Raw genomic sequence first — 72,089 nt, 5'->3', positions numbered from 1 at the left:
CCAACATAATTTGTTGGAAGTTTATACGCATGAACTCCATAATCTGGCATATTGTGTACATGTGCATGCTAAAAAAAAAAAATTGAAGCAACAAAATTAAAGAAAGTGGAAAGTATAATTACCAGAACTCTTGCAGTTTCTTGGCTAATAGTAACTTGAAACTTCTTTCCATGAGATCTAGCAGTTTTGGTAGGCCTACCATTGAAGAGTTTCCCTTCGTATATTTGTCTCAGCTTTTGCTTTAATAGCGCTATTTGCTTGTCTACTTTTCCACATTTCTACATACAAAATTATATTATGCAGAAATTAGTGCATATGGCAATTCAGCTTATTAATTAGTTCAGATCTGGCATAAATTTTATAAAAGAAAAAGATTCTTGGAAACTTACCGTCTTCAACATACGATGACATTTTTGTTACTTTAAAATCATGTTATTAAAAGTAAATTAACAAAAAGTTTTGGGTTAAATTAACAGTGGCAGATTTATATATTGAGCTATGGGTGCTTGAGCATCCATTATTTTTTGAGCCAGACACTAATAACTATATAAAAAAATTAGTAATTCATACAAATATATCAACTAAGCACCCAGTTTCAGTATTAATTTTAGGATTAAAAATAGTTAATCACCCATAATTTAAAACTTCTTAATCCACCACTGATTGAAAATAAAAAATGTGTCATTCTTTTTTTAACAGAATAAAAAGAAAATAGTGTCATATAAAATGAAATAAAGAGAACATAATAGCAGGAGATATATACACAAATTACAAAATCAGATAGTAATACATGTTTCCTTTTATTCAGCTGATAAAAGATAATAAATTATGTGTACATAAGGATGTGACTTAATGGTTAATGAAATCAAAACGAATATCATAAAAGACCAAGTTTAAAGTCAAATTTCAACAACTACAAAAAAAAAAATACTGGGTGATTTCTTTCTATTTGTAATTTTTCTTTTATTAACATATACCTTGAAGAGGTCGAGTAGGACATTATCAAGGGACTCCTGAGCTTGTTTGGAGCAAAGCCATCTAAAAGATTTGATAGCTTCAATGGCTTCTTCACTTCTATCCAATTGCTTCATAACCACTGCCATGTCTTTTAGTGCACTATCTACTCTGTCTCCTGTATTTATAGCTTTCCAAAACCATATTATTGATCCTTCTGGGTCCTTCATAACTACCTGCATATAGTACATATATAGAATTAGCTTAATTTTTCTAAGAATTAATTTAACAACTTCTCTCTTAAGTATTTATCTAATTTAACTGTATTATTCTCATGGATAAATCACTCAACTTTTACTTTATTGCATCGAAACAAAAAAGACACTTAACTTTACCTAGCAAACAAAAAAAAAACAGCTCAATGCACAAAGCATCCCGCATTTATATAGGATCCGAGGAAGAGCCGCACCGTAATGGGTGTGATATGGATAACCTACCCCAATACAAGCATTGGTGGCTGCTTCCATGACTCAAACCCGTGACTTATATATCACACGAAAACAATTTTACAGTTGCTCCAAGGTTTCCCTGCAACTTTACCTAGCTAAGAATCATGAAAATCGCTAAAGTATTTTCTATAACAAAAAAATCAGTCAACTTTTGAATTTTTGCATTATGATGCAATTTAATATGCTATATAGATTAGGACATCAAATTTGCCTTATCTTTAAAGTTACTAAATTCACTTATTTTATTATAGGTAAATGACATGTAATTATCTAATAAATGACCTCGTTATCATAGAATAAAACTTTTAAAACTATTAGTATATAAAAGTTAAACGCAAAAGAAATAATGCAAATTACAAAAAATAACAAACCTGAGCATACTTGGCTTGGACATAAGGGCCATCACCTGAAGGAACTTTATGAAAGACATGAAAGAGTTTCTTCTCTGTTATTCCAACTTTCATTTCCATGTTTCTTTCTCTTCTCTGTAATTTTAATTTTTCCTTCTTTTATTTGTATTTCTTAGTTTTTGGTTTATGGGTATGTGCAGCAACTAACTGAAGAGAAATGGGTACTTTATAGTAATACGTAATATTAATATATAAAAAGCTTAACTGATGATAAGATCTATGAATCTGGTGGGAGATTCAGAACACAGATATATAGACACAATTATACAAATATTATATGTACGAACCAGCATTAATAATCCATCATTGGGGGAGACCACCATTGAACCTAGACGATTATCCGTCTCTATTAATTAGCTAATCTCGCTGCTTCTTTTTTTACTGTATTTGGTTCATCTAAACTCAATATTTTTGACACGAAACATAAATTTATATGTAAAAATACATTAAAATTACAACAAATATTAGATATGAATCAAGCACTTGTTGCATGGACGGTTAAATCCACAATTACCATATCTGGTTCATATGAACCCAATACTTTCGGCATGATATATAAATTTTATCTGTAAAAATAAATTAAAATTGCAACAACTAGTAAATATGAAACCCTAACTTTAAAAATATAATGGCTTCTTGTGGAAAATCTTTAAAGTTGAAATTAAACTCATAAAATTTAAATGTTAAATCCGCATTGGCGGGTAAAATCTTACTTACATTGATGTTTATATGAAATCATTAAATACATGACACGTTTGTATGTTCTTTTAACACTTAATCGTGATAGTATATTTTGGTCCCGGATGTAACTATGATTAATTTAATTTGGCGTAAACACTAAAGATATGTAGTAACACAAATTTTCAAGCGGTATATGTATCACCACATTTTATTATTATTATTATTACGTTATTATTTTCTACATTAACTCTATTTTTCTTTTCTTATTACCTAGCTATTTGTCTTCTATACTTATGATTTATGAACCTGGACACATTTGGGAGGTGAGTTCATTGACCTAAAATAGGATGCTACTTCATAGTCATATTTGGTCTTCCAACCAATTTAAATTTTGTCGTTTTATTTACTCGTTTTAAAACTTTTTATGCTATGTGACTGGTATCAACACATTAATTTAGATTTGCACAAACCATTAAGAGAAAGCTCTTCTTATCAAGAATTTCAGAGAATTTTTATTTTTTTAAGTTTGATGTTTAACTTATGTATCGTTAAAAAAATAAATTAAAAAAATTGTACAAAAGTAACATTGGGGCTCTGCACCCGCCAAAACTAATGATTAGTATTGGTTTGGTTGTAAAACTTAAAAAACACTGTTGTGTTTTTGTCGAGCTTGAAAAAAACTTGTTGAAGCAAACAGAACGAGTCTATTAATTTTTTAAGGTCTAGGTTGAATTTAACCATTAAAAATTGTTGGAATTGATACTAGAATGTGAGATATCAAATAAAGAATTTAATTTTTATACTATTAGTAATAGAAAATCGGGTATTACAGTGGCAACGGCCAGCATAACACATAGAATTTCTTCCAACCAAAATGAAAAAAGAAAATGAGTCTACAATATAACTATTCACCTTTACTATTTTGACATAATCACATTTCAGGAATGAGAATAGTAATTTAGCAAAATTAAGAGCAGAAGTTCTAATAAAAGAAAAGGTTTGCCTGCTCACTACCTAACTAGCTTATCACACATAGCACAATGACTATTGGAAGAAATTCTGAATTAGTAGAAAACTTAAACTTACCAACTTTTTGTCAATTTGATGTAAAAAAGGACACATAAAGCAGTTTGAGACAGGATATATATTCATGAAAAATTTTCAAAGGAAGTGTCAAAGGCGAAAAGCGTTAAAAAAAACGGTCCAAGTTAATCGGGACTTTAAGGTGCAAATAGCACGGGCTAGCAGTTTTCGAATTGGTGATTGAAAAATAGCCAGTGTTTGCAAAGTCATTGAAAAATAGCTATTATTTTGCTGCAACACGAAAAGTTCCAGCATAATATACTGGAGATTGGTGCACCTGTGTATGAACTTCCAACATATTATGCTGGAACTCGAACACACAGAAAGTTCCAGTATAATATACTGGAGATTGGAGCACATGTGTATGAACTTCCAGCATATTATGCTGGAGCTGTATATTATGTGGAACTTCAGTATAATATGCTGGAATATTTTTCGAATTTTGAACATTGTTTTCGTTTAGATTTAATTTTACATGAAAAATAGCTAAAATTCGATTATTTTTGAAATTGTGACTATTTTTCAATTACCACTTGTAAATATGACTATTTTTTAATTTCATCCGACTTTAAGTACAGTACACCACTAAAGTGTGGGCTCCAATTAAAAAGGCGCAATATATATATATATATATATATATATATAATAATTTTTTCAACAATTAATATATATTTTTTGCTAATCATATTTATTATTTTGTACCATTTTATTCAAGATAGAGCTTATATGCAGTGAAGCGCCCGAGCTTTTTTTGAGCTTCAGGGCTAGCGCACACCAAACAACACTGCTCAAAGATTTAGGAGAAATCACTACTATTTCCTCCGTTTTAATTTATGTGAACCCATTTGACTGGACACGTAGTTTAAGAAAAGAGAGAAGACGTTTGAACTTGTGGTGTAAAATGAGGCACATATATTTTGTGTGGCTATAAATCATTGCATAAAGATAAATTGTTTTCAAATAAAGAAAGAAGTCATTTTTTTTAGCACGGACTAAAAAGGAAATAAGTTCATATAAATTGAAACGGATGGAGTATTATTTTTCACTCCATCTTCAAGAAAAACGAAACAAAGCTAGAATGCATAGGCTTGAGGATCTAGTGTCCGTCGGGTTTTAATACGACGACCGTTTATTTTTAGATATTTTAGATTTGACATGACAAGGAGTCTAGGTATACGAGTCGAGATTAATCTGTCTGGTATCTTTAATTGATCATATACAATATAAATTTAAATCTAAATTAATCTGGTAGGTATCGGTTACTAAAAAAGAAAAAAGTTCTCCAACAAACCTTGGCAGCATCAAAACATAGGATATATATTCATGGAAAATTCTCAAATATTTAGATAAAATTATATTATTTTGCACAGCATCTTTAAGGAACATGAAACGAAGCAAGAATGCAGTGGCGAATGGAGGATCCAGAGTCTGTGGGTTCTCAATATGACCATTTATTTTTATATGTTTTAGATTTGACATGGCAAGGAGTGTTAGTCACTCAAAGCACAAAAATAATTCATCTGAACTTTACTGATCCACCAAAAATTGAGAGTATAGCGTATTCATAGTAGGCGCTACATATATATCGCCTATTATGCATGCATTATACCTTCAATTATTGTACCCCCTGATTTTTTACTTATTTAAGGAGTATCAGCATTTGTTAAAAATTCATTCAGGATCTTAAAAATTCATTCAGGATCATTCAGGTCTTCCGAAATATTTGGTCGTTAACTTATTTTGTATTTTGTCATAATGTCCGAAGAGCGAAAAATTAGGATTTCATTATATTTGGGGGGAGGGGGGGAGGGGAGAGGTTGTGGTTGAGAATAACTCAGTACGCTATAGTTGTTCTCCACAATGTCATATTAAGTTGCCACTTACAATGGAGTACGATATATTGGTATCGTTGTTATGTAAAAAAATGGGTGTGAGGAAACGTTTGGTTAATATTAAAGTAACCAGAAGATATCCGTACTTTGTTACTCCGCAAGGAGTTGCTTGTTATGCTGAGTTTAACATCGAAGACGATAAAACTCTGACATATACTTTGAGGACACCGGAAGAATACCGAGAACTTCTTGTGATAAAAATGTTAGAAATGTACGTCAAGGCTAAAGACGTTCGCAATATTGAGGTTCCGCAAAATAGGGATAACTCTCAATCATCGGGTGGTTTTTGTGGAGCAGTTTTATCCGAACAGGTTCCGTTTGAAAGACTTTGGCCAGATCTAAACTTATCTCCACAGGCGAATGAGGAGCGAGGACATAATTTCTCCCCAAGTTTACATAATCCACAAGTCGAGTGGTAAATTTTAATTTTCCTCCATATTATGATTTTTTTTTTTATGTATTGTATTTGTATTAACACTCATATATTCCAAATGGGGTACCGACTAGATATGAATTTTATAAGTTATGAACCAACGGACAGTTGGAATATGCCTAATTTTGGTGTGTTGGATCATGGTGGTCCATCCGGGAGTCATCAACAACAGGATAATGTGTATCATGGGATAGCAACAGATTATGATTTGTAAGTTAAGTGATAAAGTTTATATTTAATGTTTGGATGAATTTGAGAAACTCATTATTTTATAGATTGTGCAGTGAAAACGAACAACTTGAAGGTCGTGTCCTTATTCAATTGCCCAAAGACAATATATTTAATCGGGATTTGGCAGATGCGCAGAGTGAGGAAGATGATAATGATTATGACAACAATGTTTATCAGTCTGGAGATGACACACCCTTCCCTGATGAGGGTGATGATGATGAGGACGAGAATGATGAACTTGATTTGACGAGGGAGCATGATGCCACCAATGAGTATGCTCTATATATGCAGACTACACCCACGTTAGCTCGAGTGTGTATGAGTCCCATATGTCGTTTCATTCAAGGGAGATTCCCTACCTTGATCAGTTGCCCAGTATGCTGGATGTGGATGCCCTCACAAGGGATCCTGACGACATTCGGACAGCAATATGGGATGAATCTAGACCAACAGTGTTGTCAAAGAATATGTTTTCTGCTGATAAATCGCGCCTAAGCAGGGCAGTGCGAATGTACATCATAAAAGAGTGTTGTGAGATCGTAGTTCATGAGTCATCTCCGAAAGTATGCAAGGTTATTTGTCGTAGATGGTTTCAAGGTTGTACATGGATGCTGCGTGCGAGAAAGTTGAAAACAAATATGTGAATTGTGGGGAAATACATTGGCACCCACACTTATGAAATGGACACATTCAATGAGAATCATTTTAACTTGAATGTTGACTTGATTTCTCTTGTCTTGATTCAACACATTGAATCGTCCATAAGGTACAAGATTAACGAGTGTATAACATCTGTCCACCAAGTATATGGATGTACCATTACCAAATGAAAGGCATTTTTCGGGCGTAAACGTGCGTTTGAGATTGTTTATGGTAAATGGGATAAGTCTTTTTGCCGATCTACCCAAGCATGGCTGCATTGTAACACTTTAACCTCGGGATTATTGTTGAATAAAAGCTTGAGCGGAGTCCGAAAATACAAGAATTCATCTTCAGATATGTGTTCTGGACATTTAAACAAGCCATTGATGGTTTTGTGCATTGTCGGTCGGTAATATCCATAGACGGCACTCATGTTTATGGAAAGTATGATATTAAGTTGTTGATTGCCGTTGCAGTAGATGTTAATGGAAGCATATTTTCCCTCGCATTTTCTATTTGTGCCAATGAGAGCCAAGAGACGTGGATATTATTTTTGAACCACTTGAAGGAGCACGTTGTCAGACAACGTCCAGGTATTTGTCTAATATCTGATCGGCATGGCGGTATTTTAAGTTCTGTACAGAATTTGTGTGCATGCCAGGAACCATATGCCTACCATCGTTAATGTGTTAGGCACTTGAAGGCCAACTTCCAGAGGGCTCATCCGAACAAAGACTTACATTATTTAATGTGGATGTCTGCAACAGATCACCAAGAGTGTAAATTCAGGAGGAGAATGGAATTGATTAGGCAGGAAGACCCAGAAGCCTATCATTGGTTGATGCGATATGAGCATGACAAGTGGACTTTGCATAAAGATGGTGGTAGAAGATGGGGAATTCTGACTACAAATGTGTCAGAGTCTTTCAACGGGTTGTTGAAGTCTGCACGTGGATTGCCTGTCACTGCCATGGTGCAGATGTTATTCAAGCAGATGGCGGAGAGTTTTGTTGAAAGATTTAGAAGTGTATCATCATTGATGGAAATAGTTGTTGAATTTATGCCACAGCCAATGAAACGATTTGAGAAATATAGGAAGCGAGCACAGTGGCATACGTTTTTGCAGTATTGCAGCGAGCGAAATATTTTTGAAATTCACACTGGTATGCATCACAACCGTGGGAATAATACACATGCCGTCAATGAATCTAGAAGATTATGCTCCTGTGGAAAATGGCCAATCTATCACTTGCCATGCTCACATGCCATGAAGTGCTTTCAACATATAGGTTCCATAGCAACGAGGTACATTGATAAAGAATATAGTGTTGGTGCATACATAAACACCTATAATGGACAATTGTAGCCAGTGGGTGTTGAGCATTATTGGCTGCCGGTACCATTTAAAATGGTGTTAACAAGGATTTATGTGCTTCAATGGCAAGTGCAAAAAAGAACACGTATACGGAACCAAATGGATGTTGGTAATACCATTTATGCGTTTAAATATGGCATATATTCCCAAACAGGATACGACAGCCGTAAATGTCCTTCAGCTGATTTGGGAAGCAGAGGTAATTTAGCTCCAGGTGGCAGTTTATCCAATGTGCCCAATTATCAGGGATAAACATAGTATTTTATTGCAGTATTTTTGTTGTACTAAATTTCTGTAAATGTTCAGTTTGCAAAATTTCTGAAATAAAATTATGTTTCCAATGGGGTTAAATCTAATTGATATTTAGCATTAAAGATTCAATACAACAATTTAAAATATACCCCAAGAAATAAATAACAATTTTCATTCGCCATTATCGTCACTATCTGGCATTATTTCATTGTCACTGTCTTCATCTTCTTTGTCAACATCTTGTACACATCCTTCCGGACCGAGGGTATCGTAATCTAGGCCCCAGTTGATGAACGGCTAGTGCCTTTTCCATCTCTAAAATCTCCTTCATCAAATGCTGAATCACTTCTGGTTCATCTTTGTGTGTATTTGTTTGGAAGGTTGCAGACAGTGCTTGTGGTACAACTAGCCCATGCTAGTAGCATAGTACCTCAAAATCACATTGTTTTGAGTAAAAGGGAACCCATTGTAGTTTTTCGCCCCAAATTCACATACCTTCAGGATTTGTAGAATGCGTTTCACCCTTAATAATGTGCCCTGCAACTTTGATATCAGTGTGTATATTGATAGGCTTGTTTTCCAAGGGACGTAGAACACCATACCACTTGTCATCAACCAAATCAGTATAGCAACCTAGCATATGTTTTTCAAGGTAGGGATCGATTGTGTTATGACGTATTCCATGTGGATCTGTTGAGCTACCTTCACCTTTTTGCCTCTTCTTAAACCACTTATTAAATGTTAGTAGCATTTCTAAAATAGATGTTGTAATGGTTCTTCAAATGATCTTTGAATACTGATCTCTTGGTTTAACTTAAGAAGAATTAAACTGCACGAACTTGTATATTAAACGTAGCGCATCACCAATATACGTTATATGTATTGTCATGTTGATCTGAAAAAGCTATCGATCTGGAAAAGCTGTCGATCTGAAAAGCTGCACCCACTTGTACCCTAAAGAATCTTTATCATGCGTAACGTAGCGCATCACCAATATGCATTATTATTATGTTGACCAGAAAAAGCTGTCACCAGAAAAAGCTGTCGATCTAAAAAGTTGAACCCACTTGTACCCTAAAGAATCATTATTATGCGAAACATAGCGCGTCACCAATATGCGTTATGTGTATTGTCATGTCGACCTGAAAAAGTTGTCGACCTGAAAAAGATGTGCATCTGAAAAGCTGCACCCACGTATACCCTAAAGAATCATTATCATGTGTAACGTAACGCATCACCAATATGCGTTATGTGTATTGTCATATCGACCTGAAAAAGTTGTCGACCTGAAAAGCTATCACCTGAAAAAGATGCCGACCTTGAAAAGTTATCGATCTGAAAAGCTGCACCCACTTGTACCCTAAAGAATCATTATCACGCGAAACATAGTGCGTCACCAATATGCGTTATGTGTATTGTCATGTCGACCTGAAAAAGCCGTCCATCTGAAAAGCTGCACCCACTTGTACCCTCAAGAATCATTATCACCCGATACATAGCGCTTCACCAATATGCGCTATATAACCTAAAATCACACTTAGCTGCCTATAAAAACCTCGCGCATTTTAGTTATTATTTGCATTGTAACGAAACGAAAAGAACGACATTCCATTAATTTTCATTTTTGAGCATTACGACATGTCTAGACGCAATGACGTACCAAGGTTTTACTGTGGCAAACGCGCCATTTTGAAGCCATGTTGGTCAAATTACAATATAGGGCGCAGAGGTTGGATGTGTAAACAAGTTGTAAGTTATTATTTTTGGAAAAAATGTTTGTTAATACTTTTTATATAATATGTTAATTAATAGTCTTGTGTTATCATCCTCATTGGTAGGACGAAAATCAATGTGGTTGTGAAGAATGATATGATAAACCCATTAACCAGGAATACTACAAATCATGTTTGCTAAACATTTGGAATCTGACCGGTGAATACGAACTCCAGATCTTGAAACTACAAGAACAACTTGAAGCAGTGAAGGAGAAACTAAAAGAGGCAGAAGAAGAAAAAAATCGGTTGGAAGAGAAATTTAAGTGGTTGAAGCATAGAATAATGGGCGATAGTGACTAAACAAACACATGGATGCGTTTGTTGTAGTATTTTATTTTTATGTTGTACGTGTCATGTACTATATTTAATTTGTAATGAATTTAAATTTATGTTAAGCTCTTTTTTTTTTTTGTGTTCTATTGTTAAACTAATAAATAACCCGAAAAATAAAAAAACACATGTGCAAATTATGTAAAACATAAATAATTTTGCTACTATATATTTAATGTCATATATACAACTAAGAATACATATCAATGAGTCTCGCAGCCTGTATGCTTTAAAGCATTGGCTGGCCTGAGGCGCATCCCATCCCGCCCGGCTACGCTATCAAGATCATCTTCATAACATCACCTCTTTATCGGAGGATGCGCTACATCATGATCGTCAGTAAGGCTCAGTAAAAGCGGTCGTTGGGCTAGCAGTAACCTATAGAATAATAAAATTTTTAATGATCATACCATGGTCTCAACGGGCTCCTGAATAAGATCATCCATCTCTGGCAAGTCAGTATCGCACAATGTGGCCTCCGTGACGGGCGATGACGAAATCTTTTAAAAAATATAAACACTTTAGATATTACTAACTAATTTATAAGGTAAAAACACATGGAAATAATAGTAATACAAACAAACCTGAGTAGCGACACAATGCTCTGTCAGAACATTGAGGTGCACTGGAGTAGATGAAGTATGTGAAAGATCCTCAGAACCCGTCGATGATGAGCCATAGCTCAATCGTCGCCCACTATGCACCTTTTGTATCGGACGATCAGCAGCAACCATCGATGGCTCTAGACGATCACGAAAATACCGATCTCAATCCTGCTGAGTAATGGCCATGTCCGCGATCAACAATTAAGCTGACGGGATCACCTACGAAGTCTTTGGTGACAGTTGAAGGCTGAATGACGGCATATCATGAGAAGCATCGTGTGGCTCAAGGTGTTCACCCGGCTGAACATCTCTAATATCCTCCACGGGTGCCTCAACGCCCCCTTGCTGGGGACCCCATCCTCGCCTATCACCACGACTGCGTGGGCCATGCCTTCCTCTCTGGATACGCCTGCCACGTCTACCACGTTCAGGCTCCACTGGTGGCCCATGATGGTACTCCTCGGGCGGTACATAAGAAGCCTCATATCCTAAGCGCCCATCCTCTTGGGCACGTCTCAATGTGTCAGCAGCAAGATCAGTAACTCGACGGCCAAACACGTGCAAGGATGTCGCTCCCTCGTATGTATGTTGTAGCATCTCCAGTCCCAACTGGTAGAAGTGGTGTAAGCTAATAGCCTGCATAACATATAAAATATTAATTACGGAAGGATAATGTAACGTTATAAGTAAGTATAACAAATAACATACCGGTGCCTCATGGCTCCCGGCGTATGGAATGTACCGACCATCAACGTGATGAATAGGATTCTCGACGAGAAGTTGGGTAACACCGCGATACCAACCCATGTACTCATACTCGCCTTCCATACGGTCAGGTGGAGGGTATGGCAGAATCAGGCCATACCTCTAATCTCAAACCTCAATCTACGCCTCTAGCTAGTCCAAGTATGTCTGGTAAACCTTGCAACGATCATCCCGCTAGTAATATATCCTGTTCCAAGTGGGCAAAATAGGTACAAGTTGCGGGCGACCAATCTGGCGAAGGACTCGCTCGGTGGCATAATGCTCGACTATATCGATACATATCAGTGGGATGGAAGAGCTCCACTGTGAGACCCCAGGTGTTTCTCTCTTCTCTTACGTAATATACGTAACGTGGCGTGATTATATTAGGTATATATGATTGGGTATAGCACATTGGGAGAATAAGACTAAAAATGTGTGGTAATATCAAGGAACTAAACTAAAGCTTTAAGTCAAAGTAATCCCTTAAACAAAGGTTCATGGTTAAAGAAACGGCTCGGGTAGCACCCCGCGCGTTCGGAAGGTTTAAGTTAACTTGCACCTGTGGGATAAGACTAAGAGTGTATAATATGCTAAGAATAATGTGTTATGAGGTATTATAATATCACACTGGTCACATGTTAAGTTTTGGAGTCAAGCAAGTTGCGAAATAAAGGTCGGCAAAAGTTATCGTAAATTTCTCTAATAAATTTTTTAAACTTTGGGTCAAATGTATCAGATCATTTCTCCAAATATATAAAGGGTTATGGGACCCACAATATACCAAATCGAAGGTCTACGAGTCTAGTTTGCAACCAAAGAAATCTCACATCAAACCGACATTGAAGTAAAACGTTATTACTGTTTTACCGCGGACTGTCCAGGCTAAAATCGGGTCGCGAACCGGGTCGGGTCAAACAAGTGGTATAAGTCGGAAAATCCGACTTTTAAGACCCCAAAATATTTCATCTTCGTCCCAAAACAGTTAGAAATCTTAAGAGAGGGTTTCATGGTGTTCTTGAGTGATTAAGGTGCGTTTTTAACGATTTCTATCGTTAAAGTTTGCCCCCGTGCCTAGAAGCGCAATCTCTACGCTTTGCAATCGTTTTCCCCTTCTATTAGCTGTGTTTGGAGCTATTTTTGGAAGATAGAAAATTGTTGTTCTTGCTGGTTCTTCAGGATTTATACTTGGTTTGCCAAGGTAATCATCTTGGGACTCTTTTATGATCGTTTTTACAAAGTTCTACAGGCGTTTCGTCAAGTTAGGGTCATATGGCAAATCTGCCGATTTAAACTCATTTATGAACTATTTATAGGTATGTATAAGCTGCATATATATAGTGGTTTCAAAGCTTAGAACGTAAGGAACAACTTTCGTGAAGGAACTACAGGCATTCGGACGTTCGTTGGAGAGGTATGTTAAGGCTAAGCTTCGTCCTTCCTTTTAGCACGAATTTTGGAAAATTCCTAAGACGCCAAATGTGATATTTTACTATTCTGTTGCTAGAAAGACCTTCTGTGAAAGGCATTGGTATCGTAGCTGAAGTATTTTCATGATGCTATTAGGTTGATATTCCACTCGTTCGTTTAAAAAGGGTATTCGACATCTATATATGTCATTTTGTCGGCTTTCTTAAATATATGTCCATATATATGAATTCTTATTCGTCTTTGGGTTGTGTGACTTAAAAATAAAGGCATTTAGTATTTGAGATCATTCCTTCTTCCTTGTTAAAGTGTATTTTAAAATCTCTAAAGTGACACGTCGATTTCAAAATTCTCAAATATAATTTTTATGTTTAAACTACTAAAATATTTGATTTTTTTTGAAATACTTTCTTTTACTAATTATCAAGAAATCAGGTATAAGGACTAAGTGAAGCACCTTAAGCTTTTTATGAACATATTCAGAGTTAAGTTATCTTTCTAAAAGTCGAGTTAAGTTTTCAAACTTATTAAAAAAGATATGAGGTTCCACGAGACATTTGTATGCGATACGAAGGTGATTATGAGATTATGAGAATAAGAGTACCAATGAGCCAAGGTTGGCTAAGTTCTTGTTATGGCCTATTATGTGCATTCAAAGTTCATATCATACATGACATATTATGCATGGACTTCGAGCTATAATCGGAGGTAAGGGGCCTATTTGCCCGAAAGACTATATATATTGTACAGATGGCCACAGGTTGGCAATATGATACCGGTTAGCTACCGGGAGAGACCATCATTGCTAGCATTTGGTTGGGTATGTCATGCATTTACATCAATATATATGTATTCACGACATACGATTACACGAGCATACCATGCATATTTTATTACTATGAGGTCGGATGTCGGCCATGGAGGCTATCAGAGTTTCAGTGTCAGGTGGTATCTTTATTACCTTTTTACATCAGCTATGTATGATTCTACTTTCTGCCTTACATACCATTACATTTTTATTCGTACTGATGTCCCGTTACCTGGGGACACTGCATTTTTGTTTCGTGCGTGCAGGTCCAGGTAGGGACTCTGATCGACCCCTCCGCTAGGATTTCGGGGTTCAGCTGTAAGTTGGTAAGCTCCACCTCTTCCTGGAGCTTTCATAGGATGGTTACTTTTATTGTACAGTTTGGGTATAGTTGGGGCCTTATCCTGACAATGCTTATGACATTCTTAGAGGCTATTGTGGACACAATATTCTGGGTTTCTTTTTTTTTGCTACTTTCAGTCTCCAGCCCATAGGCTTGGCATGTATATAGGTGTGTAGGCATGTATGTCTTCAGTCGCGGCCTCGTCGGCCAGCTAGTATTTTATTATTTTGGCTTGTCTACCTATGTTTATATGGCTTATTGTTATTCATGTCATAACCTTACGGTCCAGGCTTAGCATTTCAGATGTTGTGCTGCCCGATCTGTTGGGCCCCCAGTCTAGTTAGCTAGTATGTTTAATGGCTAACTCGATCGAATATAGTATCGAGTGCCAGTCGTGCCTCCCCTAGTTTGGGGCGTGACAAACTTGGTATCAGAGCAGGTCGTATCTTAGGGAGTCCACAAGCCGTGTCTAGTAGAGTCTTGCTTATGGGTGTATTGTGCACCACACTTATAATCAGGAGGTTATGAGGCATTTAGGAATGGTTACATTTCTTTCAATTAATAGATCGTGCTATAGAGCGAAGTTATAAGAACATATGAAATCTAAATCGTGCTTTGTGTTTCCTATCTAACAGGCTACCTACGCTCAGGAGATGGCACAGTGAGAGATAGGTATGGATCCGGGAGAAGGTACCAGTCGTTCCCCACCGGGTCAGAGGGATAGATTTCCCTTAGAGGCTCACAGTAAGTCTCCAGTACCCCTAGTTTCAGCTTCCCCAGCACTTGTTGGAGCCCATGGAGATGCAGTACCCCCAGCCTCACCAGTTCCATTGGTACCTGAGGCAGCTAGAGACACAGGTCCTCCAGCACCTATTGTTCCCCCATCAGAGACTGGGGAGCAGGGGATGAGGGAGGTTGTTCAGTTACTGACTAAGATGGTTTCTATTCATGAGCGACAACTAGAGTCAGGAGCAGATGCCTGGAGAGATCGGATAGGAAGCTCGACGGTACGAGAGTTTCTTCACTTGGCCCCTCCATTATTTATAGGATCCAGTTCCATTGAGGATCCCCAGGACTTTATAGACCATATGTATAGAGTATTGAGGGTGATGCACGCCTCCGTCACCGAGGCTGTGGAGTTGGCTTCTTTTCGACTACGTGATGTAGCCGTCCTATGGTATGAGGCATGGGAGAGATCTAGAGGACCTGATGCTCCGCCAGCAGAGTGGGAGGACTTCTCTGAGGCTTTTTAGCCCATTATTTGCCACGGGAGGTTCGGGAGGCCCGTCTTGACCAGTTTCTTAGCCTAAAGCAGGGGGATATGAGTGTGAGGGATTATAGCCATAAGTTTAATTCTTTGGCAAGGTATGCACCAGATATAGTACGTACCATGAGGGCTAGAGTTCATCATTATGTGGATGGTTTGGGGGATCATCTGATTAGAGACTGTAGGGTTGTATCCCTATCGGATGATGTAGATATTTCCCGCATACCGCTTTCGCTCAGACTACAGAGGACCTTTCCCATCAGATTCTTGATACTCGCAGGGATAGGGAGAAGAGTAAGAGGGCTCGTACTATGGGGTCTTATAGGGAGCCACGAGTTGATTTTAGGCCCCCACTCCATCGATATCCACCTCGGTCAGCAGGTAGTTTCCCACCACAGATGCAGGGCCAGCGGTTTGATCGTTATATTCAATCAGGACCGGGGCAGAGCTCAGGCCAGCCTGAGGGCCATCGACAGGAGCGTTCTGCACAGATGAGACAGCTTACTCCTCCATGTACTCAGTGCGGTAAGCTGCACACCGAGCAAGTAGACAGGGTTCGAGTGCATGTTTTCATTGTGGGCAGACAGGACATTATATTAGCCAATGCCCGGGGTTAGGCAGAGGTACACCAGCTCAGCCTTCAGGATTCACAGCAGCCTCTTCGCCCTCAGTCCGTGCTCCCCGACCAGGTCCACAGTCTACTCAGGGCTGTGGTAGGGGGAGAGGTGGAGGAGACACCTCAGGTTCTAGTGGTGGCCAGAACCGCTTTTATGCACTCACAGGCCGACAGGATTTAGAGGCATCCCCAGATGTTGTCACAGGTATATTGACAATACAGTCTCATGCCATTTATGCATTGTTGGATCCCGGCTCTACATTTTCATATATTACTCCATTTATTGCTGGTAAGCTTGACATGAGATCTGAGTTGTTGCCACAGCCAGTTGAGGTGTCTACGCCAGTTGGCGACTCTATTGTAGCTAATCATGTCTATCGAGATTGTACAGTGTTAATTAATGACCGTCCAACCTCTGTTGATTTAGTTGAATTGGTTATGCTAGACTTAGATGTCATTATGGGTATGGATTGGTTGGCAGCTTGTTATGCTAATATTGATTGTCGTGCAAAGTTGGTCCGATTTCATTTTCCTGGTGAGCCTGTCCTTGAATGGAAAGGTAATGCAGCCACGCCCAAGGGTAAGTTTATTTCATACCTTAGGGCTCGGAAGTTTATTGCTAAAGGTTGTATATACCATCTGGTTCATGTTAGGGATATAGATAAGGAGCCAGCGACTCTTCAGTCGGTTCCTATTGTGAATGAATTCCCGACGGTATTCCCTGACGAGCTTCCAGGAATTCCCCCGAAAGGGAAATCGATTTCGCTATAGATTTGCTTTCTGATGCGCAGCCTATATCCATTCCTCCCTACAGAATAGCTCCTGCAGAGCTAAGGGAATTGAAGGAACAACTGAAGGACTTGCTTGATAAAGGTGTTTATTAGGCCAAGTACATCCCCATGGGGTGCTCCGGTGCTCTTTGTTCGAAAGAAAGATGGGTCCTTACGGATGTGCATTGACTACAGGCAACTAAATAAAGTCACTATCAAGAATAAGTATCCTCTTAAATGGATTGATGACTTGTTCGACCAGTTACAAGGTGCCAAATGCTTTTCGAAGATCGACTTGCGATCCAGTTATCATCAGCTACGAGTCAGGGATATTGATATCCCAAAAACAGCATTTAGGATGAGGTATGGCCATTTTGAATTCCTTGTCATGTCTTTTGGGCTTACAAATGCCCCAACAGCCTTTATAGATCTTATGAACCGGGTATTCAAACCATTCTTGGATGAATTTGTGATTGTGTTTATTGACGACATCCTGATATATTCGCGATCGGAAGCCGAGCATGCGGACCACTTGCGAGCTATATTGCAGACTCTCCAGGACTACAGGTTATATGCTAAATTCTCTAAATGTAAATTTTGGCTAACTTCTGTAGCATTTCTTGGTCATGTTATTACCGGCGATGGTATCAAGGTTGATGGCCAAAAGATTGAAGCTGTGATGACTTGGCCGAGGCCCTTGAATCCGACAGAGGTTCGTAGCTTTTTAGGCTTGGCAGGGTATTACCGAAGGTTTGTGGAGGGATTTTCCTCTATCTCTGCACCATTGACGAAACTGACACATAAGGGAGCTAAGTTTCAGTGGACTGAGGCATGTGAACAAAGTTTTCAGGAACTAAAGAAAAGGCTTACTACGGCACCTGTCTTGACTCTTCCGGATGGCACCGAGGGTTATGTTGTATATTGTGATGCCTCGAGAATTGGCCTAGGTTGTGTTCTTATGCAGCATGGTAAGGTTATCGCGTACGCCTCCAGACAGTTACGAAAACATGAACAGAACTATCCTACGCACGATCTTGAGTTAGCCGCAGTTGTATTTCCCCTAAAGATTTGGCGGCATTATCTATATGGGGTTCATATTGATGTTTTCACAGACCACCAGAGCCTTCAGTATTTATTTAAATAGAGGGAGCTAAACCTACAACAAAGAAGATGGCTAGAATTACTAAAGGACTATGATGTTGATATTTTATATCATCCCGGCAAAGCTAATATTGTTGTTGATGCCCTTAGCCGGAAGTCCATGGGCAGTCTAAGCCATGTTGAAGCTGATAAGGTCAAGATGACCAAATATCTATGCCATCTAGCTAGTTTGCAGGTGCGTTTGGTAGATGCAGATGGTGGATGCATTCTCGTTCAGAATACGGCAAAATCTTCTTTTGTTACTGAAGTGAAAGAGCGACAACACGAGGATCTTGAGCTTATAAAACTGAGGGAAAGTATTCCACAGCAGCGACAACCTTTATTTGAGCTAACTGGAGATGGAGTCCTTAGATACCGGGGCCGCTTATGTGTACCGTCAGTAGGAGAGCTCCGTGCCAATATTATTTCGGAGGCCCATTATTCTAGATATGCAGTTCATCTCGGAGCGACAAAGATGTATCAAGACCTTCGACAGATCTATTGGTGGAATGGAATGAAAAAAGATATCGCGGAGATGGTAGCCCAATGTCCCAACTGCCAGCAAGTTAAAGCCGAACATCAGAGGCCTGGAGGCCTAACTCAGTGTATTGAGCTTCTATTATGGAAATGGGACATGATAAATATGGACTTCATCGCTAGTTTGCCTCGCACTCCACGGAGGTATGATTCTATTTGGGTAATTATTGATAGGCTTACAAAATCTGCTCATTTCCTGCCAGTCAGGACGACATATCCAGCCGAGGATTATGCCAAGCTTTACATTCGAGAGATTGTTCGTCTTCACGGAGTGCCATTATCTATTATCTCTGATCGAGGGGCTCAATTTACAGCATATTTTTGGAAATCTTTTCAGAAGGGTCTAGGCACGCAGGTAAATCTTAGCACCACTTTTCATCCGCAAACTGATGGACAGGTAGAGCGTACTATTCAGACAGTTGAGGATATGTTACGTGCCTGCGTGCTAGATTTTAAAGGAAGTTGGGATGATCATCTACCTCTTATTGAGTTTGCTTATAATAACAGCTTCCAAGCTAGTATTCAGATGGCTCCTTACGAAGCACTATACGGGCGGAAGTGTAGGTCACTGATCGGTTGGTTCGAGGTCGGGGATGTAGAGTTGCTAGGTCCTAACTTAGTCCAGTAAGCAATGGAAAAGGTAAAACTTATTAGAGACTGGCTGCGTACAGCACAAAGTCGGCAAAAGTCTTATGCAGATGTTCGACGACGAGACTTAGAGTTTGATGTAGAAGATTGGGTTTTCCTGAAAGTATCGCCTATGAAGGGCGTCATGCGATTTGGAAAGAAGGGGAAGCTCAGCCCCAGGTATGTTGGACCGTATAAGATTATTCGGAGGATTGGTAGGGTGGCATACGAGCTTGATTTGCCTTTAGAATTGGAAGCAGTCCATCCTGTGTTTCATGTATCTATGTTGCGGAAGTGCATTGGAGATCCTTCACGTATTACCGCCATTGAGGATATTCACATTGCTGAAGACTTATCTTATGCAGAGGTACCAGTAGTTATTTTAGATCGGCAGGTAAGGAAGCTTCGAACTAAAGAAGTGGCTTCCGTGAAAGTGTTATGGCGAAATAACAACATCGAGGAAATGACCTGGGAAGCTGAGGAGGAAATGAGGAAGAAGTACCCCCACCTATTTACGACTTAAGGTGAGTCCCATTTAAATAATTGCCAATTATTTCTTTACAACAACTTAATTGGATTTTAAATGACTTGAAAGTGCAATTTAATTTTTTTTATTGCGAGATAGCTATACGAAGCCTAGTAGTTGGAATCTTCAGAATTTGATTTATGCTTTGCAAATGTAACAAATATAGCCTCGCAAATAACGTATTAGCGGACAAGAAATGAAACCAAGGAATTGACTTGAACCATTCGCGGACGAATGTTCTTAGGGGGGGGAGACTGTGAGACCCCAAGTGTTTCTCTCTTCTCTTACGTAATATACGTAACGTGGCGTGGTTATATTAGGTATATATGATTGGGTATAGCACATTGGGAGAATAAGACTGAAAATGTGTGATAATATCAAGGAACTAAACTAAAGCTTTAAGTCAAAGGAATCCCTTAAACAAAAGGTCATGGTTAAAGAAATGGCTCGGGTAGCACCCCGCGCGTTCGGACGGTTTAAGTTAACTTGCACCTGTGGGATAAGACTAAGAGTATATAATATGCTAAGAATAATGTATTATGAGGTATTATAATATCACACTGGTCACATGTTAAGTTTTGGAGTCAAGCAAGTTGCGAAATAAAGGTCGGCAAAAGTTATCGTAAATTTCTCTAATAAATTTTCTAAACTTTGGGTCAAATGTATCAGCTTATTTCTCCTAATATATAAAGAGCTATGGGACCCACAACCTACCAAATCGAAGGTCTACGAGTCTAGTTTGTAACCAAAGAAATCTCACATCAAACTGACATTGGAGTACAAAGTTATGACTGTTTTACCATGGACTGTCCAGGCTGAAATCGGGTCGCGAACCGGGTCGGGTCAAACAAGTGGTATAAGTCGGAAAATCCGACTTTTAAGACCCCAAAACATTTTATCTTCGTCCCAAAACAGTGAGAAAGTTTAAGAGAGGATTTCATGGTGTTCTTGAGTGATTAAGGTGCGTTTTTAACGATTTCTATCGTTAAAGTTTGCCCCCGTGCCTAGAAGCGCAATCTCTACGCTTTGCAATCGTTTTCCCCTTCTATTAGCTGTGTTTGGAGCTATTTTTGGAAGATAGAAAATTGTATTTCTTGCTGGTTCTTCAGGATTTATACTTGGTTTGCTAAGGTAATCATCTTGGGACTCTTTTATGATCGTTTTTATAAAGTTCTACGGGCGTTTCATCAAGTTAGGGTCATATGGCAAATTTGCCGATTTAAACTCATTTATGTTATTTATAGGTGCGTATAAGCTGCATATATATAGTGGTTTCGAAGCTTAGGATGTAAGGAACAACTTTCGTGAAGGAACTACAGGCATTCGGACGTTCGTTTGGAGAGGTATGTTAAGGCTAAGCTTCGTCCTTTCTTTTTAGCACGAATTTTAGGAAATTCCTAAGACGCCAAATGTGATATTTTACTATTCTGTTGCTAGAAAGACCTTCTGTAAAAGGCATTGGTATCGTAGCTGAAGTATTTTCATGATGCTATTAGGTTGATATTCTACTCGTTCGGTTAAAAAGGGTATTCGACATCTATATATGTCATTTTGTCGGCTTTCTTAAATATATATCCATATATATGAATTCTTATTCGTCTTTGGGTTGTGTGACTTAAAAATAAAGGCATTTAGTATTTGAGATCATTCCTTCTTCCTTGTTAAAGTGTATTTTAAAATCTCTAAAGTGACACGTCGATTTCAAAATTTTCAAATATAATTTTTATGTTTAAACTACTAAAACATTTGATTTTTTTTTGAAATACTTTCTTTTACTAATTATCAAGAAATCAGGTATAAGGACTAAGTGAAGCACCTTAAGCTATTTATGAACATATTCAGAGTTAAGTTATCTTTCTAAAATTCGAGTTAAGTTTTCAAACTTATTAAAAAAAAGATATGAGGTTCCACGAGACATTTGTATGCGATTCGAAGGTGAGTATGATATTATGAGAATAAGAGTACCAATGAGCCAAGGTTGGCTAAGTTCTTGTTATGGCCTATTATGTGCATTCAAAGTTCATATCATACATGACATATTATGTATGGACTTCGAGCTATAATCGGAGGTAAGGGGCCTATTTGCCCGAAAGACTATATATATTGTACAGATGGCCACAGGTTGGCAATATGATACCGGTTAGCTACCGGGAGAGACCGCCATTGCTAGCATTTGGTTGGGTATGTCATGCATTTATATCAATATATATGTATTCACGACATACGATTACACGAGCATACCATGCATATTTTATTACTATGAGGTCGGATGTCGGCCATGGAGGCTATTAGAGTTTCAGTGTCAGGTGGTATCTTTATTACCTTTTTATATCAGCTATGTATGATTCTACTTTCTGCCTTACATACCAGTACATTTTTATTCGTACTGATGTCCCGTTGCCTGGGGACACTGCATTTTTGTTTCGTGTGTTCAGGTCCAGGTAGGGACTCTGATCGACCCCTTCTCTAGGATTTCGGGGTTCAGCTGTGAGTTGGTAAGCTCCACCTCTTCCTGGAGCTTTCATAGGATGGTTATTTTTGTTGTACAGTTTGGGTATAGTTGGGGCCTTATCCCGACAGTGCTTATGACATTCTTAGAGGCTATTGTGGACATAATATTCTGGGTTTCTTTTTTTTGCTGCTTTCAGTCTCTAGCCCATAGGCTTGGCATGTATATAGGTGTGTAGGCATGTATGTCTTCAGTCGCGGCCTCGTCGGCCAGCTAGTATTTTATTATTTTGGCTTGTTTACCTATGTTTATATGGCTTATTGTTATTCATGTCATAACCTTACGGTCCAGGCTTAGCATTTCAGATGTTGTGCTGCCCGATCTGTTGAGCCCCCAGTCTAGTTAGCTAGTATGTTTAGTGGCTAACTCGATCGAATATAGTATCGAGTGCCAGTCTTGCCTCCCCTAGTTTGGGGCGTGACATTCACATAGCTCGACCGCGGGAGCAATAATTTGGCAATCCAGCTATGAGTGTGTCGCTGTATGGCCTCCATACGAACTATTTATTAAACAAAATAATCGTGAGTAAACGCAACACATATCAATCCAGGCCAAGTAATCTTAAGTATATATGTACCTACGTGCCTTCAAGTAAATCCAACAAATTTCTGTAATAAGGGAGATGATGTTAAGCCTCGATGTTACACCCTATATTTTCGTATGTAAAAATGCGTCGTAAGCAAACTAATATAGGACCAAAAATGAGATAATATTTAAAAGTATATAAAGTAAGTTAATCATGTTACCTCTGAGGTTACAAATATTGAAGATCATGAACAACAAGTACAAAGAGGGTTGGACAGTTCAGAAGCTAAAGCAATTAAATAAAACAATGTTTCATCGAAAGTCGACAAGTTGGGAATGTTATAACATGTACCTTTGGGGTGAGACTAGGGTGATTAACATGATAAAGAGATTATGTTATGATTTATATTAGTCGTATTACATCCGTGTGTTATGTTTTTAAGTCAAGCGAGTTGTGGAACAAAAGTCGATGAAAGTCATCACAAGTTACATTCATAAGTTTTACTGAAACTTTGGGTCAAATGTAACTGCAATTTTCTCCCAATATACTTAGAGTTATGGTGTGTTCCACCCATCAAATTAAAGATCTATGAGTCTATTTTCCAACGCATTAAACCATTTGTCAATACGACATCGGAGTAGAGAGATATGTGCATTTTTGCGATACTGCGCAAGTTGCTAGGTGACAAGTAGGTGTGTCACCTACTTGCTTAAATGAAAGCCCAAAAATGGGCCATTTCGGGTCGTCCAAAGAGGCCTTTTAAGGGCCTATTTTCTTCATATATTAGACTTAAAATAGAGCATAATAACCAGACATAAGCTCTGCAAAGAATCCTCCCAAAAATTTCCCACAAACCCTAATTGATTTTCTCTCCCTTTCAAGTTCCAATTGGAGGTAAAACTTAGAGTTTGAAGAACCAAGATAGGAGCTGAGTTATCCAACAAATAAGGTGAGTTTACTGCTCTCTTTCATCCATTTTTTCTTCTGTAATTTCATGGTAAGTCGTTCTATACTTGTAAGAACTCACGGGATGGTGATCGGAAGCCGTGAGTTCGAGTTATTCACTTGTAGCGGACTATTTTGTGGACTGTTTTGTGTTGCTGTTGGGCTGCGTGTTTTATTACTATTTTGTGGAGTTTTGGAGGAGGAAGGGGGTTTATAAACACCATATAAATGTAGGGTGGTTGGCTGGTCGTTCGTCATAACATTTTCGGGTCGTTTGACACTACTACGGTGGTCGTTTTGTGTACGAAGAGATTGGGGTGTGTTGGGCTGTTTTGTAGTATTTGATGGTGTATATAGGGCTGGAAAATGATGTATATATGTTGTTATTGTTCTGTCCTTGTATTGTTGGTGTTATCTTGAAGTTGGAGGAAGGGCATATTATAGGGGAGATGCTGCCCGTTTTAATACAAAATAGGTTTGTCGTTCGTTGTGCGATAGTTGTACCTTTCGTAACTTAACGATAGTATTATTATCATTCTTGTAGATTAAGGTGCGAAGAGGTGAGTTCAACTTGGTGATTGAAAAGATTGTGATAAGGTATGTTAAGGCTAAGCCTTCCTTCATTTTGGCATGATCTCGTAGCTACATGTGTTAGTAATGAGACAAAAAGAGAAGTTCATATTCATGAATTTGTTCACACTATTCTAGTCTCATAAGTTACAATATTATTCCTTATCGAGACTCTATATTCAATTTTAGTATTGTCTTCTTCCAGTCAAGAGAGCAGCAAGCCTATATATACAGTATTACAGTATTTTCATTACCATCGAGCTATAATTGATGGGCAGGCCCCTATTGGGCAACCTCTGATCAGATGGAAAGTTATATACCGAGCCTACTGTGGCCGAGCGCCTATGAGCGAGCCCAGCATGGTCGAGATACATAGCCTAGTATGGCCGAGCGCCTATGAGCGAGCCTACTATGGCAGAGCAGTTATATATACCGAGCCTTATAAGGCCGTACAATTATTTTACTTACTATATTGAAGGAGTTGAGTCAGTATCAGCAGGTAAGTATATCTCCAGATCATCTTTGACTCCCAGTTAATTTCAGTTATCATATTATCAGTTCAGTTTCAGATTTCAGTTATTTTATTGCCTTACATACTCGGTACATTATTTCGTACTGACGTCCCTTTTTTGGGGGCGCTGCATTTCATGCGTGCAGGTTCAGACAGACAGACGGGTAGACCTCCTCAGTAGGTGTTTTCCGAGTTTCGCCTGATCGGTAAGCTCCACGTCTTTCGGAGTTGCCAGGACTAGAGTTTTGTGTATATCTTATGTATATCTGTATATATGTTATGGGTAGGTCGGGGCCCTGTTCCGATCACAGTACATCTATCAGTAGAGGCTTGTAGGCATATCCTGTTGGTTAGTGCATTATGTTGGGTTTGTATAAATTGGTGGTTTGTCAGCTGTAGTAGCTATGACGGCCTTGTCGGCCTAGCTTTATATTGATATTTAGTTAGTGCTAGTTTCCATTCAGTTTTATATTTTGCTTCGCAAATTGTCTTGCAAGGTGGCCCCATGGCCAAAGTATGACATTATGTGTTCAGAGTCCCTTAGTCGCAATTTGGTACGCCAGGTTAGGTGAGGCACGGGGTGCTTGTCTCGCTCCTAGGTTCGGGGCGTGACAAACTTGGTATCAGAGCAGTTCTGTCCTAGGGAGTCTACAAGCCGTGTCTAGTAGGGTCTTGTTTATAGATGTGTTGTGCACCACATTATATAAGCAAGGAACTACAGGGCATTTAGGAGTTGGTTACACTTCTTTGAAATCTAAATCGTGCTATAGAACTGAGTTATAGGAAATTTGAATTAAACTTATGTGTTGGTGTTTGCATGCACAGATGACGGTGACTAGGAAGACTACGGCTAGCCAGAGGAGAGATACAGTAGTAGGTGAGGGGACCAACAGGGTACCCCCAGTAGATGGGGCCCAGTCTGAGGCTCAAGGGGAGACCCCTACTCAGCCATTACCGGCTCCTCCACCAACTACGGAGATTCCTAGGGAAACCGCACATCCAGTTCCCCCTCCACTTCCATCAGATCAGGACTTAAGGAGTGCGGTGCATTTGTTGACACAGTTGGTAGCTACCCAGCAACATGCTAGGGCATCAGCTAGTGCAGGAACTTCTGAGGGGTCTGGGAGTTCAAGGGTCCGAGAGTTTATTGCTTTGAGTCCCCCAGAGTTCACGGGGACAGATCAGAGGGAGGACCCGCAGGATTTCATAGATCAGCTTCACAGGATCTTTCGTGTTATGCATGCCACGGAGAAAGAGGCAGTTGAGCTAGCAGCTTTTCGACTCCGAGATATAGCCATCCTTTGGTATGAGGGATGGGAGAGGTCCAGGGGACGTGATACACCTCCAGCTATTTGGGAGAATTTTTCAGATGCTTTCCTTGACCAGTACTTACCGCGGGAGATCCGACAGGCTCGAGTCGATCAGTTTCTAGCCCTCAAGCAGGGTAATATGAGTGTTCGAGAGTATAGTCTCCGTTTTGACTCATTGGCCAGATATGCACCATCCATAGTTTCTACTATGCGGGACAGGATTCACAGGTTTATAGCAGGGTTAGCCCCAGAGTTAACCGAGGCATGTGCCACCGCTGCATTGCAGGATAGTATGGATATCTCCCGGATTCAGGCATTCGCCCAGAATATAGAAAGGGGTAGGCGTCGGCAGCAGGGTACAGAGAGGGCTGAGCAAGGGCAACGTAAGAGGATGAGATTTCCCAGGTCTCAGGAGCAATCTCAGGGTAGTTATAGGACCCAGTACTTCGGACGGCCACCTAGGCCTCCGCCACCTCAGTTACAGGGTTATGGGTATGACCGCTATACTCAGTCAGGACCAGGTGAGAGCTCACGGGCGTCGGGTTTGCAGCGACAACGAGGTTCTGCGCAGACATGGTCATTTCCTCCGCGGTGTGACATCTGTGGTAGAGGACACTTGGGTCAATGCCGAGCAGGTTCTGATGCTTGTTATACATGTGGGCGTCCGGGGCATATGATGCGAGATTGCCCAAATAGAGATTCTGGGGGAATGGCACAACCAGCGAGTTCAGCAACATGATCGTCTATGTCCGTGCATCCTTCAAGGCGTGAGTCTCAGTCTTCGGCTGGTAGAGGTCGAGGCAGAGGTAGAGGTTCCAGTTCAAGTGGTAATCAGAACCGTATCTATGCTTTAGCGGGTCGACAGGACCAGGAGTCTTCACCAGACGTTGTGACAGGTATATTAACCATTTTCTCTCACGATGCTTATGCTTTGATAGACCCAGGATCTACTTTATCGTATATTACCCCATTTGTCGCAAGGAAGTTTGGTATAGTGCCTGAAATACTAAGTGATCCTTTTGCGGTATCTACACCGGTCGGAGAATCGATTATTGCTAGACGGGTTTACCGAGGTTGTACGGTGACAATTTGTAGTCGTCAGACCTTAGCTGACCTAGTTGAGCTAGAGATGATGGACTTTGATGCTATCATGGGCATGGACTGGTTGGCAGCTTGCTATGCCACAGTTGATTGCCGAGCAAAGGTAGCCAAATTTCATTTTCCGGGTGAGCCAGTCCTTGAATGGGTAGGTAATACACCAACACCCAGAGGTAGGTTTATTTCCTATCTGAAGGCGAGGAAAATGATCGCAAAAGGGTGCATTTATCATATTGTGCGAGTTAGAGATGCAGATGCTGAGATACCTACACTTCAGTCTATTCCCATAGTCAAAGAGTATGCAGATGTGTTTCCAGATGAGCTTCCAGGTATTCCTCCAGAGCGAGAGATTGATTTTAGCATCGATTTGCTTCCAGGAACTCAACCAATATCCGTCCCTCCGTATAGAATGGCACCTGCCGAATTGAAGGAGTTGAAGGAGCAGTTAAAAGATTTGCTGGAGAAAGGTTACATTAGGCCCAGTACCTCACCTTGGGGTGCACCGGTACTATTTGTGCGGAAGAAAGACGGCTCGCTGAGGATGTGTATCGATTATAGGCAGTTGAACAAGGTAACTATTAAGAATAAGTATCCACTTCCAAGGATCGATGACTTGTTTGATCAGTTGCAGGGAGCTAGATGCTTTTCCAAGATTGATTTGAGGTCGGGGTACCACCAGGTCAGAGTTCGGGAAAAAGATATTCCGAAGACAGCCTTCAGGACCCGATATGGCCACTTCGAGTTCCTTGTCATGTCCTTCGGGTTGACTAATGCACCCGCTGTATTTATGGACTTGATGAATAGCCTATTCCGGCCATTTTTAGATCTGTTCGTGATAGTATTTATTGATGATATTCTGGTTTATTCCCGTTCAGAGGATGAGCATGCGGACCACCTGCGAGCGGTACTCCAAACCCTCCGTGATCGTAAGTTGTATGCTAAGTTTTCTAAATGTGAGTTCTGGTTGAAATCTGTAGCATTCTTGGGGCATATTGTATCAGATGAAGGGATAAAGGTGGACACTCAGAAGATTGAGGCCGTGAAATCTTGGCCTAGACCTACCACTCCGACAGAGGTTCGTAGCTTTCTAGGCTTAGCAGGATACTATCGGAGGTTCGTAGAGGGTTTTTCTTCCCTTTCGGCACCATTGACGAAGTTGACACAGAAAGAAACTAAGTTTCAATGGACAGAGGCTTGTGAGCGGAGTTTCCAAGAGCTTAAGAACAAGTTGACCTCAGCTCTAGTTCTAACACTTCCAGAGGGTCTAGAGGGTTATGCCGTGTATTGTGATGCATCAGGTGTCGGGTTAGGATGTGTCCTGATGCAACATGGGAAGGTAATTGCATATGCTTCAAGGCAGTTGAGGAAGCACGAGAGGAATTATCCGACCCACGACCTCGAGTTAGCTGCGGTTGTCCATGCACTTAAGATATGGCGGCATTATTTATATGGTGTTCATGTTGATATATTTACTGATCATAAAAGCCTACAATATATTTTCAAGCAGAAAGAGTTGAATTTGCGACAGAGGCGATGGCTTGAGTTATTGAAAGATTACGATGTTAACATTCTCTACCATCCAGGGAAAGCTAATGTTGTAGCAGATGCCTTAAGTCGCCGATCTATGGGTAGCTTAGCATATGTAGAGCCCGAGAAAAGACAATTAGCTAGAGAGATTCATCAATTGGCTTCGTTGGGGGTTCGGTTAGTAGATTCTGAGGATGGTGGAGTTGTAATCCAAAACACTGCAAAATCATCCCTCATAGCTGAAGTCAAGGAAAGGCAGTACGAGGACCCAGAGTTGGTCGAGTTGAGAGAGCGAGTTCCGCAGCAGAAGAAGCCATTGTTAGAGCTCAAGGGAGATGGGGTTCTCAGATACAAGGGTCGTTTGTGTGTTCCAGATGTAGCAGGGCTACGAGACAGGATTATGTCAGAGGCAAATTGCTGCTATTTATAAAGATTGGCCATATGTGGCATGCATAGTATGTTTCTGGCTACGTGCAGGTTGGTTTTAACCTAGTGTACGAAGGATACTCTGGAAAAAGTTTCCAAAGTCTCCAAGAGTAAACATTCGAGGACGAATGTTCCCAAGGGGGGTGATGTTACACCCTATATTTTCGTATGTAAAAATGCGTCGTAAGCAAACTAATATAGGACCAAAAATGAGATAATATTTAAAAGTATATAAAGTAAGTTAATCATGTTACCTCTGAGGTTACAAATATTGAAGATCATGAACAACAAGTACAAAGAGGGTTGGACAGTTCAGAAGCTAAAGCAATTAAATAAAACAATGTTTCATCGAAAGTCGACAAGTTGGGAATGTTATAACATGTACCTTTGGGGTGAGACTAGGGTGATTAACATGATAAAGAGATTATGTTATGATTTATATTAGTCGTATTACATCCGTGTGTTATGTTTTTAAGTCAAGCGAGTTGTGGAACAAAAGTCGATGAAAGTCATCACAAGTTACATTCATAAGTTTTACTGAAACTTTGGGTCAAATGTAACTGCAATTTTCTCCCAATATACTTAGAGTTATGGTGTGTTCCACCCATCAAATTAAAGATCTATGAGTCTATTTTCCAACGCATTAAACCATTTGTCAATACGACATCGGAGTAGAGAGATATGTGCATTTTTGCGATACTGCGCAAGCTGCTAGGTGACAAGTAGGTGTGTCACCTACTTGCTTAAATGAAAGCCCAAAAATGGGCCATTTCGGGTCGTCCAAAGAGGCCTTTTAAGGGCCTATTTTCTTCATATATTAGACTTAAAATAGAGCATAATAACCAGACATAAGCTCTGCAAAGAATCCTCCCAAAAATTTCCCACAAACCCTAATTGATTTTCTCTCCCTTTCAAGTTCCAATTGGAGGTAAAACTTAGAGTTTGAAGAACCAAGATAGGAGCTGAGTTATCCAACAAATAAGGTGAGTTTACTGCTCTCTTTCATCCATTTTTTCTTCTGTAATTTCATGGTAAGTCGTTCTATACTTGTAAGAACTCACGGGATGGTGATCGGAAGCCGTGAGTTCGAGTTATTCACTTGTAGCGGACTGTTTTGTGGACTGTTTTGTGTTGCTGTTGGGCTGCGTGTTTTATTACTATTTTGTGGAGTTTTGGAGGAGGAAGGGGGTTTATAAACACCATATAAATGTAGGGTGGTTGGCTGGTCGTTCGTCATAACATTTTCGGGTCGTTTGACACTACTACGGTGGTCGTTTTGTGTACGAAGAGATTGGGGTGTGTTGGGCTGTTTTGTAGTATTTGATGGTGTATATAGGGCTGAAAAATGATGTATATATGTTGTTATTGTTCTGTCCTTGTATTGTTGGTGTTATCTTGAAGTTGGAGGAAGGGCATATTATAGGGGAGATGCTGCCCGTTTTAATACAAAATAGGTTTGTCGTTCGTTGTGCGATAGTTGTACCTTTCGTAACTTAACGATAGTATTATTATCATTCTTGTAGATTAAGGTGCGAAGAGGTGAGTTCAACTTGGTGATTGAAAAGATTGTGATAAGGTATGTTAAGGCTAAGCCTTCCTTCATTTTGGCATGATCTCGTAGCTACATGTGTTAGTAATGAGACAAAAAGAGAAGTTCATATTCATGAATTTATTCACACTATTCTAGTCTCATAAGTTACAATATTATTCCTTATCGAGACTCTATATTCAATTTTAGTATTGTCTTCTTTCAGTCAAGAGAGCAGCAAGCCTATATATACAGTATTACAGTATTTTCATTACCATCGAGCTATAATCGATGGGCAGGCCCCTATTGGGCAACTTCTGATCAGATGGAAAGTTATATACCGAGCCTACTGTGGCCGAGCGCCTATGAGCGAGCCCAGCATGGTCGAGATACATAGCCTAGTATGGCCGAGCGCCTATGAGCGAGCCTACTATGGCAGAGCAGTTATATATACCGAGCCTTATAAGGCCGTACAATTATTTTACTTACTATATTGAAGGAGTTGAGTCAGTATCAGCAGGTAAGTATATCTCCAGATCATCTTTGACTCCCAGTTAATTTCAGTTATCATATTATCAGTTCAGTTTCAGATTTCAGTTATTTTATTGCCTTACATACTCGGTACATTATTTCGTACTGACGTCCCTTTTTTGGGGGCGCTGCATTTCATGCGTGCAGGTTCAGACAGACAGACGGGTAGACCTCCTCAGTAGGTGTTTTTCGAGTTTCGCCTGATCGGTAAGCTCCACGTCTTTCGGAGTTGCCAGGACTAGAGTTTTGTGTACATCTTATGTATATCTGTATATATGTTATGGGTAGGTCGGGGCCCTGTTCCGATCACAGTACATCTATCAGTAGAGGCTTGTAGGCATATCCTGTTGGTTAGTGCATTATGTTGGGTTTGTATAAATTGGTGGTTTGTCAGCTGTAGTAGCTATGACGGCCTTGTCGGCCTAGCTTTATATTGATATTTAGTTAGTGCTAGTTTCCATTCAGTTTTATATTTTGCTTCGCAAATTGTCTTGCAAGGTGGCCCCATGGCCAAAGTATGACATTATGTGTTCAGAGTCCCTTAGTCGCAATTTGGTACGCCAGGTTAGGTGAGGTACGGGGTGCTTGTCTCGCTCCTAGGTTCGGGGCGTGACACTCGACCTCGCTTATCAACCCACATCCAAGCTAAAGGGAAAAATGGTGAAGGTGGTGCATCTGGAGCTATCGGTGGTAGAGATGGCTGGAACTGCAAGAACCGCTCCCATGCCCAAACCTAATATAGATTGTGGACGTAAAATTTAAGGCATTTTTTACTATGTATGTTATAATCATGAAAAGAATTGACTATGTTTTCACCTGCAGCAGCGGTAAAAATCCGGCAACATCTTTCTAGATGTCCATGCACGCCCGGATGATGTAGCCGCTCTAGAACAGATGCACCCCAGCTGTAACCAGATAAATCATCTAGCCGCTCCAGATGATATAGAAATCGTAAGCTAACTAGGTTTCCGGAAGTGTTCCGGAACAAAATACAACCAAACATCAGCAACAGCAACAGTCTCGTGTGCCGGTCGATATCCTCTGGCGGTGAATCATCAATAATCTCCGCGTCCATCGCCACCTGTTGGTGCCGAACGGGCGTCGGCTACAATCGACTGGACGCACTCAATGCAGTCGGCTCCACTGGCTGGAAACCGATGAGCCGCTGCAACATATGAAGGTAATCCATTCCTGTATAGTCTCTAAGAGCATGCGGGTAAGCTACATGTATACCATCAACATGCAGCCCGAAAAGAACCTCTACGTCCTCAAGCGTAATGGTAGCCTCGTCGATGGGTAGATGAAACGTGTGCATCTCCGGTCGCCACCGTTCTATCATAGCCGTGATCAACGCCCAGTCGAACTGCAACCGACTGATCTCTATGATCCTATAGAAACCCGTACCCTGAAGGCGTCTAACTATACGGGGATGGAGTGGGTAGTCCCTAATGAACTCCCACATATCGTCTATACGTCTAGGGCGGAATGTTTGGGACAGACACTGCCCATCCCAGATGTGTGAAGACCTATGTTAGCCCTGTAGCAACAGTAGTTCTCGAGATGCAGGTCCGAGATGCACAAGGGGAACCTACATGATAATTGTTTAACATCTTTAAATGTATTGCAATATCTTTTATATTAATATTTAATCGATATTTTTTCTATATTATTACTTAGGTTGGTACATTTTCTATATTATTATTTTATATGTTAGTTTCTTACATTATTTTATATATTAGTTTATTATTTTATATGTTTGTTTCTTACTCGGCTATTTTTGGGCATAAAAGAATTATATAATTAATTTTCGTAACTATATGTGATATAATTAATAAGTATTCATATAAAAATACATAGTTTGACAAATTTTCTATATTGTTGTTTTTATGTTATTTTCTTCCATTTGTTGACTAAATTTCGAGAGGGTTTGTGTTTGAACTATCATCTTTTTTTTAAAATATTTTTGGGGTTAACAGAGAATCAAATAATTAATTTCAATAACTAAAAAGATAATTATGTAATTATTCATGTAACAAATACTTAGGTTGATAAATTTTCTATATTAATATTTTATATGTTAGTTTCCAACATTTTTCTACTAAAATTCTGCATGGTTTTGTTTGAACTATCATCTTTTTAAAGTTATTTTTGAATTATAACAGAATTATATATTAAAATTTCATAAGTAATCAAGATATATTCAATAATTAATCATATAAAAAATACTACAAATCTAATAATAAATAATATTGAACTTACTTCATTCGTAACGATTTGTTTGTTAACTGTCATATTTTGCCCAAATTTCCCGGCAACTAATTATTTTATGATTCCTATCTAATATTTGATAATTATCTACTGATACATTAAATCCATAATTGAGTACTCTATCCGAGTTTATTAAGGAGAGCACATAGTTTTTATTCTACACAACGGAATCTTAAAGAGCAATAAAGTAACACTACTCTAAATGGCCATAAACAAAGTCAACTACCATAAGCTAAAATTTATTATCAGTTTTACTACGCTAAAGGGTACTACATAACAATTAAGGGCACAACATAACACTAAAGAACACTAAACAACAATAAAGTCACATATTAATATACGTACAACAATAAAATCACATATAACAATAATTATTCATAAAATAACAATATATCTTTTTACTAATTTTTTAGCACATAAATAAACTAATCCGGATAAAAAACAAAAAAATAATTAAATCATAAAATGATCACAAAAAATATAGACCACAGTAAAAAAAAAACTAATAAGCATTTTATATACATGAGTTTTACCAAAAAGTAAATCGGAATACCTCGATTTAAAATTTTTTGAAATATGAAAAATTAATAATTTGGGAGCCGAAACGAGTAATAGACGAGATCCACTACACGACAACGCCTTGGATCCGGTGTTAGCTTGCTAAAATACGGAGAAGACACAATTTTTGGGGGACGAGTGGGCTCCAATAAAGTTTTTTGGTTAAAAAATAGGGGGGGGGGGGGGAGGGGGATCCTATTTTGTTTTTATGCCACTGTCTGGTCGGGGAAGGAGACGAGCATGTTTTATTATATAGGTATAACACATATATAGGAGGCGCTATAGCGCCTCCTACATATGCGCTATACCTCCCGCCAATTTAAAGTTCAAATTTAACGGATGTATTGACCGCGCTATACCTTAACGGACAAACGTGTCGTTAAGGTATAGCGCGGTGAATAACCGCATTTTATATAAAATGATACCCAGATATTGTTTTCACTTATTTTTATGCTTTGAGTTCAAAAAGATACTACCTCCGTTTCAGTTTATGTGAACCTATTTCTTTTTTGGCCCGTTCAAAAAAGAATTACTCTTTTTTAAATTTGAAAATAATTTTGCTTAAACTTATAATTTTACCCTTAATGAGAAGCTTTTATAACCACACAAATACTCTGGGTCCCTTTTTGAATTGTTTAGGACCACAAATTTCAAAAATCTTTATTTTTTTTTGTTAAATTTCATGCGCAGTAAAATAGGTTCACGTAAATTGGAACGGAGGGAGTAACATTTTGGACTCCTAGCTATGCGAGTATGGATTAAATGGTCGGGTACCTTTAATAGGTCATATACAATGAAAATCCAAAATAATCTTTTCAGTAGGTATCGATTACTAAAAAAGGAAATTTCTCCAACAAACCTTGGCAGCAGCACAACGTACACATAATAGCTTTGTCCAAAAACGTGCAAAAAGCTGTACTTCCTCTCTATTTTCTGTGTAATTTCCCTCTTAACATTTTTCAAGTTCAAAAAATTCCAAGTGCCCCCAGTTTCTCTTTTTTTTAATTCACCCCACCATTTTCTCTTTTTTTTTATTCACCCCATCATTTTCTCTATATTTAATTTAATTCCAAAAAAGTACCACTTTTTTCTCCGAAAACTGTATTTTCTCTCTTTTCTCTGTAATTTCCCTCTAAATATTCTTGTAACACCATTTTTTTCTTTACCCCCCATTATTTTGTCCTTATTTTTTTTCACCCCACCTTTTTCTCTTTACTTAATTTTCAAGATATATGTACATTTTCCAATTCACCCCCTATATATAAATTAATTATTATAAATAGAAATCAACAATTCCAATCAGGTATCAGATACATCATTTTCCCTTTTATCTCAAACCCTAATTTTGAGAAGAAGTGCTTTTTAATTCACACATTTGAAGCGAAAATCAACAATCAATCTTGTAAGAACAAAATCTATGAGATTCAATTTCATATTTTGATCGTAATTTCATGCACCCTAATTTCCTAATTCATTGTATTGAGGGTTTTTGTTAATTTGCCCTAATTTGATCTTTCTACTATTATGGTCTAATTTTTATGAATTTATGAAGATCTACTTGATACACCGTTAAAAGTTAAGATCTTTTTGATCTATTTGGTGTTTTGAGTTTTGGAATTTTGAAGGTTGAATTTTAATTTGGGAAAATGTGACTAACTTTTTGATAATCTATTAATCTGCAAAAAATAATATATGGGGGTTTGAAAATATTGAATTTTTCTTCCAAAGTTTGCATTTTCGTTTTCTGGGGTTTTATTTGGGGTTAGAAATTTATGATCATATTTTATTGAAGAGTAATGGATCAACTATGAGTTGTTTATCCTATTTTCATTTAAATAAATTCTATTTTCGGGCGAAGTATAGATAGAGTTGTTGAATTTATCATTGTTCTCAATGAATATGTTTGTCATGTTAGTAAGTATAGGTTCTATGTTTTCTAGGAGTGGTTTGGTCTTGTCGGAGATTTATATGCCAAAAGTTCTAGTACATTTTATTTATTTTGTTAAATTATTGGTCTACAATGAGCTTAAATGGAGCAACATGATTAATGAGAATTCATATAGCCGACTCCAACTTGCTTGAGATTGAGACTTAGTAGTGTTCTTGTTGTTATGCAGTTTAGATTGTGGCTTTTATGGTTTTCTAAAAATAGGATTGTGTTCAAGTTTTTGACTAGTCAGTGTCTGTTAATAATTCTGATTTATTGCAAAGGAATGGCACAGGCGCACAGCTCATTTGCACATAAAGTTTTCAGCTAATTTGGAGTTTCATTGTTGTTAGTCCTATAGTTAAATTGTTACAACAACAAGAACTACTACCGCGATGCTTCAATCCAAAACTAGTTATTGTTTAGCTGTATGATTCCATCGCTGTTTTCATATGTTGATTTTCCCTACTTTGAGTTTCTCAATCATCGTTCTATGTGATTTCTGCGTTATACTTTCTGATGCACAAGAATGTGTTATTGACTTTTTATCCTCTCGTTCACATTATATTTACTACTTTTATTAGTCCTTTGCTGTTGTGTTTCAAGATTTAGACTATTATCAGATTTCTAGGGCTCTCACCATTGATAATTAAGTAGTTGTTTGTGAACGTTGCAATTCAATTTGCTGTAGAGTGGCATAGAGTTGCGTAATATTTCAATTGCTAATACTGACCATTCAGAAGAAACAATTAAAGAAGAGGCCTGGCGTATTCTCTTGGTGAGTTATGCAGAGAGGAAGGATAGATGTAGCTATTTGAAGTTTATTATCTGTGAGCTGCCTCATGATAAATTCTTCTGCATTCTACTTGGCTCTTGTTTATGGAGTGCAATTTGGGGACATTGTGCGAAAAGAAGATATCAAAATGATTATGCACTTAATGTTGTGAACTAGAAAAGAAAAGCCAAAATAGGACCAAATTGGAAATATTGAATTGGCAATAATTGAGTACATATTTCTTTTTTATACATGAGAAGATTTTCTATATTGGCCAGTTTATCATGCAGACAGGAGAATTCATTAGAAATTTTTAAAGGATGTAAGGCAGTTTGGATGTAGCTTTTTTACTTGTAATCCTCAAAAACAGAGTGCTTTTTTACGTATAAAAAGAAGAAAAAACAGAGTGCAAGTTTTTAAAACTGTTGAAGTGCAGCTATCTTCTTTATTGGAGTACTGACTACTGAGTTACAAGATTGTGACATTCAATGTGCTGATTATCATTTTTATACTTAAACTCTGAAGATAAATACTGCTGATGGAGATGCTAACCCCTTAGGCTGAAAAAGAGTCTGCTGAAGCGGTACTGACTTGGAAATATTGGTGAATGTAGATTTTGTTGGAGACACCAATTTCCGTGATGCATCTTAGTAGACCTATGCTTGATCGATAGGACCAGAACTTGGTTTTGTTATCTAGACTTAATGGAGGGATTGGTCAAATTAATGATTGCTCCCACATGTTAAAACATAAAGGTTTTAGGGGAAGTAAAGGAGATTGCTTCTTGGTGTGGGATATTGCTGAATACCATTTCTAAAAATTATTGTGCCTTATGTACTGATCCTCAAAAAAAGAAAACAAAAGATTAATATGCCCTATGTAGCTCTTTTTTCTTCTTTTGTGGATATGGTTTGTAGATTGGTCGTGCAATATTGATATTTATGACTTGCTATCCGAGAATCTTGGATAGTGTGGTAGCCCCACCCTACCCTCACACCCAATAAGGGTTTTGATAAACATATGAAAAGCCTACATTTGAAAAAGTACTGGGTGTTTGCTTCACATCACATAATTAAATGCGCGCGCCTAGGTTTTTTTTACGTATGTGCATATGAATTCTTCATCTTTATACAACTTGAGAAGCATAGGATATTTTCATGACAATTCTCTAGTATTTGTCATCGAATAAAAATGTCCTACTGCCATATTATTTGAATGCATTAAATTACTGGGTTGAATCTTGTTAATAATAGTTCATAGTGTACTTAGATGGCTAGTAGGAAACGGAGCATGTCAAACGGTGCTGATTTGCATGTTGACTACAAAGAATGGAATGAAGCTTCATGCCCCATCTGCATGGAGCATCCACACAATGCCGTACTCCTACTTTGTACCTCTCATGATAAGGGTTGTCGATCATACATTTGCGACACAAGTTATAGGCATTCGAATTGTCTAGATCGTTTCAAGAATCTCAAGGCTGATGGTAAGGACTGCCCTTCTAGTAGTCCGACACAAGGCAACCAGCATGTTTCCATTGATGATGAGAGCTTGGAGCTGAGAAATTCAAGTGATCTAAGTACGATTCATGGAAATCGTGATTTACCAACAAGTGTGGCTGCAGCAAATGGTACATTCCCTGGAGGAGAAGAGGATAGTGGCGACGTGGCAGATAATCACACAGGCATGTCGGAAGGAACTTTCCAAACTTCAGGTTCTGTGTCTTTATTGGAAACGGGTCTTGAAGAGACCAACGGTAACCCATCAGACTCAAAATTGAAATTGAAGTGTCCTATGTGTCGTGGAGACGTGTTAGGATGGAAGGTAGTGGAGGAGGCTAGGAAGTATCTCAACAGGAAGTCTAGAAGTTGCTCTTCTGAATCCTGCTCATTCATGGGTAACTACAGTGAATTGCGGCAGCACGCTAGGAGAGTTCACCCGACAGCACGCCCTTCTGATATTGACCCATCAAGACAGCGAGCGTGGCGTCAGCTTGAAAACCAGAGAGAGTACAACGATATCGTCAGTGCTATCCACTCTGCAATGCCTGGAGCGATGGTGTTTGGGGATTACGTGATTGAGAATGGAGACAGTCTGTCGGGTGAAAGGGAACGAGGTCCTACTGAAAGTGGGCGGTGGTTGAGTACTTTCTTTTTATTTCAGATGATCGAGTCAATGGACCCTACGTCTGAGGTAAGAGGAAGCAGGTTGAGGGCTTTGTCAAGGCACCGGCGTTCTTCTGGATCTTCCTCAAGGAGGCGCTATCTATGGGGTGAAAATCTGCTAGGTTTACATGACAATGATGAAGATGAAGACGAGGATGAAACTGACCTTGACATATTCAGTGATATATCGTTAAACTCAAGAAGGCGCAGGCGGTTAATGCAGTCTAGGTCAGATGAGGATCAGCATTAGGCCGTTGAATAGAACCTTGCCAATTCTTGTGTTAGGCATGAATGCCCTGATGGAGTCAAATTGTGTAAAGGTTAGATTAGTGGAAGTGGTTTTCTGTGACCATGGCTTCTGATGTAAATTTCCAAATGACCTATGGATTTGTAATTCTTAAACATTGTTGATTCTGTTTGATTTCATTGTAATATATTCCCTATCTATATTTTCAGTTGGCTCCTCTTTGTGTTGAAAGGAAAGAATACAGGGAATTTTTTTTTTTTTTTTTTGGTTTCCCACCCGGTGTCCGGTACCCGCATTGGGGCCTGACCAAATCCTGATTTGTGCCGGGAAGTCTTACATTTGAGGGTAAAACGCTCTCTAACAAAGGGGACTCCATACGCTCGAACCCGAGACCTCTGGTTATGGATAAAGGAGTACTTATCACTCGACCACAACCCTTATTGCTAGAAGTTGGGGATCGAACCCCTGACATAGCAAAGCAAGGAAAATAGTTAAAAGAAAGAGGGTATAAACTAGATTGTGAAAATAACGCCTTACACTATTCACTGATTTATTTTTATGCAAATGGGAATGAAGAAGTTTGATGGTGTACTAAAAACTTTCAATGAACTAATTGGTCGTTTGGTTGACAGACTAGTTTTCCATAAATTAAAATGCATGATTGTTTATGTTGTAAACTAGATGAGACATGGACTTAATGTGAAGTACTTTAAAAAAAGTTTTAAAACAAAATTTTTGCAGACTTGTAAGTAGGAAAAAATAGAATTTGCATTCCTTATCCTGGTACCATATCTAATGAACTAAAAAGGATAAGCATCAATTATAGCACCAAAATACAACAGCATTATGCTTTTCTTATATGCTGCCTTCTATCGTCTCTGGGTATCAGCAGTTCAGCATAGATAAATTTATCCTATCATAAGCTGAGGCTGAGCAAATCAACCTTCTTGAGTTCAGCTGTCTAATAGCTGTACTTATCTACAATTTGCCAAGGAACAAAAAGATAACACATTCTTTAATGTTGATTCTATAATCAAGCTTATACAAACGGGTTATTTATTATGTAAAGAAAATGACTTTCTACAACCACCTTAAAAAAATAAAGAGCAACGACAAAATAGAGAAAGCCAAATCAGATTAAACAAGCACTATCTAAAAATTGTTATAATGATATAATGCAAAAATATTTGTCAACCACCATGCATGCCACCAGCTCGCCAACAAAAAATACACTATTTTTTGTCATCAAAATGTCTAGCGTATCATGTGAATCTGAGCTATATTAACCACTCAAATCATATCACAACCACGGAGCAAAGAGAAAAGTTGACACCTCACATTCAATTCTAAATTAAATGCACACATTTAGGATATGTTCAGCTCATGCAGTTATTGGCTACACTTCAACTGTTCATGAATTTATAATGTACACAAAATAGCATCATAACTTATAGAAAGGAACAGTAGTAGTATGCACTAAGCAAAGAAACAAAATAAAAATTGACACAATACATACCTCAGCCATGGGACTCCTTTGAACTTCTCTTTGATGAATACTCAGTATCTATCAAAATCAATAGATGAAAACAGTTTAGATGTCATAAAATATTGGAGAATTTATACAATCACACATGTAATCTCTTTCAAGATATAATCCGGTAGAAATTGATGCTTATATGAAGCTTTCAATCAGAAGTTAATCGATTAACTTCTAATGCTTGATCAGCCAACTAACATCAATGACTATTTTGTATAATTCTATCTGTACTGCATCAATTTATATTTTTTATTTTTGATACGGTAACTCTTAACTTTAATTAATCATATTTCAACTTAAAGGAGTCTACACAAGTTTTTCGACATATTATTTCAACAACTTGACTTGAACAAATGAAAATCCTCCCGAAAGAGTAGCATATTATGTTAATTTCCTCTCATGAGTATCCTTTTCTTCTTATCTTCCTTCATGCTGAACCTGACAGTTATAATAATACATTTTTGATGGATACTTAGATTTTAGTGGGAGGCTACTCCTAAAAAGAGGCTTGCTACTTTCGCATAAAAGGATAATTTAATAAATGTCTTCAAGATTTATAATTTTTTAGTGATCAAAGGAAATCATCACTGTAAGCATGAGTTTGATCCAAAATTACCTAAAATACAACAGTAAAAAGCTCTTATTTAGCGTGCCCTCAGATGAAACAGCTATGCGAAGAACCACCCTAGAGAACAAAACTATCAAAGTCAAACTTCAGGTAAAGATCCATCCAAAAGCCTGACTAATTAATCATAGTGCAATTAGAGATCATATGTCACACACGGTATGTTAGCCACTAAAAATGAAATAAGGTAGAATTTGATATTTGGATGTAAGATTGAACAGATATAGCCATAGCTTTCTGCAATATCTTAGGGAGCAGGTGAATAACGACATATATGTATACCAGACAACAAAAGACTCAGAGTAATTCTAGATCTAGAATTAAAAGAAGTAAACTCATAGCTTGAACGAAACTATGCTATACATAGATATATGTTCCACGACACCCTTACCTTTAAGATTTCTGTGAGCAATTGTAATAAAATCTTATGTTGCTCAGATTCTCCAAAAATGTCGGCGGGTGCGTGCTGTGCTGTATCTTCCAAAAGTAGTGTATTTTTGAAAGATCTGACACAAGTGCAGCCGTATTTTGGAAAGTCTGCACAACATACATGAGAAAGGGCCCGTATACGGGCCCAACTTTGCAATCTTAAAATTGTTTTTTGTAGGTGTTTAGTTAATTTTTTGATGAGTAAAGTAATCATCATATTCATTTAATCAAGGATAGATAATGATATTTGGGATCACAATTTACAATTAATTTCTTTTATGTTGTAAATAAACTGGACTAAACGAATAAGGTCTTACACTATTCACTGGTTTATTATTTATTTATTTTTGTTCAAAAAGGGAATCAAGAGGTATGATTGTGAATTTAAATTTATCCAATGTCACCACATATTCTTTCAATATAGGCACAAAATTTAAGAGCTGATTTAAAGAAAAGATGGTTCAAACTGGATATATGAAAGAGGGAACATTTTAAAGGGAACAAATAAAACAACTCTTTCATCAAGAGAAGCTCTAATGCCAAATCCAAGCTTGCATTGCACATAGCAAATCTAAAAGAAAATTCCATATCAAATCTAACATCTGGACCACATAATTAATTTAAACTAAAGTTACAGCATTTTGGGGCTAAGGGAGTTTTTTTTGATTATTTGATTCAATTGAACTCAATATTTTCAATGCAAAATAATATATATATATATATATATATATATATATATATATATATATATATATATAAAAGTAAAAATCACTAAATATCAACACATATTAAACTCTAAATCCATTATCTTGGATATAAAATGAGATAAGTACTAAAAATCTTAATCAATTGGAATTATGAACTGAAACTATTCAACAAATTTAATTTTGTCAAAGATTTCGATAGTAAAAATAGAAGGTGAGTGCTTGATCGAATCCATCAGGTCAAGGTTCAAGTCCACTCTTTTCCTCAAGTTAAGAACTAGTGTCACTCTTTTCCTCAAGTTATCAGTGACGAACAGAACGAAATTTCTTCTCAACATTATAATAATGTTCTTTCCTTCCCCCCCCCCCCCCCCAATTTGTCAAATATGCATAATTTACGAATTCTGGACATATATGATGGAGGTAGGACCCGAGTGAGGACAACAGGAGAAGACTCGAAACACTTTCCGGTTGTGATGGGATTATACCAGGGATCCACTCTTAGCCTGTTCTTATTTTCCTTGGCAATGGACGCATTGACAAGACACATTCAAGGGGACATTGTATGGGGTAAAATTTATTGATAACAGGTGGCCGACTGGTAAGATGACATGTGGAGCTGAATATAGACGAAGGACGAGCCGGAAAATAATTAGTATCGAATGCGACGTGTGTGACCGGTACCGGATGGATTCCAAAGGGAACGTAGTCGGCGGTAGAAGTTCAAAGATTTGCCATCGGACAACATTCAATGAAGGAATATTTGCTAGCATTAAAAGTGGAGCCGTTATAGATAATATTTGCATTCAAGGCCTGCCGTTACATAATTATCAATGACACATTTATTCTCATTTAAAGAGGAACCTGATCCTAGTATCTTGTTTCCCTAGGTATAATATAAATAGTTGGGTTAACAACCATTGTGGGGGAGAAAACATTCTGCACGCAAAAGCTATACTTTATTATTTCGCTTTCATACTTTACTATTTAGCGCTCAATTAAACAACTTCATCATTGTTTTATTATTATTTTCGCCTCTGCTCTCGAAAAGGCTGAGTTTCAAACCAGACCTGTTATCTTCTTTAATTTTAATCGTTAAATCTCAATTTTAATCTTATTTCTTTATCACTTTTTGGGTCAAATCGATTTGATTGTCTATAAACCACGTTACAAATTCAACTGTACTATTTTACGGGTAAACAATTTAGCATCCACCGTGGGACATAGACAGCTGCATAATCACTTTAGTCCGTTCGTTTATCACTAACGAGTTTTAGTTCTTTCCTTAGTAAAAACCAGATATGGCAGCCAATAATGTCAACAACACACACAATATGGAATCACACGTTGAATGGGAAGAATTGTCCCAGCGTGATGACTCGATCAGCGAAACCCGCAACGAAAGGGACGAGACGACCCCAGTTTGCGAAGGTCAGTATACTCGACATGTGCGGTAACCAACTCCCGATAATGCGGAGGAGGAACATGTCGTAGAAACAGTCAAACTCCTGAGGGATTAGTAGAGAATAATCATGGATCACCTCTCAAGACAGGATCGGGTGATGACAAAATTAAAACATGCATTGACAGGTTCTTCCAACAATGCGAGCGGAAGGGGCCTGATTTCTTCAAGTGTTCCCGCAAATCAAACGACTCAAAGAACTGATAACAATACCCCAAGGGGTGAAGTCGGCTTCGACGAAGCCGGAGGAACCGTTAGCTGATCTAGGAATAATAATGGGGGTGATCCTTTAACCGAGTTCATGAGGTTTATGAGAGAAATGAACGAACAAACGGATCAGAATGCGAAGGAGTTTCACGCTCGGATGGATCAGATTTTGGGTGCGCCACTGGTGTTAAAGGGTTCAGATTCAAAAAAGTACATGCAGTCGCCGTTTAAGCCAAGTGCAGCACCAGAGTTAATTAAAAAAAGATTCAAGATGTCAGACACACCGAAGTATGATGGGACTTCGGATCTACAGGAGCACATCACAATCTACACCACGGCGGTGAATGAAAATGATTTGTCTCAACATGAGATCGAGTCGGTTCTGTTGAAGATGTTCGGTAAAACCCTCACGAAGGGGGCTCTGACATGGTACACTCTTTTACCCGAGCATTCAATTGATTCTTTTGAAATGCTTGCAGACTCATTCATTAAGGCTCATGCCGAAGCATTGAAGGTTTAGGACAGAAAGACAAACATATTCAGAATTGCGCAGAGCGAATCCGAGATGTTGCGAGAATTTGTGATCCGGTTACAGAAAGAAACGATTCTGCTACCAGCAGTTCCAAATGAGTGGGCAACAGAGGTGTGAATACCTTGGGACTTACGACCATATAACTAGGGACTGCCAACATCTTCGCAAAGAGATGGCGACATTGTTGAAGAATGTATATCTTAGAGAGTTCTTAAGTGACCGAGCTAAGAACAACTATGGCCAGAGCTGGGACAATGTGGAGCCTTCGAAGGTAGTAGAAGGGTCACCTCGGATGACTATGTAATGACCCGACCGATCATTTTGGCTATACTGGTTTGGCAGGATACTGGTGTGACCGCACATGTGGAGCCTTAGGTGTAGGTGCGGCACCGCAGAAGCGGTATTTGCAGCTCATGAGCAGAAGTGTAGCTGGGAGCAGAGCTTTGCAGATGCGAGAAATGGTCCGCACCTGCGGAAGCGCAGAAGCAATGCGTAGGGACGCATGTGCGGGGATTTGCACAGGTGCGATGGCAGTGCCGCATATGCAGAAGCGCAGATGCGAAGTGATATTCCGCAGATGCGATGCTAACTGGGTTCTGAGGTTTTTGCAAAATCGATATTTATACCGCAGAAGCGTAGGTCGCAGATGCGACAATATGACCGCATATGCGAAAATGCTGGGCAGGACTATATTTCGAGGTTTTGGTTCTTTTATCACATTTTTGGGATTTTGGAGCTCGGTTTGGGCGACTTTGGAGAGGAATTTCACCACATGAATTGGGGTAAGCATTCTAAACTCGGATGTTTCATGAATTAATCTTCGTTTTCGGCATTTGGTTCGTGATTTTGAAAGAGAAATTGGAGGTTTTGTCTCTAATTTCATAAAATGAATTTTCGGGTTTTGAACATCGATTCAGAGTCGGATTTGAGTGAAACTAGTATGGTTGGACTCTTAATTGAATGGGTTGTCTAATTTTGTGAGTTTCGTCGGGTTCTGAGGTGCGGACACATGTTTGACTTTTTGGTTGACCTTAGGGTTTTGATTAAAACATTGACCTTTATTATTTGGAATTGTTTCCTTATGCATTATTTGATATATTTGAGTTAATTTTCGGCTAGTTTTGAGTTGTCCAGAGGTCGGTACACATGGGATGGCATTTCTGGAGTATTGTTTAGCTTGCTCGATATTTGTCTTGATTTGTTTGAGGTAAGAATCCTATCTAAACTTGGTTGAGGCAATAGTTGCCTGAATTATTTGTGATAGCTACATGCTTTGGGTGCGCATATATGTGGGTTTGAAACTAGGGGTGCTTATCGGATGGATCAGGCGGATAATTACGTTTAATGGTTCGGCTTATCGGTTATCGGATTATAAATATAGTAATCTGCTAGCTATCCAATAAGACAATAGGTGGATTGGTATCGGATTAACGATTATCGGGCGGTTTATCGGCTAAACCAAATTGAACATTTTTGGTATAATATTGAAATGAATTCTTTTTTATGGGTAGTTTGTTGACTAACTTCCTATATGCAGCCTAACAGACCTGATGAGCTAGATAGAATTGAAAATTCGGGTGGAAAAGTTATAAATTGAAATGGACATCGGGTCTTATGAGCTCTTGCTACTTCAAGATCCATAAGTGCGTGGAATGCTCAGTTTACTGCTCAGTTTGCTCAAATGATGAGCCCCCTGTAACACCTTGGAAAAATTTCTAAGTGTTTTAAGACCATTAAGAAGATTGACGGCTGCTAATTATATCAATTCGGGTATGAACAAGACTGATAATTTGAATGATATCAGTTGATCATGATAATATATATATGATGTGCATTAAGAATGGTTTATGGTCTAAGAAGAGCCCCAAGGCTAAGTCAAGTTGAAAATTATATGATGGGATAAAGTTTCAAGTGAGTGTGCACAAGACCTAACTTCCAACGAGCATAACTCTCAATATATAAAGATGTATATGGTGTACAACCTATCGAATTAAATCGCTTTGAGTCTATTTTCCAACGCATCAAACCGTTTGTCATTTAGATAAGAATTCAAAAATTTATGGCGATTTTACTGGACCTGTGTCATATGCGCGCCCAGATGCGCGGTCGCGCATATTTGAGACTTTCTGCCTCAGGTGCGCGGCCACTTGCCCAGGTGCGCGGCCGCGCACGTAGGAACTCATTAAATAACCCCAAGGCTGGGTTTAGAGAGGGGTTAAGACATTTTGGCCTAAAATCTGACATTTTAGAATGAGAGAGAGTGCCCTAGAGTGAGAAGGTCTTCTTCAATAATTGTTCTTCAATTCTTGCTCAAGTTTTGAAAGATTAAGAAGGGAAACTCACTAGGTATTCATCCTAGAGGTAAGATTCTATACCCTAACCCTCAATTTCGAATTTTATATAGAAATGGTTAATTAGCAAGATAAGTTTTGGGCATGAGAGTTGTTTATTTTACATGCATGTGTTATCAAAGAGTGTAGGAAGATTGTTGAGCTAAAATAGTAAAGATTGGGTTGTGGGATGATGGAATCCTCCATAAAAGGACCTTGAAACCTTAATGCACACCTAGTGTTTGATAAAATTCGCAAATGAGCTAAAACCATGTTCATCTTCCTAATCTTGGTTCAACTTGTTATATTTCTAAATTATGTCGAAGTTGCTAAAAATTCCGGAATATTTTAGAAATTAAGGAAGCTCAATTGAGGTATGTATGGCTAAACCCCCTTCTTCTTAGAATTGAATTCTACGGTGTTCATGTAATTGAAGTAAGACCTTGATCATTATTGAATTGTCTATTCCTAATGTGGTTGTGTCGAAGGATATATGTTCAATATTTATTCTAAATATTTTATGATGTCATATTGCCATTTGAGGATATGTTCAAAATGTGGAATATGTGTTAGAAATGTTAAGACTTCATGTCAAGATCGAAATAAAGGTTTGTTATGCCAAATTGTATGAAAAGCCTCTATTTGCCTAAGATTCCCAAAATGTTGTGTTATGTGAATTTAATGTCTTGAATGGGAAGCCTTATTGTTGTTGATAATGATTATGATAATGATATTTGAATGTGGAAAAGGGGACTAGAATTATAAAATACGGCCAAGTGCCAAGAATAATTTTGTAATCGTGATTACTAGTGCCAATGAATCGAAAGAATATGAAAGAACTATGATGTGAGATAATTGAAATTGTGGTTATGGTTGATGTCTCAAGTGAGATGGCCTAGCCGATCGGGACTTGATCGGATGCCATACCTCACACATGGTGGTAACTGTGTTGGAAATGATAATTGAAATTGTGGATATGGTTGATGTCTCAAATGAGATGACCTAGCTGATCAGGTCGAGATCGGACTTCGTGTAAAAACACAGTGGTATTGTGGATTGTGGCATATGGCACTAAAGATTACCCAACCTAATAAGATGAAAATTAACTTGAGAACTTATGTAATCCTTACTTGATGTTTTAGTATTGTTTTGAAGCTCTTATTGAACTCATGACTGTTTTCCCCTTGTATTATCGTCCATTCTATTGAGATGGTGTTTTAGCTTTACATACTAGTACTATTCGACGGTACTAACATCCCTTTTGTCGGGGGCACTGCATCTTTCAATGGATGTATGTGGTTACATAGCAGACAGTGTTGATCACAGTTAGTGGTACATCATCATCTTCTCAGCAGACTCGGTGAGCCCCATTTCATTCTGGGGTCATGTATTGTACCTTTTATTTATATTGTGGTCACTTTTTGAGGTACAGTCGGGGCCTTGTTGCCGACACCATCTTTACTCTCTTTTGTATCTTTAGAGGCTCCGTAGACACTATGTGGATTGTATATGGGTGTTGGGAATGTTAAACCAGTTATGTTGTGTTTGATCACTTGTTCCATTCAAACTATAAGAAATATGTATTTTGAGACTTAAAGGCGCAATGGCTAATCAAATGATTTAGAATCGTATGTATGAACTTCCTACTGTATAATTTATGAAATCATATCTTTTCTTGATCATGGGTGAATTGGGTAGAAAGAATCTAACAGGCTTGCTCGGCCGGGTTTACTCGGCTGAGCGCCGGTCGCGCTTCTCGATTTTGGGGCGTGACAATCTTGGTATCAGAGCCTAAGGTTTTAAAGTGTCCTAGGATGTCTCGGAGCCGTGTCTAGTAGAGTCCTTATTATCGGTGTGTTGTCGACCACATCTATAATTAGGATGCTATATGGGCATTTAGGAATAATACCCTTCTTTCATGTTCTTGATCGTGCGATAAAGCTGGTTGTAAGATTGTTCCTCCTTTAACTCCTGAGTTGCTCTAATTTTCAGTACATGGCACCTAAGAAGAAGGCAAGAACTGGCCAAAGAGCCAATGTCACCCCATGAGTGACAGTTGATCCTATAATTGATGATGCGGGTGAGCACCCGAGGAGTGAGAATATTCCTCCGGTTAACACTGCCCGACTCTACTACAACTTATCAGACCGCACATGTCCCTACATCTACTGAGGGTGCAACGGTCCCTCCAATTGATATACTAGTTCCACCTCCAGTCCCAGCTTCCGATTCAGGTGTTTCTGATGTTGATCTTAGGGGAGCTATCCAGATGCTGACACAGATAGTAACTTCTCAAGCCCAGAGATCAAATATTGCACCCACTTCTTCTAGCCAACAAGGGGATTCTAGTGGTTCCAGGGTGAACAAGTTTCTTCAGTTGGATCCCCCGGTGTTCACGGGTGCAAATCCCGAGGAGGACCTGTTACACCCCATATTTTTGTACGTGAGAATACGTCGTAAGTCAATTGATGTAAGCTCAGAAATAAGATTATATTTGGAAGAATATAAATAAATTTAATCATGTTACCTTGGAGATTATAAATATTTAAGATCATGAATAACGAGTGCCAAGAGGGTTGGAAAGCTTAGAAGCTAAACCAATTGAAGAAAATAAGTTTCGTCAAAAGTCGACAAATTTGATGTTACGCCTTGTGCATCCTAAGGTGATGTATAATGAATATGAGACTTTTTAATCATGATTTGAATGAGTGTAAAGTCATATTATGACTATATATGATCTTTGGATATAAAATATAAAGTTTGGGAAAAATTGGATTTAACTTACGGAAAAATCGAGTTAAGATTTGCCTTGTAACGAGCAATTTTGAGAAATTACATTCGTAAGTTTTATGATGTCATTTTGGGACATATCACATACCAAAATTAAGGTCTTGGAACATAGTTTCCAACGGTCCAAACCATATATTCATACGACATCGGAGTAGAGAAATATAGATTTTTAAAGTAGGGTCGCCAAGTCACGTCACCGCACTTCGGAGAAACTGGCAGGTTTATAGGCCAAGTTGCGACGCAGTTTTACCCCAATATATTGAGAGTTACATGGATATATTTATATGGAATTAAAGCCCTATGTGTCTAGTTTCCAACGCTGCAAATCATTTATCAATACGATATAGGAGTAGAGAGATACAAGTGTTCGAAGTGGTACTGCTTAAGCTGCCAAGCAGGCAGCTTACCTACCTGCTTGGAGAATTGAGGCGGTGGTCTTATCCCCTTATATCTCGTCATCAGTACAGATTTTACTCACACAAAACCACTCCCAAGATCTCCAAAATCATCCTTAACATATCTCAAGATCACAAGATCCAAACTTAAGAAAACAACAACTCAAATCATCATCAAAGATGTTAAAGACTACAAGAGAATGCTTCTATGGTGTTGTGGTGTGATTGAGGGCTATTGTGAGCTAATTTGAGATGGGGTTTCTAGTTGTAGCTGCTTTCCAAGATATGTATAATATCTTCTTGATTGTGCCTAAGGTTAATCTTGTGTTGGTTGTGTTGTTTGAGTGAAAAACCATAAGATGCACTTGAAGGAATATGGGATACGGTTGTCTTTTTGGTTGGACTATTTTGTGGCTAAATATATAGTTTGTGGTGGCTGAAAATTATGAAAAATAATTTGATAATGTTGTGTCTGATGTTGTTAAGCTTTTCTAGGTATTAATTAAGTTGATTGAAGAAGAAAAGATGAAAAACAAGTAATTGACGATAAAAATTAAGGTGCTAGACGTATGGGGCTGTTTTGGAAGGCATTTTGTGGATGTTTTAAATTAGAAATAATATGTACATATAAGTATGATGTTCTAAAGGTTGTAAAGTAATTTATGGAATAAGAGTTGGGTTCAATTTATATACTGTTATGAGTAAAAATGACCTACCGCTCAATATGATTGTTAAGATAATCGGAGAAACTCATATTGGATTATATTGTTGGTGTTGCTATTGTTGGTTATAGTTGTTGTTGTTGGGCTGTTGATGACCCTTAGTGGTATTTGGGATGTATTAAAAATAGTGTAGTTGCTGCCCAATTTTCCTTAAGCCATACGACTAGCCAAATACGATGGTACGACATTATATGTTAACGACAATATCATTTCACTTGTTGTAGATGCAAGATGTTGTGTCGAGCTTGGTTGAGTAATAAGGAAGATATCATAAAGGTATGTTAAGGCTAAACCTTTATTTCATTTTGGCATGATACAGTAACTACATGTGTTTGATAACGAGACATAAAGAGAAGTTCATATTCCTGAATTTATGTACATTGTCCTAGTCTCCTAAGTTACAGCATTCTCCCTTATCGGGACTTCATATTTAGTTTAGTTTTGTCTTCTTTCAGCCAAGAGAGCAGAGAGTCTATATATATATATATATATATATATATATACAGTATATATATATATATATACAGTATCACATTATTTTCACTACCATCGAGCTATAATCGATGGGCAGGCCCCTATTGGGCAACTTCTGGTCAGATGGTGAGTTATATACCGAGCCTACTGTGGCCGAGCGCCTATGAGCGAGCCCAGAATGGCCGAGATATAGAGCCTAGTATGAAAGAGCGCCTATGAGCGAGCCTACTACGGCAGAGCAGTTACACATACCGAGCCTTATTAGGCCGGACAACTATTTTATTTACTATATTGAGAGAGTTGAGTTAGTATCAGCAGGTAAGCATATCTTCAGATTATCTTTGACTCTAGTTACTTTCAGTTATTATATTATCAGTTTAGTTTCAGCTTTCAGTTATTCTGTTGCCTTACATACTCGGCACATTATTTCGTATTGACGTCCCGTTTGCTGGGGACGCTGCATTTCATGCCTGCAGGTCCTGATTGACAGTTGGACAAACCTTCCAGTAGACAAAGTCATACATCAGCTTGGTTGGTAAGCTCCACTTCCTCGGAGTTACCAGGTCTAGGCCTTGGATTCCATTTTATATATACAGGTTTGATGGGTAGGTCGAGGCCCTGTCCCGACCATGGTACAGTTCAGTTATCTCTATAGGCTTGTAGACGAGTCCTGTATATTTTTTTATCAGTAGATGTTCATGGCGGCTTCATCGTCCTGCACAGTTATATATATCAGCTTTTGGGTATGTTAACCCCGCAGATGAGAGAGAGGTTATTTTCAGACGATTTAGAATATGGCCTCATCGGCCTAGTTTGAGGGTTACCCCTCCAGAGTTCGGAGTTATAGAGTGGTACGCTCGGACCGAGTACGACACCGGGTGCCGACCATGCCTCTTCAAGTTTGGGGCGTGACAAACTTGGTATCAGAGCAGTTTTGTCCTAGGGAGTCTACAAGCCGTGTCTAATACAGCCTTGTTTATAGATGTGTTGTGCACCACATTATATAAACATGAAGCTACAAGGAATTTAGGAGTATGTTACCCTTCTTTCAAATCCACATCGTGCTTTAGAGTTGAGTCATAAGAGTTCGAGCCAAGACTTATGTTTGGTAATTATTAGGATGCTTGCAATTTGAAAAACTACAGCTAGCCAGAGGGCTAATACAACAACAGGTAAGGGCATTAGAAGAGATAAAATTCTTGACGACGTGGCCCTGTTTGAGGCCCTATTAGATCGTGCATACCAGATGGTGCACTCTAGAATAAAACAGTAAGATATGAATACTAAAATGTCTAAAAAAATCTCAAAAGACATGCAGTGGAATCCTAGAAGGGATAAATATTTACCTTTGTATGGCTCTCATCCCTAGTAAAGAGAGAATGCTAGGCGATCCGAAGAGCCAGTGGATAGAACAAGGGGAGCTAAGACCGAAAGATCATTTTGTTGAAGTTTTTAGAATAAGGTAATAAACAGAGATATTAGCAGGAGAATAAGAAGAGAGTAAATGAAGCATTACAAGTAAGATGTGATAAAAGGGTGGTAACGGTAAATCATAATATGATATGATGACAGAGTCTATAGTCAAGTGAAGAAAAAGACAAGAGGTGACAGGCCTTGAGACAATAAAAGAGTATAGGCCAAAAGTCATATCCTCATTTCGAGAAATGAGTTGGTGACTCCAATGTTTTTACCAGAACAAAAATTTAGATCCCCGGAGTAAGAGAAATCAACATGGGCTAGTGAACAAGATAAACTGAACATCAATTAGGGACTGAGTTATTTGATAATAGTCGGCATCATGAGATTTTCAGATTACGTCCGGCGATAATAGAATGGATAGAAGAAGATTCATGAGAAATTCAGAGAATGGTCATTCAGGAAGACGCTTCCCTAAAGCAAGCAATGTGAGCAAAGTTAAGCTTAAAGGACTATATGGGCTAGTTTTACTAAGTGTCACCCTTGCGAGTAAGGAATTTTGTTATCCTTGGTACAGAAGGATTACCGCAAGGCGAGTAAGGGTCATCGATAATGTGAAAAAACACCAAAGATGAAAAGGTAAAACATCTATAGGTAGATCTTCGTGGCTCCAACTCTTAGTACTCCCATAAAGGGGGGATATGGAGTGATATGGCATTAAGTCAAAATTAAGTGGTTCTTGTAACTATGGAATAGTAAAGGAAGAATGCGATAAAAATGAGAAAGGGATGAGATTGCACTTATTCAAAGCCTACATATATGCTATGATTCCAGAACATTATGCAAACACAACATCAAGGAGAGGAAGTAAGGATTCTTGCCCGAGATGTTATTGATAGATAAAGAGCCAGTGCTAGACGTAAGTTAAGACAAATAAAATGACCCAAGAAAGATTACGCGGAATATTGATATGAGAATGGGCCAACAAGTAGTTAGTAGTTGATCATGGAAGAGCCTAGTTATGGCTAGATAAGAGGATAGAGACAAATCAACAGATCGTGCAAGATAAACATAGTGAACCCCAACATGGGGAATTCAGTCTCGCATATATGACATCGTGATCCTTGAGAAATATTCAGATAGGATTTGGGGTAGTTAAATATACCGTATGAGTATTACGAAAATAAAAGAGAGTGCCACTGGGAAGACAGTCAAAATATTAATTCAGAATCAACCCTACAAGCACAAGGGCGTGGAGGTAAGTAACTACGAATAATTATAGGCGATGAAGGACGTCAAAAACATTCCATCGAGTATACGATGTAATAAGCTCACAATGTTAAAAGAGTCAGAGGATCCTCCCTAAGTACTACAATAAAAGACTAGCTAAAGAAATAAGGAAGAAGGTTTCAACCTAAGCACAATGACCTAAAGAGGAAATGGTCTTGTAACAACAGTCTCACTACAACATTGTATGCACTCTATAAGAAAGTAGGATTCGAGATCATGTGAGTTGCACGGAAATTCCATCATGCGTGGGAACTAAGAAAAGTTAAGTATGCACGCTACAAGGGGGCAGAAAGACTAGGAAAAGTAATAGCCTACGTTTAAAGAAAGTTGAGAAGAAACGAAAAGAATTATTCAAACAATGATCCAGAATTAGTTACGTTATGAACGCACTTAAGATTTCAGAGTATTATCCATACAACATATATGTTGACAATCATACAGCCGTAGAAGACTCCGGTATAAGTTAAAAGAAAAGAAAAGAATTGAGTCTAGATCATAAACAAAGGATTGAATTATTAGATGATGGTGTCACGGGTATTCCATAGCGTCCATGAAAGGCTACAGTAATAACTAATACCATGGGCCGCAGACCGGAAGATGGCTTAAGCCTACATAAAGGCTGATCAGAAGGAACAGGAAACTAAAGAGTTACATCAACTAAGACAATCAGGAGTCTGATTATTGGACCCAGAAAATTATAGAAATCGTGATTGAGATCATTGCAGAATTACTCTAATATCAGAGGTACAAGAGAGATAGTACAACAACCATATTCTATAACGGCTCTACGATAAAGCCAGTTAGAAGAAGTACCAGCCTCATAAGAAGTCAGTATGAAGCTCCCACTGGATTGTGTATGCACCAAAGGTGCAAGTATTATAATAGAGCTCCAAGTTGTGGATGTGAATTATACTTATATGGAAGGAAGGTCATGAGAGAGATAGAAGACGTGATGCGAGATTTTAAGGTAAAGGTGAACAACGTACGAGATACTCAAGTGCAGAAGGTTGCGAATAATATAAATAGATATGTGTAGTCGTAAGCTAAAGTATGGTAAAGCGACAAGGTTTTAGGAATACAAGAGTAAGGATAAAGAAGGGCGAGTGAGAAGGTGACGAGAATGGATAAGTCTTCAGGATTAAGCCCAGGAAAACAAAATAGCTGATGGTTTCTCTAAGTTATAGAAAGTTCAGTATAGCCTGAATGAACTCAAAGGAGTCTAAGACTAATAGCATTTAGAAGAGATGGAATGATGCCCTGGTAATAGAATAAGGGTGTAATTGTGATAGATAAAGGATGATGTTTGGGCCTTCGATTGAGTAATAATTTGAAAAAGTGGGATTTCAAGAATTGTACAGCATTAAAATACCCACGTAATTGAATCACATTGGGATGCTATGAAATACGGTTATGGAAGTATAGTATCGACCTCAGGTAGATCAGTCTAATCATTTCAGATGCTCCCCGATGAGACATGAGACCTAGAGGCAGTGTTACATAAGAGGTCAAGTTATCAGTGGTAGATTATAGATCAATATTGAGGTGAATCAACAATGGATGGATAAAAGCTACAAAGTATGAGATGAGATTAGGTTGCCATCCTTAAGATGAGCAGTAATGAGGAAGTATTAAAGGCCATAGATTTATACATATGGGATAAGAAACGAGAGTAACCTGGAGTTTGGTAGCAGACCTCAGTAACAATAAACCGAAGTGAGAGTTATGGTATAGTATGACCTACGTAGATAAAGTAAAGCCATAGACGTTGAGAGGGACATATTGTAATAATTTTATATATGTTCACAAAGTAAGGCCTAGAGATTGGCTAAAAGATGGAGGGAAGAGTCGCATAAGCGCACATATAAGGAAAAAGTCGTATAGACTGCATGATAGAAGGTAGCAACAGTTACGAGATTAGAAGAATCCAGACCACAAGTTGTGGTGTGATAAAGAGGCCTAAGGGGGAATGCCCTGTCATTTGGATTGATTCACAGAACAACTGCCTAGACGGCAAGGACAATATTAAAGTATTGGTAAGAGCTATTACTTAAGAGATAGATAAGTGCATCAGTCAACATTCAATGACGAATGTTCCAAAGGGGGAAATGATGTTACACCCCATATTTTTGTACGTGAGAATAAGTCGTAAGTCAATTGATGTAAGCTCAGAAATAAGATTATATTTGGAAGAATATAAAGTAAGTTAATCATGTTACCTTGGAGGTTATAAATATTAAGATCATGAATAACGAGTACCAAGAGGATTGAAAATCTTAGAAGCTAAACCAATTGAAGAAAATAAGTTTCGTCGAAAGTCGACAAGTTTGATGTTCCACTTTGTGCGTCCTAAGGTGATATATAATAAATATGAGACGTGTTAATCATGACTTGAATGAGTGTAAAGTCATAATATGACTATATATGATCTTTGGATATAAGATATAAAGTTTGGGAAAAATTGAATTTAACTTACGAAAAAATCGAGTTAAGATTTGCCTTGTAACGAGCTATTTTGAGAAATTATATTCGTAAGCTTTATAATATCATTTTGGTACATATCTCATACAAAAATTAATGTCTTGGAAAATAGTTTCCAACGGTCCAAACCATATATTCATACGATATCGGGGTAGAGAAATATAGATTTTTAAAGTAGGGTCGAAAAGTCACGTCACCGCACTTCGGAGAAACTGGCAGGTTTATAGGCCAAGTTGCGACGCAGGTTTACCCCAATATATTGAGAGTTACATAGATATATTTACATGTAATTAAATCCCTATGTGTCTAGTTTCCAACGCTGCAAATCATTTGTCAATACGATATCAGAGTAGAGAGATACAAGTGTTCGAAGTGGCACTGCTTAAGCTGCCAAGCAGGCAGCTTACCTACCTGCTTGGAGAATTGAGGCGGTGGTCTTATCCCCTTATATCTCGTCATCAGTACAGATTTTACTCACACAAAACCACTTCCAAGATCTCCAAAATCCTCCTTAACATATCTCAAGATCACAAGATCCAAACTTAAGAAAACAACAACTCAAATCATCATCAAAGATGTAAAAGACTACAAGAGAATGCTTCTATGGTGTTGTGGTGTGATTGAGGGCTATTGTGAGCTAAGTTGAGATGGGGTTTCTAGTTGTAGCTGCTTTCCAAGGTATTTATAACATCTTCTTGACTGTGCCTAAGGTTAATCTTATGTTGGTTGTGTTGTTTGAGTAAAAAACCATAAGATGCACTTGAAGGAACATGGGATACGGTTGTCTTTTTGGTTGGACTATTTTGTGGCTAAATATATAGTTTGTGGTGGCTGAAAATTGTGAAAAATAATTTGATAATGTTGTGGCTGATGTTTTTAAGCTTTTCTAGGTGTTAATTAAGTTGATTGAAGAAGAAAAGATGAAAAACAAGTGATTGACGATAAGAATTAAGGTGCTAGACGTATGGGGCTGTTTTGGAAGGCATTTTGTGGATGTTTTAAACTAGAAATAATATGGTACATATAAGTATGATGTTCTGAAGGTTATAAATTAATTTATGGAATAAGAGTTGGGTTCAATTTATATATTGTTATGAGTAAAAACGACCTTACCACTCAATATGATTGTTAAGATAATCGGAGAAACTCATATTGGATTATATTGTTGGTGTTGCTATTGTTGGTTATAGTTGTTGTTGTTGGGCTGTTGATGACCTTTAGTGGTCTTTGGGATGTATTAAAAATAGGGGAGTTGCTTCCCTATTTTCCTTAAGCCATACGACTAGCCAAATACGAAGGTACGACATTATATGTTAACGGCAATATCATTTCACTTGTTGTAGATGCAAGATGTTGTGTCGAGCTTGGTTGAGTAATAAGGAAGATATCATAAAGGTATGTTAAGGCTAAACCTTTATTTCATTTTGGCATGATCCAGTAACTACATATGTTTGATAACGAGACATAAAGGGAAGTTCATATTCCTGAATTTATGTACATTGTCCTAGTCTCCTAAGTTACAACATTCTCCCTTATTGGGACTTCATATTTAGTTTAGTTTTGTCTTCTTTCAGCCAAGAGAGAAGAGAGTCTATATATATATACAGTATCACATTATTTTCACTACCATCGAACTATAATCGATGGGCAGGCCCCTATTGGGTAACCTCTGATCAGATGGTAAGTTATATACCGAGCCTACTGTGGCCGAGCGCCTATGAGCGAGCCCAGAATGGCCGAGATATAGAGCCTAGTATGGCCGAGCGCCCATGAGCGAGCTTACTACGGCAGAGCAGTTACACATACTGAGCCTTATAAGGCCGAACAACTATTTTATTTACTATATTGAGAGAATTGAGTCAGTATCAGCAGGTAAGCATATCTTCAGATTATCTTTGACTCCAGTTACTTTTAGTTATTATATTATCAGTTTAATTTTAGCTTTCAGTTATTCTGTTGCCTTACATACTCGGCACATTATTTCGTATTGACGTCACGTTTGCTGGGGACACTGCATTTCATGCCTGCAGGTCATGATTGACAGTTGGACAAACCTTCCAGTAGACAGAGTCAAACATCAACTTGGTTGGTAAGCTCCATTTCCTCGGAGTTACCAGGTCTAGGCCTTGGATTCCATTTTATATATACAGGTTTGATGGGTAGGTCGAGGCCCTGTCCCGGCCATGGTACAGTTCAGTTATCTCTAGAGGCTTGTAGACGAGTCTAGTATATATTTTTATCAGTAGATGTTCATGGCGGCTACATCGTCCTGCATAATTATATATATCAGCTTTTGGGTATGTTAACCCCACAGATGAGAGAGATGTTATTTTCAGACGATTCAGAATATGGCCTCATCGGCCTAGGTTGGGGGTTACCCCTCCAGAGTTCAGAGTTACAGAGTGGTACGCTCGGGCCGAGTACGAAACCTGGTGCCGGCCACGCCTCTTCAAGTTTGGGGCGTGATAGGACCCACATGACTTCATTGATGAGATGCATAAGACTCTCTGGGTTATGTGTGCTACTGAGATTGAGGAAATGGAGTTGGCCACCTACCACCTGAAAGGGGTGGCCTATTCTTGATTTGAGCTGTGGGAGGACTCTCGGGAGGAGGGGAACCCTCTAGCAAGGTCGAGCGAGTTTGTTGACGCTTTTATGGACCATTTCCTTCCGGCCGAGACTAGGGTAGCTCGTGTTGTAGAGTTTGAGAATCTTAAGCAAGGGAATAGGAATGTGTGGGAGTATCACATGGAGTTTGCGCGCCTGTCAAAATATGCCATTATAATATTGCCTACTATGGAGGCTAGAGTGTGCCGGTTTGTGTAGGGCCTTAGCCTCTTGGTTATCAATGAGGCCGCTACAACTGCCTTGAATTCAGATATGAACTATGGGAAAATGGTAGCATTTTCTCAAGCTACAGAGGACCGTAAGTTAAAGAACAGAAGGGAGCGAGAGGGTACCAGCAAGGCCCGGTCCGCAGGCAACTTTGGGGAGTCATTTGGTGGGGGAAAATCAGCTTTGAGAGGAGGGTCATCAGGGCCATCCTAGTCTTTTGCTCAGTCTTCAGTCAGTGCACCGCTAGCAGGGGCTAGTCAGCAGTAGGCAAGTCGTTTCAGGCCCAATCAGAGTCGCAGGGGACCCCACCAGCAGCGGAGGGCCCCATTCCCCAAGTGTGGGAGGATGCATTTGGGAATACGCTTTATGGACCTGCCAATATGTTATGAGTGTGGATTGAGGGGTCATATTCAGAGAGAGTGTCGTACATCCCATCAGGGTGTGGATAGGGGCACAACACAGCCATCCAGTTTTGCAGCTGCTACATCTTCAGCACCCCCTCCAGCTCGAAGCACCCCAACACCATCAGGGCTTGGTGAAGCTAGGGGTGGAGCATAGAGTTCGGGAGGATCCGGTCGTTTCTATGCTATGAGGGGTCTCCAGAATTCAGAGGCTTCTCCAAATGTTGTCATAGGTATATTGACTGTCCAATATCATGATGTATATGCTCTTATTAATCCCGGTTCCACTTTGTCATATGTCACACCTTATGTTGCTATGGAATTTAGGATAGAACCAGAACAACTTCATGAGTCATTCTCTGTATCTACTCTGGTTGGTGAGTCTATTTTGGCCGCACGGGTTTATAGGGATTGTGTTATCACGTTGCGTGATCGTGACACCGTGGAAGATCTTATTGAATTGAGAATGGTCAATTTTGATGTGATAATGGGGATGGATTGGCTTTATTCATGTTTTTCCAAGCTTTATTGCCGAACTAGAACTGTTAGGTTCGAATTTCCAAATAAGCCAGTTACTGAGTGGAAGGGTGATGATGTAGTGCCAAATGGTAGGTTTATTTCTGACCTTAAGTTCACGAAAATGATTAACAAGGGGTGTATTTACCATTTGGTCCGAGTTACGGATACCGATGTTGAGGCACCTACGCTTGAGTCTGTGCCCATTGTGAATGAATTTTCGGGAGTCTTTCCGGATGAACTCCTTGGGATCCCACCAGACAGGGAGATTTATTTTGGGGTTGATGTGATGCCAGACACGCATCCTATATCTATTCCACCCTACAGAATTGCACCAGCAGAATTGAAAGAGCTAAAGGATCAATTGAGAGATTTGTTAGAAAAGGTTTTTATCCGGCCAAGTGTGTCGCCTTGGGGAGCACCGGTCCTTTTTGTAAGAAAGAAAGATGGGTCACTACGTATGTGTATTGATTACCGGCAACTCAACAAGGTCATAATCAAAAATAAATATCCACTACCAAGGATAGACGACTTGTTTCACCAATTGCAAGGTGCCAGGTACTTCTCCAAGATTGATTTAAGATTCGGGTATCACCAATTGAAGATTAGGGAGCAGGATATTCCGAAAATAGATTTTAGGACCCGTTATGGGCATTTTGAGTTTCTAGTAATGTCTTTTGGGCTAACAAATGCCCCAGCAGCCTTCATGGATCTTATGAATCGAATTTTTAAGCCATTTCTCGACTCTTTTGTGATAGTGTTTATTGACGATATTCTTGTATATTCACGAAGTCGAGAAGACCATGCTGATCATCTTAGGGTAGTTCTGCAAACCCTACATCAGCACCAGTTATATGCAATGTTTTCAAAGTGTGAATTTTGGCTTGAATCGGTCATATTCTTGGGATATGTAGTATCTAGTGAGGGCATTAAGGTTGATCCTCAGAAAATTTCGGCTATGAAAAATTGGCTGAGGCCTACAACTCCAACAGAGATTTGCAGTTTCTTACGCTTAGCTAGATATTACAGAAAGTTTGTGGAGGGTTTTTCTACTCTTGCCTCTCTATTGACTAAATTGACGCAGAAGGCAATTAAGTTCCAATGGTCAGATGTTTGCGAAAAGAGTTTCCAGGAGTTGAAAGCAAGATTGACTACGGTACCGGTGTTGATTCTACTAGAGGGTATAGATGAATTTAGGATATATTGTGATGATTCAAGAATCGGGCTTCGGTGTGTATTAATGCAATATGGTAAGGTGATAGCTTATGCTTCTAGGCAACTAAAGAATCATGAAAAGAACTATCCAACACACGATTTAGAACTTGTGGCAGTTGTATTTGCATTGAAAATTTGGCGTCATTATTTATATGGGGTCCATGTTGATATATTCACGGACCACAAGAGCATTCAATATATTTTCAAGCAGAAGGAATTGAATCTAAGGCAGAGAAGATAGCTTGAGTTACTCAAGGACTACGACATTGATATTCTATATCACCCGGGAAAGGCCAATGTTGTGGCAGATGCTCTTAGCCGGAAATTTATGGGTAGTTTGGCTCACTTGGAGGCATATCAAAGGCCATTGGCAAAAGAAATTCACCGATTGGCTAGTTTGGGAGTTCGTCTTGCGGATTTTAGTGAAGGAGGGGTAATTGTGCAAAATAGGGTTAAATCATCACTTGTTGTGGAAGTCAAAGAGAAACAATACAACGATCCATTGTTGGTGCAATTGAAAGAAGGGATTCATAAACATAAGACCATGGCCTTTTCTCTTGGCATGGATGATGGTACACTAAGGTACCAAGGGTGACTATGTGTTCCAAATATAGATGGTTTCCGTGAAAGAATTACGACTGAAGCTCACACTTCTAGGTATTCCGTACACCCAGGTTCTACAAAAATGTATCATGATCTTAAGGAAGTCTATTGATGAAATAATATGAAGAGGAATGTGGTGGACTTTGTGGCAAGATGTCTGAATTGTCAGCAAGTGAAGGTCGAACACCAAAGCCCCGGTGGGTTGGCACAGAACGTAAAAATTCCAATATGGAAGTGGAAAATGATTAATATGGACTTTGTGGTAGAGTTACCTCGTACTCATCGTAAGTTTGCCTCGATTTGGGTAATTGTGGATAGACTCACGAAGTCAGCACACTTTTTGCCGGTTAAGTCTACCGACATAGCGGAGCAGTATGCTCAATTGTATATCAAAGAAATAGTCAGGTTGCATGGCACCCCAGTTTCCATTATTTCTGATTTGGGGGGGGCACAATTCACTGCTAATTTTTGGAAGAAATTTCAGCAAGGCTTGGATACTCATGTGAATCTTAGTACAACCTTTCACCCACAGACTGACGGGCAGGCAGAGAGGACTATTCAGACGCTTGAGGATATGTTGCGTGCTTGTGTTCTAGACTTTAAAGGTAGTTGAGATGATCATTTACCACTAGAATTTGTCTATAACAATAGTTATCATGCTAGAATTCAAATGGCACCAATCGAGGCTTTATATGGAAGGAGATGTAGATCTCCAATTGGGTGGTTCAAAATTGGGGAAGCAGAGTTGATAGGGCCAGACCTCATACATCATGCTATGGAAAAACTTAAAAATGATTAAGGAGCGGTTGAAGTCTTCTCAAAGTCGTCAGAAGTCCTATTCGGATGTTCGTCGTAGGGATTTGGGGTTCAAAGAAGATGATTGGGTATTCTTGAAAGTTTTCCCCATGAAAGGTGTAACGCGATTTGGTAAGAAAGGGAAATTGAGTCTGAGGTATGTCGGACCGTACAGAATCATTTAGAGGATCGATGAGGTGGCGTACAAGCTTGAGCTACCGACTGAAATGTCATTAGTGCACCCGGTGTTTCATGTGTCTATATTGAAAAAAGTAGTTAGAGACCCGACATTCATTGTTCCGGTTAAGACTATTGAGGTTAATGAAGAATTGACGTATGAAGAGATTCCAGTTTCTACTATTGATCAGCAAGTCCGAAAGTTGAGAAATAAGGAAATTGCCTCCGTGAAAGTGTTATGGCGAAACCAACGGGTTGAAGAGACTACTTGGGAGACCGAGGAAGAAATGAAGAAAAATGTCCTTATTTGTTTGAATAGCTATGTAATCGTTCTATGAAATTGTTCCTTATGAATTACGTATACTTTGTACATCTTATGTTAAAGGTGTTCCTTTTTGGTAGTATACTGCTCGTGAGGCCACGGTTGGCATTGTTTTAATGTTATGATGCATCGTTGGTTCATGTATATGTTGTTAGGACTGGTTTTGGTGATTCTCTAGAAGGTGGTTAGGCCCAATTACAGAGGACACTCTGCCTAAATTTCTGAAAAAATTGAGAGTTAGCCAAATTTTGGGGCCTTAAGGAAGTTAAAATGTTGGAAGAATATCTAAGATCTATACGAAGTCAAGAACGATTAAAGATGATGGTTAAGGTGAAATGAGGACAATACTGTGCCTAATAATGACTTGTAAAACATTCGAGGACGAATGTTCTTAAGTCGGGGGGAATGTAACACCCCGGAAAAATTTCTAAGCGTTTTAAGACCATTAACAAGATTGACGGGTGCTAATTATATCAATTCGGGTATGAACAAGACTGAAAATTTGAATGATATTAGTTGATCATTATAATATGTGTATGATGTGCATTAAGAATGGTTTATGGTCTAAGAAGAGCCCTAAGGCTAAGTTAAGTTGAAAATTATATGATGGGATAAAGTTTCAAGTGAGTGCACAAGACCTAATTTCCAACGAGCATAACTCTCAATATATAAAGAGTTATATGGTGTACAACCAATCAAATTAAAGCTATTTGAGTGTAGTTTTCAACTCATAAAACCGTTTGTCATTTGGATAAGTATACAGAAAATTATGGACATTTTACGGGACCTGTCTCATATGCGCGCCTAGATGCGCGGCCGTGCATATTTGAGACTTTCTGCCTCAGGTGCGCGGCCGGATGCGCGGCCACTTGCCCAGGTGCGCGGCCGCGCATGTAGGAACTCATTAAATAACCCCAAGGCTGGGTATAGAGAGGGTTTAAGTCATTTTGGCCTAAAATCTGACATTTTAGAGTGAGAGAGAGTGCCCTAGAGTGAGAAGGTATTCTTCAATAATTGTTCTTCAATTCTTGCTCAAGTTTTGGAAGATTAAGAAGGGAAACTCACTAGGTCTTCATCCTAGAGGTAAGATTCTACACTCTAACCTTCAATTTCGAATTTCGTCTAGAAATGGGTAATTAGCAAGATAAGTTTTGGGCATGAGAGTTGTTTATTTTACATGATGTGTTATCAAAGGGTGTAGGAAGATTGTTGAGATAAATATGATAAAGATTGTGTTGTGGGATGATGGAATCCTCCATAAAAGGACCTTGAAACCTCACACCTAGTGTTTGATAAAATTCTCAAATGAGCTAAAACCATGTTCATCTTCCTAATCTTGGTCCAGCTTGTTATATTTCTAAATTAGGTAAAAGTTGCTAAGAATTCCGGAATATTTTAGAGATTAAGGAAGCTCAATTGAGGTATGTATGGCTAAACCCCCTTCTTCTTAGAATCGAATTCCACGGTGTTCATGTAATTGAAGTAAGACCTTGATCATTATTGAATTGGCTATTCCTAATGTGCTTGTGTCGAAGGATATATGTTCAATATTTATTCTAAATATTTTATCATGTAACCTTGCCATTTAAGGATATGTTCAAAATGTGGAATATGTATTAGAAATGTTAAGACTTCATGTCAAGATCGAAATAAATATTGTTATGCAAAATTGTATGAAAAGCCTCTATGTGCCTAAGATTCCCAAATTGCTGTGTTATGTGAATTTAATGTCTTGAACGGGAAAACTTATTGTTGTTGATAATGATTATGATAATGATATTTGAATGTGGAAAAGGGAACTGGAATATGAATCGAAAGAATTATGATGTGAGATAATTGAAATTGTGGTTATGGTTGATGTCTCAAGTGAGATGGCCTAGCCGATCGGGCTATAATCGGACGCCATGCCGGACACATAGTGGTAACTGTGCTGGAAATGATAATTGAAATTGTGGATATGGTTGATGTCTCAAATGAGATGACCTAGCCGATCGGGTCAAGATTGGACTCCGTGTAAGAACACGGTAGTATTGTGGATTGTGGCAGTACTATTGTCCATTTCATTAAGATGGTGTTTTAGCTTTACATACTAGTACTATTCGACGGTACTAACATCCCTTTTGTCGGGGGTGCTGCATCTTTTAATGGATGCAGGTGGTTACATAGCAGATAGTGTTGATCGTAGTTAGTGGTGCATCATCATCTTCTCAGCAGACTCGGTGAGCCCCATTTCATTCTGGGGTCATGTATTGTACCTTTTGTTTATATTGTGGTCACTTTTTGAGGTATAGTCGGGGCCTTATTGCCGGCACCATCTTTACTCTCTTTTGTATCTTTAGAGGCTCCGTAGACACTATGTGTGTTGTATATGGGTGTTAGGAATGTTAAACCAGTTATGTTGTGTTTGATCACTTGTTCTATTCGAACTATAAGAAATATGTATTTTGAGGCTTAAAGGCGTAATGGATAATCAAATGATTTAACATTGTATGTATGAACTTCATGTTGTATAATTTATGAAATCATGTCAAATGCACGAGGTCATTGCTCTTGCAATTTCCTCTATTCTGATTTCTGTCAAAGCTTGTACAGAAAACCAACTGCTTATGCAACAATGTAGTAACAATTTATTGTTACTTTATTGTGCTATAATATGAGCTAACTGTCTTAATACTTTAGCCATTTAGGGTTTCAATAGTACTTTATATACATAGGGGTAAAAGTATAAATATAAAAAATTTTAACGGGTTAACAGTTTATCCGATAAAGAAAAAATTGAGTAATCCGTCCCAAACCGTTAAGTAGTTAATTATAAAATCTCAATCCGTTCACCATCCATTATCCCGATAATCTGATACCAATAAGCCATCGGTTCGGTTCGGTTAACGGTTTTGGTTCGGTTTTGAATAGCCCTAGTTGAAACCCATGTGCGAGCACCAGGGTAATTATCCGTGCTCGGGGTAGTGCTTAGGCTATGATATGCCTAAAGTAGACTATTAAGCTTTAAGCTATAATGTTTCTCATATTTGTACCGTTGTTGTGAAATATTTGATCCATGCTTGAGGTTATGAAGAGGCTAATTCCCTAAATAAACTTGGTAATTACTATCATGTGATAAATTGCCGATTAAGTTATGATAGCACACATTGCACATGCCTACACTTTAGCATGTTATTATACCAGTCCAGGAGAATAAAATATGATATTTATCCATTATATACGCGTGTTGTTGTATACTTGCTTATGTGTGATACGATTTGGACTAGATGTCTGTGACCATGTCGGGCAGATTATGATATTATGCATGTGACCATGCCGGGCGGATTACGATATTGTGCCTATGACCACGCCAGGTGGATTATAATACTATAGCATATGTGTTGTCTGTGCAGCACGTGAGTTATCCGTGCGAATCCAGATATTGATACTACAACACGTGAGTTATTCGTGCAATATGTGAGTTGTCCGTGCAGATCCAGATATTGATACTATAGCACGTGAGTTGTTTGTGCTGCACGTGAGTTGTCCGTGTGGATCCAGATATTGATACTATAGCACGTGAGTTGTCCGTGCAACACGTGAGTTGTCAGTGTGGATCAAGATATTGATACTATAGCACGTGAGTTGTCCGTACGGATCCAAATATTGATACTATAGCATGCGAGTTGTCTGTGCAGATCCAGATATTGATACTACAACACGTGAGTTGTCCGTGCGGATCCAGATATTTATATTATAGCACGTGAGTCGTCCATTCATCACGTGAGTTGTCCGTGCGAATCTAGATATTGATACTACATCATGTGAGTAGTCCGTGCAGCACGTGAGTTGTCCATGCGAATCCAGATATTGATACTATAGCATGTGAGTTGTCTGTGCGAATCCAAATGTCGATACTATAACACCTGATTTTTTCGTGCAGCACGTGAGCTATCCGTACGGTTGATATAATGTGAGCTCTAGGAGAGCTGGTTATCATTATTGGATCGGGTTGCGCACCGCAACAGGATGATATTTGGTTATTGCATTTCATCTTTACTTGTAAATTTCTTGACTAATTACCTGATTTACTTACATACTTTTCTTATATGCTAGATTGTTGACTGAGAAGAACACTTTAAAACCAAGGGCTGTGAGCACCAAAATGGTTTCACATGAGATTTTCTGATTTGATCATATATTTGTTTTACACTTGTTGAAATTTTGAACTGCACATGAGTTAGTGAGAATCATCTATAGTTCTTTATTCTTTTATCTCGCTGAAGTTAGTTAGGATACTTATTGAGTACATGGGTTCGGTTGTACTCATACTACACTTCTGTACCTTGCGTGCAGATCCCTGTGTTGATGCTGCTATGTACGGCAAGAGCTGATATTGAATATGTATTTGCACTCCAGTTATGGCTATCACTTGTCCTTAGTAGCATTAGATTCGGATTCTGTTCATTTACATTTCAACTAGATGTTGTAATTATTTCAATTCAGTTTTGTAAAAATCTAAGTCTTAGTGGTTCATGACTTGTACTACCAGTCCTTAGGAATTCTTTGTATAAAAACAAATTCAGTTATGTTATCAGTATTTCTCTCAGTAAATCTCATTTGAATAGGATTGTTGCTATTTGGCCTACCTAGCGGTTGGGTTAGGTGCCATTATGACTAGTTGGATTTTGGGTCGTGACAAGTTGGTATCAGAGCTCTAGGTTCATAGGTTCTACGAGTAATGAGCAAGTGTCTAGTAGAGTCTTGTGGATCGGTATAATGAAGTCCATACCTATCTTTGAGAGGTTACAGGGCATTTAGGATAAACTTCCCATCTTTCTTTCATTATCATGCGGCATTGATTCATCTTGAAGCGTATCGCTATGAATTCCTTCCACTCACTCGTATGCGTACGTGAGCGCTTGGTATCAGTTGTGCATCGATGACTTGTGATTCCATGGATGAGTTGCGCGATGTATTTTTTGTGTGCTGATAATGGGCCAGTCTGGAGGATTTGAGGCCAAGTTTTGACTATAGCTTGAGCACGGGGATTTTGATTGTGTGAGCACATGCTTTTGGACTTATATGTTCGGTAGTGTCCCTATGAGTGGAATTTGTGGCTCGATGAGTGGTTGGGTGGCTATATGATCAGTAATATGTGACTTTGGGATGTGTTCAGATGGTTTGAATGTGACAAGAAGAGTTTGCTTGAGATGTAAAAATGACTATTGAGTGCTTGATTTCTATCTTGATGTGATGTATAGTCTCGAGTTATGAGTGTGTTGAAGAATCTTTCATGTCGTTTAATTGTGGAACAAATTAGATTCTCATGTTTTGTTGATGAGTTCAGACTCAGGAAGATTGAGTGATTGCGTAGTAATTATAGTTGCGAAAGGGTATAGAAAGATGCCAATTTGAGGCTAAGCATGTGGGTTACCTCCTGCGGAGTAGTCTACGGAAGTGTGATCCTTATGATATTGTGTGGAGGCTTTCTTTCCTACCAGTGGGTTATAGGTGTTGCAACTTGACTTTGGATCGCTTGAGGAAGTTGGCTTGACTATTACGCGGATGAATGTGAGCTTAGCAAATGACCTGAGGCACTATATGGTTTGTGTTACATGAGCTTATGAAGGATTTAGTTGAATCTCACTGCGGTATTATGGCAGTAGTAAGTATGGGCATTGTGAGTTATCGAGTGTTTTGAACTATAGCTTTGAGCCAAGTGGGGGAGTCTACTATCGATGCTTTGGGTACTTGGTTACGTGTTGTATTGGTTTCGGTTTGAGGCATACTTGTGGATCGGTTATGACTTCTAGAGACTGGTTTTGAGAAAGACTTAAGGAAGGAAATTTCTGGATGCATGGTGTACTACGCATTATGGATATATAGTAATCTTGGAATGATTCGGGTTTGTTGTTCATGGTAGATGTGATCTACTAAGAAAAAGGATACACTCGGTTGCTTAGAGGTGTGGATTACTTCTTCGGGGGTTGTCGTGTTGATAGGGCACATGTCGTTTGGCCCATTTGGGCGGTGCAATTGAGATTTGATCAGAGTGGATGACTCCCAAGAAGGTTCTAATGGGTTCAAGATTTATATGTGGCAATTGAGAATTTTTTCGGATTTATATATGGCTAGAATATGATATTTGCATCAGATAGTGTCGGGACTTATGGTATTTCTATATCACTATGGATTCTATATTTCAGTATCATAAATGTAAGAGGAACATCTTTAAAATTCACAGAAGACCTTTTTAGAGTAAGTGTCTCGGTTGTGGTACTTTTGGGGTGCTTGAGAGGGAATACAGCGGTTTATGGGTCTTGAGGCGGTGTGGTTTTATGCTAAGATCTCGTGTGGTGAGTTTTGGTTGAGGATCATGGTATTATGGTGAGGAGGAGTGTCGACTTGAGGATAATATGGAAGGAACTCAGAGAAATAGGACAGCTTAGTGGTAGGTTGGATCAACAAGGTAATAGATATGATCGGTTCTTTGGGTTCTTATGATGTTGTGAGTATCTAGATTTGTTATGTGGCAATACTCTTATGATGTTTTGATTCGGCGTGATAAGCATGTTACATATTATGATTTTTTCCTGGATGGGATCAAATGGAAGGTTTCTGACTGATCGGGTATGCATTCTGCTGGTGACTCAGAGTTGATTATGAGATTCTCGCTCTTTTCAAATGATGCCATGATAGATGCAGTGTGTCTTGTGGGATTGAGATTTGTATGTGCAAGGTTACGGTTCAATTTTGAAAGGAAGGTCATAAATTCTTATACAACATAAACGGTTTCAGACGACTAGATAAATGCTATTGTTACTTGGTATTGCTTGAGAATGATGCGCATTTTAGAGGGTGCACTATGTTTTGACTTACGGATGCTTCATTGGTATTGTGGTACTCGCCTGGTTGATCGAATGTTGATATCTAGCTTTTTGCTATGTGGCATGGAAAGAATTATAGAAGTATTTCTCGTGGCGATGATTATGTATGATAAATGTGTTAGTCATTCGAGTGGCAGAGTTGGGATCAGCTATGATGATTCATGTGTTCTATGGATTTGGAGACTGGGAGGTCTCAGAAGCAGATTGTTTCGGGGTTGTTGACTGTGAAGATGTGGCCAAAGTTAGTTAGATGGTAGTGCGTACTATGGTTAGGTTATTGTGGAATTTTGGAGGGCCATTTATCCGTTGGGGATGACCGGAGTTGATTTGGGGGCCCATTGGTAGGCCCGAGGAGAATGTGTATTCTACACTGGATCAGATTTGTTGACTCGGCACCGTTATTGCATAAAAGTGTGTCATTCAGTTAGAGTGAGTTTGTTCGTGTTCTGATATATTCTATGTGTTACTTTTTTATGCTATGAGAGGTTGTGATTTGTTGGTTATATACACGCATGATGTGGTTATGTATAGGCCTTGTAGCGGAATTTGAGTGAGATGGTTATTTGGGTGTTGAATGGTTGATTGCACCTTGGTTATGGTTATGCACTTGCGTACTTGATATCAAATTACTTGTGGTTATTGATATTTAGCATTGGGGCACGAGGTATTTCATATGGATTGGTGTTTGGATGGGTCACGTATTGCAGCTGGGTTATGACCGCAGTTCGGAATTTTGATGGTTCCTTTAGGTCCGGATGATGATTTTGGACTCGAGCATATGCTCGGATTTGCATTTGGAAATTTCTAGAAGGTTTCGGCATTAATTGGCGAAAGTTGGAAATTTAAAGGTTTGAAAAGTTCATAAGTTTGACCGAGAGTTGATCTTGATGATATCGGGTTCAGACTGTGGTTCCGAGAATTTAAATAGCTTCGTTATGCCATTTGGGACTTGTGTGCAAAATTTAAGCTCATTCTGGGGCGATTTGATATGTTTCGGCACGAGTTTTGAAAGTTGAAAGATTCAAAGTTCATTAAGTTTGATTTGAGGTGCAATTCGTCGTTTCGATATTGTTATGTGTGATTTCAGGCCTCGAGTAGGTCCGTATTATGTTTCAGGACTTGTTGGTATATTTGGACGGGGTCCCGAGTGGCTCAGAGGAGTTTCGGACGAGGTTCAGATAGTTTGGATCATTTTTAGCTATACTAGTTGGCAGGATCTTGGTGTGACCGCACCTGCGGAGCCTTGGGCGCAGGTGCGGCGCCGCAAAAGCAGTATTTGCAGCACAGGATCATAAGTGGAGCTGGGAGCTGGGCTCCGCAAATGCGAGAAATGGTCCGCACCTCCGAAAGCGCAGAAGTGGTGCGTAGGGACATAGGGGCGAGGATTTGCGCGTGTGCGATGAGAGTGCCGCATCTGCGAAAGTGCAGATGCGAAGTGACATTCCACAGATGCGATCCTAACTGGGTTCTGAGATTTTTGTAGAAGCGAGATTTATACCGCAGAAGTGGAGGTCGCAGATGCGACAATATGACCGCATATGCGAAAATGCTGGGCGGAACATTATT

General features: G+C 38.8%; 3 protein-coding genes across 4 annotated transcripts in view; 2 read left to right on the top strand and 1 right to left on the bottom strand.

Moving 5' to 3' along the window:
- The window catches only part of LOC104096882 (protein SULFUR DEFICIENCY-INDUCED 1-like), a 2,943-nt gene extending 947 nt beyond the window's left edge, over positions 1–1,996 (bottom strand). The window contains exons 1-3 of the mRNA XM_009603333.3: positions 1,835–1,996; positions 978–1,190; positions 123–278 (exon numbers count right to left, since the gene is read on the bottom strand). Coding sequence (XP_009601628.1) covers positions 123–278; positions 978–1,190; positions 1,835–1,933 — 468 coding nt within the window. The 5' untranslated portion in view covers positions 1,934–1,996. The remainder of the gene's footprint in view (positions 1–122; positions 279–977; positions 1,191–1,834) is intronic.
- A 13,820-nt stretch (positions 1,997–15,816) lies between these two features.
- Positions 15,817–17,262, top strand: LOC138906266 (uncharacterized). Its single transcript, XM_070194800.1, has 5 exons — positions 15,817–15,860; positions 15,974–16,287; positions 16,350–16,890; positions 17,032–17,092; positions 17,170–17,262. Exons 1-5 carry the CDS (start codon positions 15,817–15,819, stop codon positions 17,260–17,262), a joined length of 1,053 nt encoding a protein of 350 aa, XP_070050901.1.
- An 18,123-nt stretch (positions 17,263–35,385) lies between these two features.
- On the top strand, positions 35,386–39,607 carry LOC104099052 (uncharacterized). 2 transcript variants are annotated; one of them, XM_009605928.4, is made up of 2 exons: positions 35,386–35,687; positions 38,248–39,607. In XM_009605928.4, the coding sequence occupies exon 2, from the start codon at positions 38,257–38,259 to the stop codon at positions 39,400–39,402; it is 1,146 nt and encodes a 381-aa protein (XP_009604223.1). In that variant the 5' UTR covers positions 35,386–35,687; positions 38,248–38,256; the 3' UTR covers positions 39,403–39,607. The 2 variants fall into 2 exon arrangements, with proteins under 2 accessions (XP_009604223.1, XP_009604222.1); XM_009605927.4 differs by having other exon boundaries at positions 35,392–35,687; positions 38,257–39,607.
- The last annotated feature ends 32,482 nt before the right edge of the window (positions 39,608–72,089 follow it).

The sequence above is a fragment of the Nicotiana tomentosiformis genome, chromosome 2, assembly GCF_000390325.3.
Source record: "Nicotiana tomentosiformis chromosome 2, ASM39032v3, whole genome shotgun sequence".
In the NCBI taxonomy this organism is placed as follows: Eukaryota; Viridiplantae; Streptophyta; class Magnoliopsida; order Solanales; family Solanaceae; genus Nicotiana; species Nicotiana tomentosiformis.
Note: the sequence above shows the minus strand (reverse complement) of the source record. Positions and strands in the feature narration are given on the sequence as shown.

What these genes read in the sequence shown, in the direction of transcription:
- LOC104099052 (XM_009605928.4), top strand. Translation starts at nt 38,257, where the DNA reads ATGGCTAGTAGGAAACGGAGCATGTCAAACGGTGCTGATTTGCATGTT.
- LOC138906266 (XM_070194800.1), top strand. Translation starts at nt 15,817, where the DNA reads ATGAGTGTGAGGGATTATAGCCATAAGTTTAATTCTTTGGCAAG. An exon ending in AATATTGATTGTCGTGCAAA is followed by an intron (nt 16,891 to 17,031) that starts GTTGGTCCGATT and finishes GGTTCATGTTAG; the next exon opens with GGATATAGATAAGGAGCCAG. An exon ending in TTGTGAATGAATTCCCGACG is followed by an intron (nt 17,093 to 17,169) that starts GTATTCCCTGAC and finishes TCTGATGCGCAG; the next exon opens with CCTATATCCATTCCTCCCTA.